This window comes from Wolffia australiana, chromosome 7 (genome assembly GCF_029677425.1).
Source record: "Wolffia australiana isolate 7733 chromosome 7, ASM2967742v1".
Classification (NCBI taxonomy): Eukaryota; Viridiplantae; Streptophyta; class Magnoliopsida; order Alismatales; family Araceae; genus Wolffia; species Wolffia australiana.
In genome coordinates, this window is record NC_135841.1 from 898877 (window position 1) to 966252 (window position 67376).

General features: G+C 41.4%; 2 protein-coding genes across 2 annotated transcripts; both read left to right on the top strand.

The window, feature by feature from the left end:
* The first annotated feature begins 6330 nt into the window (after nt 1–6330).
* LOC144705431 (nicotinate phosphoribosyltransferase 2-like) lies at nt 6331–33098 on the top strand. The gene is made up of 15 exons (XM_078578097.1): nt 6331–6537; nt 7974–8118; nt 8789–8908; nt 9006–9140; nt 9220–9281; nt 9634–9709; nt 11770–11871; nt 25749–25865; nt 29440–29498; nt 29610–29784; nt 29939–30073; nt 30142–30240; nt 31409–31517; nt 31721–31833; nt 32933–33098. Exons 1-15 carry the CDS (start codon nt 6383–6385, stop codon nt 33008–33010), a joined length of 1680 nt encoding a protein of 559 aa, XP_078434223.1. The 5' UTR covers nt 6331–6382; the 3' UTR covers nt 33011–33098.
* On the top strand, nt 19107–21152 carry LOC144705959 (uncharacterized). The gene is made up of 2 exons (XM_078578830.1): nt 19107–20546; nt 20888–21152. Exons 1-2 carry the CDS (start codon nt 19442–19444, stop codon nt 20914–20916), a joined length of 1134 nt encoding a protein of 377 aa, XP_078434956.1. The 5' UTR covers nt 19107–19441; the 3' UTR covers nt 20917–21152.
* Nucleotides 33099–67376: the final 34278 nt, after the last annotated feature.

A 67376-nucleotide genomic window follows, 5' to 3' on the forward strand; every position in this document is an offset into this window, starting at 1 on the left:
TTTGGCAACCATCAAACCTGTGGATGGACAATTGTAAGATGTCACCAGTCATCCATCCAATATGACGAATGACAGAAATGACACATGGACGAGTGGGAAAGAAGGAGAGAGTGGAAGAAAATGAGAGCGAGAGAGCTTAAGAGAGAGAGTCATTTCGTCATTTATGACAGATGGATGACTGAATGGGACCTGATGACGGAATGGTGACGATGACGAAAAGCAGAAGGATGACAGTCAAGATGAAATGTGGGGGGATCAATGAGCGGATGACCATTCAGTCATGTCTGTAACCGTCATTCGTCCTCCATCCCTTCTAGACAAATTATATCCTTAAAGGTTCGGCATTTTGGAATGGGAACAGGTCAGACCGGACCGGACCAGGACCTTCAGTCTGCCATTTTCAGGGTGGACTGGGGTGTCAGTCTGAGTCTGGCCCGAGGGTCAAACCAGACTCGGACCAGAGGTCCATGTATAGTGCAGGGATGCAGACGGGATGGTTTTTTCGTACCAGGACGTGAAAATTGTCCTGTCTGCGAGATTGGACGAAAACCAGGACAGAAATTTGTCCCGGGACGAACAGACAGAACGGTTTTCCTATCGTCGATGAAAAACCGTCCCGTCTGGAGTTCTCGGACGATGGACAAAATCTGTCAGATTCGCTTCCGACGGTTGAGATCTTGCCACGTGGCATTGCTTAATCAATTCCTTGACATTTTTCATCAAAGTCCCTGCTTTTTTTCACGCGCACAAACTGACGCCGCCCAAAAGTAATTGTACATATGTCCCTCCGCTTTCTCTCTTCCATATTTCCCTAATTTTTTTTTTCTTCAATGGACGAATCCGTGGACGGGACAGCTGGAATGAAATTGAAATATCCCGACGTCGGATGTACGATCTTCGTCCCGTCCTGTCCATCGTCCATGTCCCAGACGATCCGGAACTATATATAGGTCCATGTTCTTAGCCCCCCCTCTCCGTTCTTTTATTCTTCCTTTCGTCTTCCTCCCCATTTGGCATTTGTCTCTTTTTTTCTTCTTTTTTCAAGCCAATTTTTTTAACTTTTCTTCTTTGACGTTGACTACTCAACATGACTCTATGGGACCAGACCAAACTTAGGGTAATGTTTTGGTCTCTGCTAATAACCGGGACCATCAAACCCTAATTTCCTTTGGACAAATGCAAAAATTACAAAATTACCCCAGACAATTATCTAGCACGTATTTTAATAATTTCAGAAATTATTTTATCAGGCAATTTTTTCATAATTCAGGTAATTGGGCCGCGACAGATGTCAGCATCGGACGCCGTGGACTGCAGCCACGTGGCACGTTGACTCAGACCTCGGGGTTTGACGACATTTCAGGTGACGTCATCAATCGAGCGGTTATAAATACTGTTATCCTGCATAATATTTGGTAGGGTTCACCCGTCCCGATATCCGTCCGATATCCGATATCGGACAACCGATATCCGATATCCGGACTAAAGAGGGACGGTAAAGGATCTCGGATATCGGTCGATATCCGTCCCTCAGGTGGTGGACGGATATCGATATCGGATATCGGAGGGGTAGGGACGTGGCAGATCTCGGATACCGGATATCGGTTTTCGATATCCGGCAAATTGTTTGTACAGTTTTTGCTATCCCATACCGGAAAATTTTAAATTTCGGGAGAGTATAAGTACGGGCGGCCCACTTTTTAATTGAAACGCATTTGAGCCGCCCCGTGGCCCATTAATAACGATGTTAACATTTCAAAATGACCTTAAGGAGTGTGGTTGTAATTAATAGAAATAATAATAATATTGTATTAATTGAATCAAAAAGTAAATACAATTTTCATTTACGTGAACAAACTCACGTGTTGTAGTTAGTGTATTTGGCAGTGTAGATGTAGATAACAAAAATATTTATAAACGTGTTGTACTGAACAGAAAGAGTAAAAAATATTAATAATTTTTTTTAATTGAATTAAGAAGTAAAAAAAAAATTATTTTAAGTGAACAGAATTACGTGATGTACTTAATAAAAATATTAATAAATATTTGTTAATTGAATTAAGAAGTAAAAACAATTTTTATTTTAAGCTAACAGAATTACGGGTTGCAGTTAATAAAAATACTAAGAATTTTAATGTTATCTTGGGAAAATTCATGGCATTTGATATTTAGTTAGTGGAATCAATAAATTAATGGAGTTTTCACTTTAAGAGAAGTAAGTCACGTGTTGTAGTTAGTGTATTAAGGAGTGTGGATGTAGTTAACAGAAATATTTATTAACGTGTTGTACTGAACAGAAACAGTAAGAAATATTATTAAATTGTTTTAATTGAATTAAGAAGTAAGAACAATTTTTATTTTAAGTAAACATAATTACGTGATGTACTTAATAAAAATATTAATAAATATTTGTTAATTGAATTAAGAAGTAAAAAAAATTTTATTTTAAGCTAACAGAATTACGGGTTGTAGTTAATAAAAATAATAATAAATTTGTGTTAACTGAATTAAAGAGTAAATACAAATTTCATTTACGTGAACAAAGTCCCGTGTTGTAGTTAGTGTATTTGGGAGCATAGATGTAGGTAACAAAAATATTAACTAACGTGTTGTAGTTATCAGAAACAGTAAAAAATAGTAATAAATAATTCTTAATTGAATTAAGAAGTGAAAACAATTTTTATTTTAAGCTAACAGAATAAAGTGATGTATTTCATAAAAATAATAATAAATTTGCGTTAACTGAATTAAAGAGTAAACACAAATTTCATTTACGCGAACAAAGTCCCGTGTTGTAGTTAGTGTATTTGGGAGCGTAGAAGTCACGTGTTGTGGTTAGTGTATTGAGGAGTGCAGATTTAGTTATTAAGAGTAACGAACATATTAAGTTAATTGAGTTTATGGTGTTTCATACATAGTTAATTGAATTAAGAACTGGAAACGATTTTCATTTCAAGCGAACATACTCACGGGTTGTAGTTAATTTTCATTTATGGCGTTTGATAGTTAGTGAATGGGATGAAGAAATTAATGGCAAGTGCATTCAACTGTACTGTCGTAGTAAGTTCGGGATATTTAATTACATGACTGGCCAGTGCATTAAAACTCTACTAATACAAAAGACACCATACAGTAGTGTTCGCCGGTATCCGGTTTTTCGATATTCAGTCAAAAAATTTACGGGTATGCTATGAATGCAGCCATGTCAAAAAAACATAAGCCCAACGTCTCTGTCAAAGATTTCTGCTCACCTGATCGTCACCTGCGTTGCATAAGAGAAGTGATAAGTAGTGATAAATATGTATAAATAACATTTGGTTGAGTTATGTGATGTGTACCTCGAGAACAGCTAACCCCACCATCTTCGTCGTCCTCAATATCCTCGCCTAGCTCGACGTCATTGTACCAACGTTTGTTGTCCGCACTGAGCCAACACTTCACGGTGATGAGTGTTTCAATGCTTATCAGCGAGAGACGGGAACACTTGTACGCGACAATAGCGTTGCCAACTGAGAACATGCGCTCGGCGGGGGCGCTCGTCGCACATACAAATAACAAGTCCCTCGCGACGGCTGCAAGCAAGGGGAAACGCTTCGCCCCCGTCGTTGCCCACCAAGACAGTGGAGTGTAGACACCCTCGTTCGACACAGTCTCGGCAAGGAACTGGTCGAACTCATCCCAGGCCGACCGCGTTGTCAACGGTGCCGGTTCCACGTGTCGCATAGTGGTGCTAAGCCACCCAACCAACTCTGCACCTCCTCGCCGCCCCCTCTGAGCGGCCATTCTCGGAACACAGCTCGACCTGTCACCGGGCAACAACGACTGTACGTACGCGATAGTCGCCTCTCGAACCCCCGGGCAGAGCATTGACCCTTTGTGGATTGGGTCCATCAACACTGCGGCAGTGATCGCCTCATTCGCCCACAATATCTCCGCGTACTGTTTAAGTTTGGAAAGCATCGCTCTACACACCTGTGCCATATTCGACCGATCTCCTTCGTGCAAACGTCGAACAGATGTGAAGAATGTGCCGTCTTCAATTTGCTCTACCACTTCCTCCATGTGAACCCTCAGGCCGTCAATGAGATGTAGGACATCCCAGATCGCTAGCGTCACGGACTTGCAAACATGGTCTGTGGATACAGAGAAGTAAACTAGAGATATGAATTTGAGAGAGGGAGAAGAGAAATAGAGATATGAAATTGAGAGAGGGAGAGCAGTAATAGAGTTATGAAATTAAGAGATGGGGAAAAAAATAGTGATATGATATTGAAAGAGGAAGATGTAAAATAGAGATATGAAATTGAGAGAGGGAGAGGAGAAATGGAGTTATAAAATTGAGGGAGGGAGAAGGAAAATGTAGTTATGAAATTAATAGATGGAGAAGTTAAAAGGAGATATGAATTTGAGAGAGGGAGAAGAGAAAGAGAGATATGAAATTGAGAGAGGGAGAGCAGTAATAGAGTTATGAAATTAAGAGATGGGGAAAAAATAGTGATATGATATTGAAAGAGGAAGATGTAAAATAAAGATATGAAATTGAGAGAGGGAGAAGAGAAATGGAGTTATGAAATTAATCGATGGAGAAGTAAAATGGAGATATGAATTTGAGAGACGGAGAAGTTAAATGGAGATATGAATTTGAGAGAGGGAGAAGAGAAATAGAGATATGAAATTGAGAGAGGGAGAGGAGTAATAGAGTTATGAAATTAAGAGATGGGGGAAAAAATAGTGAGATGATATTGAAAGAGGGAGAAGAGAAATATAGATATGAAATTGAGAGAGGGAGAAGAGAAATGGAGTTATAAAATTGAGGGAGGGAGAAGGAAAATGTAGTTATGAAATTAATAGATGGAGAAGTTAAAAGGAGATATGAATTTGAGAGAGGGAGAAGAGAAAGAGAGATATGAAATTGAGAGAGGGAGAAGAGAAATAGAGATATGAAACTGAGAGAGAGAGAAGAGAAATAGAGTTATGAAATTAAGAGATGGAGAAGTAAAATGGTGATATGAAATTGAGAGAGGGAGAAGTAAACTAGAGATATGAATTTGAGAGAGGGAGAAGAGAAATAGAGATATGAAATTGAGAGAGGGAGAGCAGTAATAGAGTTATGAAATTAAGAGATGGGGAAAAAAATAGTGATATGATATTGAAAGAGGAAGATGTAAAATAGAGATATGAAATTGAGAGAGGGAGAAGAGAAATGGAGTTATGAAATTAATAGATGGAGAAGTAAAATGGAGATATGAATTGGAGAGATGGAGAAGTAAAATGGAGATATGAAATTGAGAGAGGGAGAAGTAAAATAGGTATATGAAATTGAGAGAGGGAGAAGTAAAATATAGATAGGAAATTGACAGAGATATGGAATTGAGAGAGGGAGAACAAAAATAGAGATATGAAATTGAAAGAGGGAGAAGAAAAATAGATCTACGAAATTGAGAAAGGGAGAAGTAAAATAGAGATATGAAAGTGAGGGAGGGAGAAGAAAAATGGTGTTATGAAATTGATGGAGGGAGAAGTAAAATAGGGATATGAAATTGAGAGAGGGAGAAGAAAAATAGAGATAGGAAATTGACAGAGATATGAAATTGAGAGAGGGAGAAGAAAAATAGAGATAGGAAATTGACAGAGATATGAAATTGAGAGAGGGAGAACAAAAATAGAGATATGAAATTGAGAGAGGGAGAATAAAAATAGAGCTAGGAAATTGAGAAAGGGAGAAGTAAAATAGAGATATGAAAGTGAGAGAGGGAGAGGACGAAGAGAGATAGGAAATTGAGAGAGGACGAAGATAACGGGAGAGAAAAGATAGAGAAAAAGAGGAAGCTGAGAGGAAAGATAGAGAGAGAGCTGAAAATTGACTTACCCCTGTTGCCTTCTGCCGCCGTTGCCTGCCGCCGCCGTTGCCCGCCGTTGCTCGCCGTTGCCCGCCAGTGCTCGCCGATGCCCGCTCCCGCCGTTGCCAGAAAACAAAGTTCAAAACTTTAAAAATTCGAAATACGTAACTTATATGAAATTTCATAAAAGAACTAACTTATATGAAATGTTTATGAAATTCGATGCGGATATCGAAAACCGATATCCGCATCCCACATCCGATACCGTCATCTGTCCCCCTGATACGGGAGACGGATCATGGTATGGGACGGATATCGGTATCGGATATCGGCATTGTAGCAACCGATATCCGATACCGATATCCGGTATCTGGATATCGGAAAAAACCGGTACCGGAAGTTTCCGGTACCGGCATCCGTCCAGCATCCGTCCCGATACCGGTATCCGGTACCGGCATCGGGACTAATATCTGGTCGTTGTGGGCTTGTTTCTCGAAGCTGGGGGGAGGTGTCAGGGGAGAGGAGAGGAGGAATTTGAGGCCATGGATGGAGCGGAGGAGGAAGATTCAAGCAGAATGGGAGGAATTTCTGTTCCGCCGCCGACCAATTCGATGGTGTCGCCGCTGCTGAACGATCTCTATCAGTTCACCATGGCTTACGCTTACTGGAAGGCCGGGAAGCACGAGGAACGGGCCGTGTGAGTCTGATCGTTGCGAATTCTATTGATAGATGTAGGTTTTGAATCATTGGAGATGACGAGGTGATGATTTTGCGATCATAGTGATGAATGCCGTTGCGGAGGTTTTTTTTTGTTTTTCGTGTTTTTTTTTATGGCGATGTAATGTGGTTGATCCGGTGAATGGAATGAACAAGTGATGATTGAGCGGATTGGACTGGTGAGTGCCGCGGCGGAAGAAAATATTTTTCTTATGTTTTTCGTGTGTTTTTTTGGGCGATGCAATGTGGTTGATCCGGTGAATGGAATGAACATGTGATGATTGAGAGAAAGAGACAGATGATTGCCACCGCGGATGATTTTATATTCTCTTATGGTTTTCTTCTGTTTTTTTGGCGATGTAATGTGGTTGATCCGGTGAATGGAATGAACATGCGATGACTGAGAGGATGAAACAGATGATTGCGGCCGCGGATGATTTTTTTCTCCTTATGTTTTTCGTTTGTTTTTTTGGCCATGCGATGTGATTGATCAGGTGAATGGAATGAACATGTGATGATTGATGAATACCGCGGCGGAAGATTTTTTTTTAATGTTTTTTTGCGTGTTTTTTTGGGCGATGCAATGTGGTTGATCCGGTGAATGGAATCAGCGAGTGATGATCGAGAAGATGAGACAGATGATCGTCGCCGCAGATTATTTTTTTTCTTATGTTTTTTGTGTTTTTTAGGTGATGCAAGGTGGTTGATCTGGCGCATGGGACTTGTGATGATAGAGAGGACGAGACAAATGATTGCCGCCGCGGATTTTTCTTTTCTCTTATGTTTTTTCTTGTATTTTTTTGGCGATGAAATGTGGTCGAGCCGGCGCATGGAATGAGCCTGATTATTTTTTTTGAAAATAAGAGGATGAGACTGATGAGTTCCGCGGAGGAGGTTTTTTTTTTTCTGTTTTTATGTGTTTTTGGCGGTGCAATTTTGTCGATCGGTGGAGGCAATGGACGGCGAGTTCTCTTCAATGACAATAATTTGGGATGAGACTGATGAATTCCGCGGCTGAGGATTTTTTTTTCGGTTTTTCATGAGTTTTTGGCGATGCAATGTGGTCAGTGGAGTGGACGGCAAGTCCTATTCTTTTTTGATAGCTTGACACAAACATTCCAAGTTATCTGATTGAGGGGATCAGCCTGATGGATGCCGTGGCAAGGAATTTTCTGTTCTTCATTTTTTCCTTTTTGAAAGAAATAGGGAATACCACCTGAGGCCGATGGTCTACCTGATATCATTGAAAATGAAAGTTATGTACAAACAATATAAAGTCAAGACCCAAAATGACTCTGGATTTCTGTTCTTTTTACCCTTTTAATGTGTTTTTGGCGATGCAATGTTGTCAATTCAGCCGTTAAAATAGATGGCGAGCTCCCGTCTCTGATGAGAGCTTGGTTTTCGATGTTGTAGGTTTGACTTGTTCTTCAGGAGGAATCCATTCGGGGGGGAATTCACCATCTTTGCTGGTCTCGAAGAATGCATCCGCTTCATAGCAAATTTCAAGATTGATGACGAACAGATCTCTTTCCTGCGCTCCACAATGCCAAAGTGTGAGGTGTAGCTTATTCATCCGTTTACCCTTAAACCCCTCATTTTAGACCCGTTTTAGAATTTTCTTCTTAGAACTCAGTGGATGATGCCATGCATGGAACAGTCACTCAAGTTTTTGAACCAGAATTTAGTTTTCCAGAATTTTTCATCTCTAACTCCAAAAAAATAGACACTCAGTATCCATTTAAATTTTGTAATTGAAATGGACGTTGAATTTGAGGTGAATCATTCAAGTTAGGAAGATAACTGATACAACAAAATAAGAAGGGCGATTACAATTTTTAATGCTCTAACCGTCTTCTGAAATGCGTGAAACCTGTCAGTATTATTTAGTTGGATATTATGTATTCATCCTGACTGAGGACCTAATTTGACTTCCTGATCGTAGAAATCATGAATTCTGATGCAAGCATGAAACTACCAACCCCAAATATTAGACGGTAAACATGAGGATAAATCTATTGATACCTTGATGAAAGAGTACAAATTTAATGGTACGAGGGCTCTCCTCTCAGAAGTGATTGAGCAACGAGTTCACTTTTCTCCAACGTGTGAACCATTCGAAGTTTACTTTAGACCAGACAATTAGCACTTATGTTTTATGCCTAATTTGTCTTCAATAGAGCACGTTGTGCTTTTGTCCTCATTGCTTCCCAAAAGCTTTGATTTTGCAGGATGCATTCTTCGACTATCTCAAGTCTATTGACTGCTCCGATGTCGAGGTTTATGCCATTCCCGAAGGTTCTGTCGTTTTCCCCAAGGTCCCATTAGTGAGAGTTGAAGGCCCTGTTGCAGTGAGTACATTCTATCTGGTCCTCATTTATTTCCAACTTTATAATCCTATACTTGCTCTTAACACCACTGATTTCTCTCTTTCAATGCCATAAACAGGTGGTTCAGCTTCTAGAGACTCCATTTGTAAACCTCACGAATTATGCTTCTCTTGTGACCACAAATGCTGCGAGGCATCGTCTAGTTGCAGGGAAATCCAAAATTCTTCTTGAATTTGGGCTTCGTCGGGCTCAGGTAAAGTTTTAAGATCCCTTATGAGACAAGAAACTTCATAGTCTTCTGTTTTTCTCTACTACTTGTCTTCAATGTGTAGGGACCTGATGGTGGAATGAGTGCATCAAAGTATTGTTACATGGGTGGATTTGATGGAACGAGGTATCTGATTCTTTTTTCCACCTATCCTTCCCCCTTTCAATCGACATAAGATTTTGGAGTTTCTTTTCCAGACGTAACTCAAAAACATCAGGCATCTAAAACATTATTCAGAGTCCATGTTACTGATATCATTAGACAATTTCATTCGCTTGACATTCATTCACATAAGAAAGGTTTTTTTTTTAAATCCCATAAGCAAGTTAAAATATGGACTTTTACCTAGTTTGCGTGTTCAATTAAAAGGAATTCCTAAGTTTACTATTTTCAGTCCATAGGAATATAGATGTAACCCCTTTATTTGATTTTATCATTACTTTTATTTTATTGTTAAATTTTCATTCTATTTATGCAGTAATGTTGCCGCTGGAAGATTATTTGGAATACCACTTCGTGGGACTCATTCTCACGCTTTCATTAGCTCATTTATGGTAAGGTCAAATGATTCTCTCATCTTTCTGTTCAATCACAATTTCCAACTACACTCAATTTAGAAAAAATCTTTTTATCTGGGAGCCCTTTAAGAAACCAAATGACTTGCCAATATGTACTGTATTGGTATGTGAGAGTTGAGGTCCTTACCAACCTAAAATTTTTATTATGATTAGTATTCTTTATAATTCAAAATTTGATATGCTGCTTTAGTGATGATGGGCCATAATAAGGTTCATTAGGTTATCTTTTTCAGGGCGACACTGTGCATTAAATTTGTTTTTGAAGAAATTAGGAAGATCTCCCAAGATCGGTGATCAACCCAAGGCAATCAATTTATGTGAACATTAAATAAACAAATGAGCAGAATGGCTCTCTGAAAAGACTGTTGATATCACCACTGAGAAAACAAGAATCTCCAAAGAACAGACTTCTTGAAAAACATTGTGTCATACAAGACCCCCTTGGATAAATCAAGAAACTAGAGTGGAAAACCAGAATAAGCATCCAGAGAGAAGATTGACAAAGAGAGAACTGAAATTTAAAAAAACAAAGAGCGAGCCCGAATTGGCCCTTGCTCATCCAGCAAGGAGGATCTCCAGCTAGCCTGATCGCCAGAGCGACTTCAAGCTTCGAAAGCATTGAACCCCTTTCCTTTCTTGGCTTCGGCCATTATTTATAACCCTATTTTCCAACGTTTTATTCAAACTTCCGCACGTGCATCTATTGGATTGCACGTGTGACATCACCTCTCTCGTTTTTTCTTTGATTGGTCTTTGTGAAGCTCTTATCACTCTCCCCCTCCCTTCACGTCCTCCTAAACCAGTATGAAACAAAGCTCTTCACATCCTGAGGAATGCTGTTTATCGAGGCAGGCGTCCCCTTAAACACAAAACCATTATGGTGAATCCATATTGCCCATAGCATTGCGATTAGCCTTCCCCTCTCCATCCTCTTCCTGCACTCGTATCCCTGGACAGAGCCCCAGAAAACCTCTTCTGAGCCAATATCTACCCGTGGGATATTCTGAAAGGCCATTATCTCCTGGGCAAATGGACACTTAAAGAAATGTTGAGTGTAATCTTCCTCATCCCTAGTGCACATAGCACACTCTGCCAAGATTCTGAGAACATTCTCTTCTGGAGGACTTGTGTCACAAGGTGCCTCCCATTGAAAAATTTAATTTCTTATCAAATTTATGGAAGTGAAAATTTCTCTATAATTTTCATATTATTCCTGGGAACTGAACCTAATGAGTGAGGGAGATGAAACAGTTGAGGAGAAAATTTGGAAGTGACGAATATGCAGATTGTTCCCAAGGACGCAGAGAATAAAGCAAGAGTATAGAGAAAACACACAAAACGTCAAGCTTTCATTTATATAGCCTGTTTTATAACGGCAAGTCAACGGCTAGTTTGAACTAGCCGTTACTTATCCGTTATTGGACTTATCTAATACAGGTGGACGGCCCAATCTGGTAATGGGCTAAGTAACCCGATAGATGACTGGACTTGTACAAACACCATGTTTTACATATATATATATATATATATATTCAACAGGAAGCATGTTTATTAGTTAACCATTGATGTGGCAATTAGCTACTGTGATCTTTAGTTCAAATCTTATATTTTTGGAATTTCGTTTTTTCTCTTTAGATCCAAGGAGAGGTCGTTGCTCTATCCTCTTAGAAAGACATTCCATGGTGATTGAAAACCTTTTGTCACGGTTTGAGATCGAGATCAATCAAGAACAAAAGGAACTTGGTGAGAAGCTCTGAGGGCACAGACAGAGGGCAGAGAACAATAAGTGAAAAAAGAACAAAAGATATTGTATTTCATTTGTGAAACAATACACGTTAAGGTAACGGCCACCTAATGCCTAGTTTTTAATGTAATGACTTGGCACGTGAGATTCACATGCCACTGTGTAACACCTTTCATGAAATTTTAGGAATATTTTTAAATTTTTATTTAGGATGGCTAACAAAAAAAATTGTGGGATGTTAGATTCATTGCATAAAGGACAATGTGTGATAATTCCCCTTGATATTTTGCAGTGTGCTGATGAGATTGTGGACAAAACCCTTTCTAGTGCTGATGGATCCCGTACCTGTGAAGATTTTATGAGCTTGGTACGGAGCTGGTTCAACAAGCTTCACGTAGGTTTTCGCTAAGTTTTTGGTAAAACGGAATATTGTTAATTTGTTCTATTACATCCTGCTTGATCATGTTCAATATTTGGACGAATAAAAAATACCATTTGAAACTTCTTATTTATATGTTTGCCTGTCTCTAGCTTGACTCACCAGTCCTATTAGACACTCTCTGAGTTCTTTTTTTCAAATCGTTCAATGTTATAATATGTTTTAGTCTGATACCTCTGTATTTATTTTATGTTTTAATACTGTTGGGAAAAAGGTAATACAAGTTTTGAGCGCAGGTAACATGTGAATTCTCGAGACTCAATTCTGTTAAATGTAGCTTTTCTTTTCATCTCGTGTACAATGACTTTATAGTGGTCCATTAAAACTTTCTATCTCCTCTTCCTACAAAATACCATTAGCCAATTGATATTCATTAATTGAGTTGAGGTAAAGATTTTTTTCCTCATTGAGCCTTGTCTTCTCCAGAATCTAAGCTTCTTCACGGTATCAAAGCAACCTGGCTTGACAACCTTCTGATTCCTGGAGTTTCTTCTTTGAATTTGATTCCTTTTGAAACATATATCTTGATGGCCTTCCTTGGATTTGTCATGGCAGCCCTTGATGAGGCAAGCAATCTCTCTTCCCATTGGCGGCCTTTCAACAGCCTTTCTGGTCCTTCTTGGTGGTGGTGACAATGTCTGTCTCATCATGTCTCCTCAGTGACTCCAGAGGTCCTTCATAGTGGTCTTCCCTCCATCACATCTGTGGTGTTCTCAACTCCTTCAGGAATCCTACTGTGTTAGACTTCAATTTCACGTGCTTTGATTGTATTGTCATGAACACTAAGCACAGACTCTGTATTCTTCACATCAAGCCGGTGCGCCAAGTATTGACTCTGCCTCACATTGGTTGCATACTGTTGTGCTGGACTTCACGTCAAGCATGCCAAGCCTGCATTTGCACCTGACGCTCTGGACCTGGTCCACATGCCAGGCCTGCCCTCCTTCATTGTGTTTCCACGTGCCAGCCTCGACTTCAGAGTTCGTTCTTTATGCCTAATTGCGATTTTCAATGGCAGGCAGTCAGTGCAGACTCTAATGACTCAGTCACGTCTGCCAAATTCCGTTGTACCATCTTCAACCTCTTTAATAGCATCTATATATTCTAAAGACATTGAAATAGAAGCTCAAGCAGAGGCACAACGCTAGACCTCTCCATAATATCAATTTGTGCATAGAGTGCACTCTGCGACGTGCACTCTATGCACAAATGGGGACGAAGACTGCAACCATCTATTCTTCGCGTGCCCAGTCGCCTGTTCGATCTGGGATACCCAAGTGCATTTGGTGCCAAATGTAACGTCAGAAGAGGTTTTTTGGGAGTTCATAAGGCAAGGGGGCCCTAGGAGGAGGGAAGTGGGCGGTCGAGCGTTGACAGTGCTCTGGGCGATATGGCTACACCGAAATGAGGTGGTGTTTAGGGGGGCCAAAGTATCCAAGGAAGGGCTAGCCCACGAGGTCGAAGGCCTCATGGCATGCTGGTTCGCTAGAGGGGTAATAAGTTAAGAGAGGGGTTGGCCAGGTGGGAGGAGAGATTTAACTCTCTCCACATGTAACTCCGGGTGGTTACCGCTTTGTCAGGTGACCGCCTTAAATCATTTTTCAAAAAAAAAATAAAATCAGTCCTTCCATTGTTCCAGATTTCTTACCTCTCAATTCCACCAAGGATATTTGGGACACAGCACAGGAGACACACTCAAAGAAGAATTATCTACCTATTATATGTGATATTGTTACTCTGTATACTTATTTGATTCAAGGACCTTGATCCGTTCTTGAGCATGATGTTGAACTCAGTGCACTATGTGTATCACTTCATGCTGTATGATCCGAATTCTGTTGAATGTGGCTATGTTCTTCAAATCAGTTTTCAAATTTCTCAGGGGCATTAAACCTGAGTATGAGGTCTTCTTAATTAACTAATTCATGGGAAAAGGTACCAACTTATAAGGAGTCTCTTCATAGTTTTCTGACCTAGGAATCCCGCCGTTGACTTCTCTTCGCTCTGAGCCCACGGTTGTTTTGCCCATTCAATGTCGGGCACTTCTCGGCCCTCTCCTACCACAGCAGCCATTGTTGTGAAGCCACTACCATTTCATTCTCATTTTTTTTGAAACCAACACTGTCTCCTTCTGCGACTATTGCAACAAATGGGGTCATAGTAAGGAAACTTGCTGCAAGCTACAATGCAAGATACTCCTCTAGAGCCTCTTTGTCATGGTCTCATCTGATACGAACCTCCCACGCACGTACGTGCGAAGGAGGAAGCGCAACCGTCTCCCACGTGCGGAGCTGGACGAGGGAGACAAATAAACACGAGAATGAAGAATAAAACGAAGGGAAGGGCTTAAGGAAGGGGGAGGACCGGAACAAGAGGGGAGTCTCTCCATCTGATCGATGCTGGAAGGGGATACCCCTTTCCTTCAAGACACGACTGACCCAGCAGCTGGGATCGAGTTATCTTTCTTCTTCTCTCCTCCTAGTCAAATGCTGTTGAATCTTGAGTTGCGATTTTTGACTACTTCTGCTTGTTTTTGTTACACATTTTTCTCGTATAAGCTACTATTGCAGTCAAGGCGTAAAAAATGGGGTCATAGTAAGGAAACTTGCTGCAAGCTACAACGCAAGATACTCCTCTAAAGCCACTTTGTCATGGTCCCATCACAATCTATCAGCCCCTTTCCAACAGCTACTGACCCAGTCATGTCTCCGCCTCTTGTCCCTTTGTCTATTACAGACTATATCTTCATCTCCTCCAACTGATGATCAACTTTGTTGCATTCTTTAGTCTGATATGGTTGGCTCCAAATCAGTAGCTAACAGTCACAACAGTCACCGGCGTTCTCTCTTTGCCTTATCCAGTGCCATGGATTCTTTACTCTGGAGCCATTGCTCATATGACCCATGATACTAAATGTTTTTCCATCTATACCCTTCTCCCAGTATTCATAAAGTTTGCTGGTTTGGACTGCCTCCATTCGTCCTCCATCACTCTGACCAATGTCCTCAATTGTCCACATCTTAACATTTAATCTTCTTTCCCTTCATTATCTCATCTAGGATTTGGGGCACGATCTTCTCTTCACTCATAATAAGTGTTTTCATCATGATAAGTTGACGGGGAAGATGATTATTCTTGCTGAGGAGTGTGGGGGTATCTTTATTCTTCACCATCCATCCATTTTTTATGCATCTGCCCTCTCCTCAGTATCATCTGGCGACATTTGACTTCTGCACCATTGACTGAGCCTATTCCATGGATGTTCTATGGGTGAATTGATGTATGGAGCCCCTTGTTTAGCAGAACACACATATGCTACTTATCCCATTGGTGATTCTGATAAGGACTTTACGAAGACATGAGATAGAAGGCATAAGAGAAGGGAGCTCGCACGTGCCGACTGGTAAAACATGTGCGGAAGTCATAATAATAAGGGTGGGATCAAGAAGATTATAAATAAAGATTTGCCCAGATGAGAGCAGTTTTGCAGAAGTTCATATCGCACGGGTGAGAAGGCTGGCGGGAGATCTTCCTGTCCAGAGGAACAAAAGCCGATCCGGCCTTGCTCTGGTTATTGTTCCCCATTCCCTCTTCCTCTTCCATTTTCTTCCTCAGTGCTGACTCACTTCTTATTCTCTGCCACCGTACCTTGATCCAACAGGATCGTATTTGAAAAATTGAAGAGAGGTCGAAGAAGAGAACGAGAGAACCAGAAAAGAAAAATTTCTATTCAAAACAGTTAAGTTCATTTGTTACAAAACTATCGCTTTTTATAGCAGCTGTCTAACGGCTAGTTTAACGGCTAGAAATTACTAGCCGTTAGACTTAGTCGGTGGGCCCCACTGACGCAATGGACTTATAATGGGCCCAATAAATCTCTTCTAGTCTTGTATCACTTTTTCTTGGGCTTGGGCCACTTTCTTTATGTTCAAAGTGTATCCTTAACAGTATTGTTGCTGTTACCCCTTTCAAGAACGCTTATCTTTCATGTTTGGGAAATTCTTGGCTTTTTCGATCATCTACATCTTCGGGAGTCTTATCAGATTCCTCTTCAGGTCCCTGTACTCTTTACAATTATATTTGGGGTCCCGCATGTCCCTAGCCTCTTGAGTGCATGCTAGTTGGCCATCTTTATTGATGATTGTACTCGAATTTTGTCTGCTTCTATTCTGAATAAGAATTCTGACCTCCTTTAGATTCTAATTTTGTTTCATACTTTCATTAACAATCAATTTAGGATGTCCTTCCAATGAGTACTCTCAGATAATGCCTAATATTACTTCAATTTGACCCTTTCCTCTTTTGACTCACCACATTGTTAATGAAATGTCTTGCGCCTACGAACCACAGTAGAACGATATAGCAGAACAAAAATTGTCATTTCTTTGATATCACTCTGAGTTTGCTTCTCCACATGTATATGACAAAGCAGTTTTGCCATTAGTGCTGTTCATTTGATTAACCGTCTATTCTCTTGTGTCCTTTCTCATCTTAATATCTTGGCTGTCCTCCATTGTTCCTACCCCTTTGTTCCCATTCACACTAAGCTCACTCCTCAAATTTTTTGTGTCACCATTATATTACCCTCTATCCCAATTGTGATAAACTTGATGCTAAAGCGATCCACTGTATCTTTGGGGGATTTTACTTTTGTTAAAAGTGCTATAAGTGCTATTATCACTGGATTCATCGGTTCTATGTGAGGAAGGATGTTACTTACAATGTACCTACTTATTTCTATCCTACCATTTATGCAACCCCCCCTCTCCTGACGCTTCAGATATGTCCCTCGATTTTCTTGTTCCTCTTCCGCCTTCCCTTGGAATTCCCACACTTCCTCCTCCAACTTCTTCCTGTCGCTCCTCTTCTTTTCTCTTGTCCTTCTTGACAGTTTACGGGTTTCACTTATGTCTGACGTGTATGCCCTTCCACTAATGCCTCTTTACTGTCTCCTCCCATTGCCTTTAATCTCTAAAATTTTTCCAGAACCATCCTCACCTTCCCTATCTTCGTCTACTTATCCTAATCACTTGGCTAATTGTTTTTCTTCCCATTGCCTTTCTCCTTCTTACAAGATATTTCTTATGCATCTTGATTCTGTCAACTTTCGAAGACTGGCTTTTGCCTTGGCTCACCCTGAATGGTGTCACTCCATTGAGGACAAACTCAATGCCCGTGCAAAGAACCATCCCTTGGATCTTGTTCACCTGCCCCCGGTTAACATGGGGTTGGCTCCTGTTGGGTCTATATAGTGCCGTACAAGTCTGATGGCTCTCTCAGCAATTTGCGATTGATTATCAAGATACTTTTACCGTTGTTCCTAAGATGAATACTGCTCACCTCATTGTGGTTTTTGCGGCTCACCATGGTTGGTCAGTGAAGCAATTTGATGTCAAGAACACCTTTATTCATGGTAACCTTATTGAGGAGACTTATATATCTTTGCCCCTCGATTATACCACCCCCTCATCATTGTGTGCCGTCTGAAGAAGGCCTGTATGGCTTGAAGCAGTCCTCCTGTACTTGGTTCAATCTCTTTACACATACCATGACACCTCAGAGGTTACTCTCAATGCAATTGTGACCACACCCTGTTCTATTCCCCATCAGGAGTGATTCTTCTTCTTGCTTATGTTGACAACATCATTATCAGGGGGTATGATTCTCACTCGGCTACTCAAATTGTCTGGAGACCTTGCTAGAGAACTTGATATTTAGCATCTTGATCCACTTTCTACTTTCTGGGCATGAAGTGGCTTACTCTTATGCGGGCATATTTCTTTGTCAGCGAAAGTATATTATTGATCTTCTCTAGGAGCTTGGAAAAGAAGACATATTGACTCTTACAACTCCAATCAAAGAAAATCAAGCCTCTAAGTTTTTCAAATTTCAGTTTTAGTCATCTAATTCATTCACAGTTGCTGAACTTTCTGTTGGCTCATTAAAGGTGAATAAATAATTTCTTATTATTAAATATTTCCTTTTTTTATTCAATTTTTCTGAGTGGTTCATTTTATGAAGTAAAATAATTTGCTAGAAGGCTTTGTCCTGTCCCTTAAATTTAGTCTTCATTCACACATCTGAACTACAGAATGTGAAAAAAAGGAGTGAGATGCTGATGCAAGATGCCATTTCATGTTGTCTGGACCAGGCGTTAGCCCACTAAATCATCACATCACCCTCAATCGAGTATGAGCGTATTCTTGTTGAGTGGCCTGCATGATGACTCATTCACTGCAAGAAAAAGATGATGTGACTTATACCAACAGCTTCACAAGTAACAAGATGCTCCATCGTGAGAATCCCTCTAAAGCTGGTGCGTTGATATTGTTAGAAGCCAGTTCCTCATTAGTCCTGTTTCTTATTTACTTTCATTCCAGATATGACCATAGTAACATCTTGAATTTGGATATTAATATCCAAACCCATAATGTACACTGTAAAAAGGTGCCTTCCCAAAGAAGTAAAAAAGGAGGTGTTGAGCATTATTTGGCCCTCTCTATGTTTGGCCCTCTCTATATTTGGCCCCTTCTATCTTTGGCCCATTAGGGCCCCCTATATAAACCCTTGTAATCACTATTCTCATATAATAGAATCATTTTCTTGTTTACATGGTATCAGAGCCCTAACCCTAACCCTAATCTGGGTTCTTGGGACTCTCCTCTTCCTGCGCTCAGATCTCAGGCAGCTCTCCGGCCGGCCTGATCTCGCGCACCGCCGTTGCCCTCTGCGCTCAGCCGTCGCCCTCGCACAGCCGCAGCTGCCGCACACCGCGCGCAGCATTCTTCGGCCGCGCGCAGAGCTTTTACGGCCGCGCACAGCCGCGACAGCCCCGCACGCAGCCGCGCACAGCCGCGCGCAGCCGCACACGGCCGCGCACAACCGCCACAGCCGCGCACGGCCGCCCACCGCCGCGCACGGTTGTCTTTGCCTGTCTTTGGCTGTCCTTAGCCTCCTGCACGCTTGTCCGGCCTGTCGTCCGTGAGCTTTGCTTCGACTGTGGGCGTTGCTTTGACTGGGCCTTCATCTGCCGTTTGAAGCTTGTAGCACGTCTCCTTGGAGTGGCCCCGCTTCTTGCAATAATTGCAAAAGAGAGAGGGATCACCCTTTGGAGACTCCTCAGACCGAGTAGTTGGACCACGCGGCAAAGAACCGGGTGGTGTCGTCGTCGATGGGCGCGCCAGAGAGGACTGAGCTACAAGTGCCGTGACCGGGGTCTGCACCTGCTGGAAGCGAGATTCTTCAATTCTGGCACTGCGAAGAGCATCCTTGAAGGTAAGCTCCTTCTCCCGATGGATTAGCTGAGCCCGTAGCGACTCATACTCCGGGTTCAGTCCCATGAGGAACTGGAACACCCGAAGTTGAAGAGTGTACTTGCGATCCACCGAGTGAGGATCCGGTGGCATGTAGTGGTCGATCTCATTCCACAAGGAGATGAGCTCCGTACTGTACTCCATAATGGTCCGGTCCCCTTGCCGCAGATTGGAAGCCATCTCAGCACCTCTCCTTTGGCCAAATCTCAGCAATGACGAATCCTATTGCTGCTGCTGAGTCACCTGAAGCTCCGACCTCCTCGGTTACGCCAAACTCGACGCCGGCTTCGATGCCACATGCACCTGCGGCGCCTATTGAGTCGGGAAACTGGTCTTCCTCCCCAGGACCTTTCTCTTTGCCTCGGATGCCGCCAGATGGCATGTTCACTGGCTTTAATCTGTTGCAATGGCGCCAGTACGTCCAAATTACCCTAAAGGGGCGTCTCATGCGCCACCTTCTGGAAGACGGACCTCCTCGGACCGATCCGAAGTACTACGATTGGCTGGATGTCGAGGGGATTGTTCATCGCTGGCTCTTGGACAGCATTTCACCCAGCGTTAAGGGTGAATTTCTGTCCCTGGAGTCGGCTAAGGCAGTCTGGGAAGCGGCGCTTGAGAGTCACTCCAAGAAGCATAATATCGCCACTTTGTATGAATTGGTGCATCGGGCCTCCAATCTGCGGCAAGGGGACCGGACCATTATGGAGTACAGTACGGAGCTCATCTCCTTGTGGAATGAGATCGACCACTACATGCCACCGGATCCTCACTCGGTGGATCGCAAGTACACTCTTCAACTTCGGGTGTTCCAGTTCCTCATGGGACTGAACCCGGAGTATGAGTCGCTACGGGCTCAGCTAATCCATCGGGAGAAGGAGCTTACCTTCAAGGATGCTCTTCGCAGTGCCAGAATTGAAGAATCTCGCTTCCAGCAGGTGCAGACCCCGGTCACGGCACTTGTAGCTCAGTCCTCTCCGGCGCGCCCATCGACGACGACACCACCCGGTTCTTTGCCGCGTGGTCCGACTACTCGGTCTGAGGAGTCTCCAAAGGGTGATCCCTCTCTCTTTTGCAATTATTGCAAGAAGCGGGGCCACTCCAAGGAGACGTGCTACAAGCTTCAACGGAAGCGCGTGCAACAGAGCAACCTTGCTACCGTCGCACCTTCCGTCAGCCAAGTGCCTCCTCCGGGTCAAGTGCCTATGCCATACGGACTTCTTCCCACTGGTGCCTCGCCCGCCGGCTTTACTCCGGAAGAACGCCTCCGCCGCTTGCTTGATCCTCCAGTCGTGGGCTCATGTTCCTTGGCCCACGCAGGTATGTCCACCGTTCTTCCTCCACCCCCATCTCCTTCCGACAATCCCTCTTCATCTTCCACTTGGCTTCTTGATTCCGGTGCCACCGCTCATATGACCCCTAATCCAAGAGCTTTTGTAACGTATGAACCCGTTTCTGGATCCTCTAAAGTCAAAACGGCCTCCGGCGATCTTCTCACCGTGGCGGGTATTGGTCGTGTGGCCGTCTCTTCCTCTATGCAATTACCTAAAGTTCTCCATGTTCCACGCCTAACTCATCATCTTCTTTCCTTGTCGAATCTTGTTCGCGATTTGAATCACGATCTTACATTCTCACCTCATTCATGTTTTTATCGTGATAAGGTGTCGGGGAGGAAGATTTCCATTGCTGAGGAGCATGAGGGGCTCTATCTTGTTCGACCTTCTTCGCCTTCTTTTGCTGTTGCTGCTACGGCAGTCTCTCTTTCGGCTTCTCACGAGCGTTTGTGGCTTCTTCATCGACGTCTCGGCCATCCTTCCTTTGCTACCCTTTATCGTCTCTTTCCAAAACTTTTCCAAGGCCATTCTGTGGACCGATTTGTTTGTAATGCTTGTCGAATTGCGAAACATCATCGCACTTCTTATCCTATCTCGTCTTCTCATTCTTCCACTCCCTTTTCTCTTATTCACACCGACGTGTGGGGACCTTCCCCTATTCACAGCACTTCCGGATCTCGATGGTTATGCATCTTCATTGACGACGCAACTCGTTTCACGTGGGCCTATTTCTTAAAGAATAAATCGGAGATATCCCGTGTTATTCCCCAATTCTACTCACTTGTTCAAACTCAATTCTCTACGTCCATCCGTCGCTTCCGCTCCGACAATGCTAAAGACTATGTTAATACCTCGTTAAGCACCTTCTTTCAAGACAAAGGCATTATCCATGAAACCTCTTGCCCATATACACCCCAACAAAATGGCGTTGCCGAACGTAAATTCCGTCACATCTTTGAAATGACTCGGAGCCTTCTCTTCCATATGCATGTACCCAAGTATCTTTGGGGGGAAGCCGTCTCCACCGCCATCCATCTCCTTAACCGCCTTCCGTCTAGAGTGCTTGATTTTTCCACACCTATTGACCGTCTTCAGCATGCCTTTCCCTCCCTCTCTCTCCGAACTAATCTTACCCCTCGTGTATTCGGATGTGTTTGTTATGCGCCTAACCATCGCCTTGGTCGTGATAAACTTGACCCTCGTGCTGTGAAATGCGTGTTCGTTGGCTATTCCTCCACGCAAAAAGGTTATGTATGCTATCATCCACCCTCTCATCGGTTCGTCGTCACTAAAGATGCCACTTTCGATGAATTTCTCCCTTACTATTCTTCCTCTTCTCCAGAGCCACCTTCATCAACACCCTCATCCGATCCACTTGAATTCCTAATTCTCCCTCAACCATCTCCTCCGTTATCCGTCTCTCGTCCATCCTCTCCGGCCCCGCCAGTCGTGTCTCCTCCAGAAGTTGTGCCTCCCGACTCGCCTCCAGAAATTGTGCCTCCCGACATCTCTCCGGCCCCCATCTCCGTCCCTCATGTGGAGCTTCCTCCTGTCCCGGCTGCTGAATTCTCCTCTTCGGCAGAACCTTCTTTGCCTCCACCACTTCCTATCCGCCGATGCCCGCCTGAAAAACGCTATGGTATTACTCTCGCTCGTCGAAGACCTCGGGTTGTTACGTCCTCTTCCGATGCCCCGCCTCAGTCGTCCTCCCCACCTCTAGAATCCTCATTAGCCGTGCTGCCCTCTTCACGTTCTTCTCCTCTCTATCCCTTAGAGGCATCCATTTCGTCTCACCGTCTCTCACCATCCTATCATGCACTTCTTACCTCACTTGATGCCACTTCCCTTCCGAAGACGGTGGACATTGCACTTTCATTTTCGCATTGGCGTCAGGCTATGGAGGAGGAGCTTCGTGCTCTTGCTCAAAATGAGACGTGGGATTTGGTTCCTCTACCGGCCGGGAAGCATCTAGTGGGTAGCCGTTGGGTTTATGCTGTGAAGCATAATTCCGACGGTTCTATTGAGAGGCACAAAGCTCGGGTTGTGGCGCAGGGGTTTACTCAGAAGCATGGCATTGATTATCAGGCGACATTTGCCCCCGTTGCCAAGCTGAATACGGTGCGGATCCTCTTGGCTCTTGCTGCGGATCGTGGCTGGACTTTGCAGCAATATGATGTGAAGAATGCTTTTCTGCATGGCGATTTGACTGAGGAGATCTACATGGCATTACCTCCAGGCTATACTTCTTTAGTGCCGTCGTCTCCGAAGTCTGTTGTCTGTCGCCTGAAGAAAGCACTATATGGCTTGAAGCAATCTCCTCGAGTGTGGTTTGGTCGTTTCACGACGGCCATGAAGCGCCGTGGCTATCGTCAGTGTAATGGAGATCACACCTCTTCTACCGCCATTCCACGTCAGGAGTAGCTATTCTGCTTGTGTACGTGGATGACATCATTATTACGGGTGATGATACGGCGACCATTACTGAGCTGGCCATGTATCTCTCGTCGGAGTTTGCTATTCGCCATCGTGGCCCGTTGAGGTATTTTCTTGGCATAGAGGTGGCATATTCTTCGAGCGGGATTTTTATTTGTCAGAGAAAGTATACGGTGGATCTTCTCTGCGAGCTTGGAAAGGAGGATTCCAAGCCTATTTCGACACCGATTGATGCGAACCATCGACTCGGTGCCGACGAGAATGAGGAGCTTGCTGAGCCCGAACAATATAGAAGACTTGTGGGCAAACTGATTTATCTCACCCACACTCGTCCAGACATTGCTTACTCAGTGGGTGTTCTGAGTCAGTTTATGCAGACTCCTCGCAAGAGTCATCTTCATGCTGCTCATCGTCTCCTCCGGTTTCTGAAGGGCACCATTGGACGTGGACTACTGTTTCGTCATACAGGCATGCGTCTAGAAGTCTACACTGATGCTGATTATGCAGGCTCTGTATCGACCGGCGATCCACATCGGGCTATTGCACCTTCTTGGCGGCAACTTGATTACGTGGAGGTAAGAAGCAGAAGGTGGTCTCCCGCTCGAGTGCTGAAGCGGAGTTCCGTGCTCTGGCGCATGGTCTTTGCGAAGCACTTTGGATTACCAAGCTCCTCCGGGAACTACGGTGTCCAGTTAGCTCTCCTGTCCAGCTGTTCTGCGACAACAAATCGGCGATTAGCATTGCTCATGATCCCGTTCAGCATGACCGTACAAAGCACATCGAGATTGATCGTCATTTCATCAAAGAGAAGCTTGAATCGGGAAATTTTTGCACGCCATATGTTCCGTCCGCTGAACAGCTAGCAGATATCTTCACCAAAGGGCTTCATGCTCCTCGGTTTGAAGAGCTCTGTTCCAAGCTGGGTGTGGAAAACATCCACGCTCCAGCTTGAGGGGGAGTGTTGAGCATTATTTGGCCCTCTCTATGTTTGGTCCTCTCTATATTTGGCCCCTTCTATCTTTGGCCCATTAGGGCCCCCTATATAAACCCTTGTAATCACTATTCTCATATAATAGAATCATTTTCTTGTTTACAGGAGGTATTTACTTTTTCTGTATATCTTCCAACAACTCTCTTTCTCTCCTGCTCTAGGCTTCTCCGATTGGCAATCTGCTTGAGCCATCAGCATTTCAAAGGTTGCAAAAATTCTTTCAGACATCATCCACATATATCTAAGTTTGAATACAGGAAATCCAGCCTGTGTAGTCCTCTGGGGAGAATTGTCGTCAGACTGATCGGAGGAAGGAATATACAATGTACAGAACAGCTTTGTCTCCAATCTTTCCTCAATAAAAATGACATTCAACCTCAACGTGCTTGGGTAATGAGCAGTATTGACTGCTGAATTGTTGTCACCAAAACAGATTGATAGAATCTGATTTGATCTGCCTTGGATAGATATCAAATTGATCGTTGATAGAGTAGAAAGATAAAAAAAATCTCTTCTCGAGTTCAAGAGCAAATTCCAAAAATATTAACGTTTCAAGAAAAAAACTGCAACGACTGAAGAGTTCAAAATGATCTCAGATGGGTTGCTTGATGGAAGAGTAGAGTTGGAGAGGAAGGAATTCAAGAGTGAGAGGAAGAGGTAGGGAACTGGACCAGCTGAATTGGCCTGACCAAAATCTGGTCGGGAAGGTCTCCTGACGGGCAGATGAGCTCTGCAATCTCACTTCAAGAAAAGAGCCCCCCTCTGCTTCTAGATACTGTCATATTCATAGGTGGGTCTCTGTCCAACTGCTTTCTCACACGTGGCCTGAGGATCCTGGTATGAGGTCTCTCTTCTGCTTCTTTCTCTTTTCCATGTTATGTCCGGGGAAATCTTGTATCAAAATCTTCAGATGTGATTTTTCAAGTCATCAAGAATGCCCTTCATCCATATGCCTTGACACATAATCTAAGTCGTCGCTCTAAATTCAACTTGGGCACTAGATGACACAACAATTTTATGCTTCTTGCCTCACCAAGAGACAAGATTCCCCCCAAGAAAACTGAAATTACTCTATATGTATGGATCTCGTGTCATAAAATAAACTAATAGAATCAGACAATGTAAAAACATCAAGTGGCACTATCAATAACCCCTTTCTAAGTTCCCCTTAAAGGTAGGACAAGATGCTCTAAGCTTCCAGGAGATGAACCTCCTTAGTCTCTTGATAAACTGACTTAGAATACCTACATTGTAAAAAATATGGGGTCCTGAGTGTTCCAGAAAGACAAACTTTCCTACCAATGCCAGAACCAATGTTTGCCCACAGCAGGACTTCTCTTAAAACAGCCAATTCTCCAAGTTGACTGAAGCAAATATGGTAAACATATTTTTGTTCAAATTAGAAGATTTTGTCTGTCACATATGTCACTTCAATACCCAGGAAATGACACAGTCTGATGAATAATATAATCTCAAATTCAAGGGAGAGGTACTTCTGCAGCAGCTTAATTTCTTGCTGATCCTTTCCAGTCACAATCATGTTGTCGACATGCTTTGCATTTATGATGAGTTTAGTCAATAAAATGAGGCATATTTATACAATCATAAATTAAAGTAAAGATAATTATTAACAGGGTTCATTTGTGCTTCATTTCTTGAGCTAAAATCCAGATCAATTACATCTTGTTTATACTTCTTGAAAGTTATTTACATATGATATTTATTTTCATAAGACATAACAGTTTGTTGAACATTGTTGTCTAGTGGACAGATGGATTTAAAGGAGCTTTTGGGGAGACCAACCAAAGTGAATTGATAGCATTTACATCTTACGCTCTGGCATTTCCTGAGAGCTTTCTTGCCCTCGTAGACACCTATGATGTAAGTTTTAAATTAGTTCATTTTGAAGTCTTGAAAATTTTTTCAATGCTTACCCTCTCAATTTAAAAGACTAATTCCCAAAAATTTGAAATCAGAATAACACACTCAAATGACTAAATTTAGTAGTGAAAGAAATCTGCTACTTACACCTCATGCGAAATGTGATGTGAAATTGTTTCTTCATGAACTATACTGTTAACGCAGATATTCTGTAGCTAGGAAGAGTTTATCCCTGTTCAAGATCTAAGTAATATGGTAAATGCCTGCTACAACATACTTACACATGGAGAAGGCCAGACCAGCTGGTTTAACCAGCTGGTTCAATGGCTGTGGACCAAGAAGCATTCCATGCTGGTGCTTGATATGTCAATTTTGAGTTTGGATGTTGTAGTGCTAGAATGGCTTATGCAGACAAGAGGGGGTACTTCAAGGTCAGACAAAAGGCGCCCTAACTATCCTTTTGGTCAGGCTATTTTGAAACACTTCTTTAAACATTCTTAGATATTGAGTAGAATATTGAGTATGATACCATGGGGGGGTGATATTTACTATCTTATCGAGCTCTGATGATGGATTACATTATGATCAAAAGTTCGTTAAAGTTCTGCAGCCAGATATATATTCAAAATTAACTTGGAGCCTACCTCAATATACTAAAGGATAAATCATGGATTCATCATGAATACTGAAAAATCATATTCATATACTGAAGGATCCTTCTAATATTAAAATCCCTGACAGACACCCATGCTTCATTTGGCATTGTGACAGGAGACTCTGCACACCCTATGTGCATTGGAAAGGAAGATCACATTAGGGTTTCTCACATGCCCAGGCAGTTATGTGTGAGGGAGCTCTGGTTGAAAGGGGAGGTTAGGGCATCATATTGTGGGGCCTAGGGGTCATCTTTTGAGGAGGAGCCAGGGTCTTGGCCATACCAGGGGACATGCCTTTGTCATTATCTCATTGGTGTTGTCATGCTGTTGTTCTCTATTGTTGTTTGGTAGCACGAGACTCTACCACAATCCCACAGGAGTTAGAAAATGAGTTCCACATTCATATGCTCGCAGAATAACATTATAAAATAAATGCAGCTTGTTTTCAAGGGTCAATGGCTCTGTTGGGAATCTCCATAAGAACAAGTTGCATCAACGGATGCCCCAGACAAACAAAAAAGAACTATTCAGCTTATTATAAAGGGCTTTGCCATCACTACAATTAAAGTCAAATCCAGGTCACAGACACATGAATCTTTTTCAATCTGAATTATGCATGATGAAGAGGAATCTCTGGAAAGAGTGCACATACTGTCTGGTGGGACTTTGAAGAATGGGTGGACAAGTATGGATAATTACTCACTTTGCATGTGTCCTCAAATTACATCAACGGCAATGGAGCATCAAGATGTGTCTCATTGAAGGCTGGGATAGTGGATGGCCAACCACTCTAGAAGTCTATTGAGAAGCAGATATATGACTTAGTTTATTGACTTATTATGAGCATTTAGTGATTTCTTCGAAGGACTCCAGAATGTTTTGATCTATAACATAAATTTTCTATCTGCAATGGCATGCTGATGTTAACAAATACATATTACTCCCATCCATATTGTTACTAACATTCAATTTGTTGAAGGAAGACCATGATAATCCAGCATCAGGTTGTGGAGGATTCTTGAATATCCACATAAATATCTCCAAACTCTATATTGGGTGGTAATGTAGAGAAGTATTAAAATTATACATTGACGAGTGACTCACTTTTAAAAATTGAAGTATTATATATTTTCTCCAGCAGATATCCTGTGGACCTTCTTCATCCTAATGAAGGTAAAGGGACAAAATTATGATAACTTACTTAGGTGATCTAGTAAATGAGAATCACAGCCCAATCCGAGGAGGGTTATCAAATAACTTCATTGACCTGGCTATCCATGATGGACCCAGTCCATAAAGTGAAAGAGACAAGGAAATAACTGTGGGGCGCTAATAACACAACAGTTAAGGAAAGAATGGGGAGGATAGAGAAAATGGAGAAGGCTGTAAGAATGGAGGATGAGAAAGACATATACAGGAGCATTAGGGAGTAGTCTATCAAAGGTTCATGAGAATTCTTCCATGGCGCAAAGGCCCAATCAGATTAATCAAGAGGTCTAATAACAGGAGAGGGTCAAGAAAACAAATTCAGGTACTGTCTTGCGTTGATATTCTCAATCTTATGACTAACATGGTTTTTTTTAGAAACCTATCATCTTTGAATAAAAAGGACTTAAAAAAATGTATTTATTAAACCCACTGTTTTTACACCATCCTGGTCATCATTGATCACCTTAACAAGTATGGCCTCTTCATTTCAATTATGCACTCTTTTACATCGATTCAAATTGCAGTTATCTTCTGAAAGGAAGTGTGTCAGCAGGCTTTTTCTTTTGTTTATGTATTTTATGAAAGCCTGTACTCCCCTCTTATTATATAAATGCCCTTATAAGATCCATTTACTTCAAATCCATCATATGACAGAGGTCTAATCACATATATCAGGTATGACTGCACTCTGTTATTCACATCACATTGGACATCAGCATATGGATCATGGATTATCTGTAGCATAATGTCCACAAGGCCAAAGCTGTTTCCAACTTCAGCTGGGAAAATTCAACTGGTATGAGAGGAAGGATTTCCTCAATTCCTCATTTGGGACAATTTGGTTATGCAGTAAGAGTGTAATTCTACATGCCAGCATTAATCTATGAATGTAGGAGACAAATGCACAGGCCAGTTCAGTCAGCCAGCCTAATGGCTGTATACCAAGACCAGGTCCCAGCCTGTTCTAACTACCTGCCTTCATTGCTTTCAGCCCTGCAGAATGTTTGATGTGTCTGAGGGTGGTTATTATGCATAAATGGTCCTCTTGAATGTCCAGGATAACTAGGTTGACATGCAGCACCTATCCAAAATATAATGTTTGTGCAATTTTTAATAGATGTCTCGTTGATATCTATTGAGAATCAAGAAAAAAAGAGAGGAGAAGAACAATATGAGAAGCTAGAGTGGCCTAAGCCACATGAATTTCCGAATATGGAAACCCTTGCCTTCACTATAGCCAAATACAGCTAACTCGTGCCAGAAGAACCTCAAATGATCATTCAACTGACATCTAGTTCGATACATTATTCATATTTATAATGGTCTGGTGTTGCCAATGGTTGTGGGCTTTCCTGCCCAATTATCTAAATGGGACATTATGAGGCCAGTTTGGGGGTTCTATGATAAGTCCTATAAAGCTCTTACTCCTCGACATGAGTCATAATATTGTGCCATAAAAGGGTGCTTAATCAATCACATATCTCACATATCTCACACTAATTAGAAACATTTACTGGTCAAATATTTTCGAAAAGTGAGTTTTCCATTGGATCCAGATAATAAACTATGTCGAAAATGTCATCATATAGAAAAAAAAACATTTCATCATCTTATTGGTGCACATATTTTCTGTTTTAGGATTTTTTATGATTTATTTTACCTATGACCAATCTTTTCTGTTCCACTTCAATGTCACCATTTTTTTTCAGGTTATAAAGAGTGGGATCCCGAATTTTTGTGCGGTTGCCTTAGCTCTTAATGACTTGGGGTACGTCATGTCGTTGGTTTAAAGTTTTCAAAACTCCAACTTTATCAATGAGATTTCATGCAGATAATATTGTAATAATCTGCCCAATTAATAGTAGTCCTTTTCAATAAGGTATAAAGCGCTCGGAATAAGACTGGATTCGGGTGACCTGGCATATCAGTCCTTCGAAGCTCGGAAAATATTTACTGAGATCGAGAAGGAATTCTCCATTCCAGGTTTTGGAAAAATGGTCATTACTGCCAGCAATGACCTCAATGAAGAGACTCTTGATGCATTAAACAAGCAGGTGAGCTGACATGGGGATTCAAATAATTATCTTTTTAAGGGAGTAATAAGACATTTAATTTACTCAATAAAATATTCCCAAAAATATAAAATCATAGGTAGAACATAAAATTTATTCTAATGGATTTTAATTTTTCGTTTTTCATTTATTATAGGGACATGAGATAGATGCCTTTGGCATTGGCACTTATCTTGTGACCTGTCGCGCTCAAGCAGCACTCGGCTGTGTCTTCAAGCTCGTGGAGATTAACAACCAGCCGCGCATTAAGCTTTCAGAGGACGTCTCTAAGGTCAATTAATTCATATTTTTGGTTCACAAAATTAAACCCCTCGCTGTCAAACATTTCCTTTGTTTTAGGTCTCCATCCCTTGCAAGAAACAAATATACAGATTATATGGGAGAGAAGGCTATCCATTGGTTGACATCATGACTGGAGTCAATGAACAGCCTCCAAAAGTATGTGGACATTCTCTTCATAGAATTATGTTGGGTTCATTTGTTGATTTCTGACTGGGATGCATAGAAACTAAATGTTATCTTAGTATCCATCTCCACCAATATATTCATCTCTCTACCTTCATCTAAGTATCCATCATTATTTTTTCCTCTATTTAATTTCTATTCTCTCCATCGCTATCTCTGTATCTCCAACTCCATTTCAATCTTCATCTATTTATCTGAATCTCTCTCTCTCTTAGCTCTTTGTATCCTCCTCCATTTCTATCTCTTTCTCTATTTTTATCTCACACTTCATGTACATCTGTGTCTTTATCTCTTTCTGTTTCTCCAACTCGATCCCCATATTTCCTTTTTTTCAAAAGAAATATCTCTATCCTTCTGCCTCACCTCCCTTTACATCATCTCTCAACCTCTCTTATCTCTCTATCACCGAGTCCGTCTCTCTATCTGATAGGATCCTCATCTTATTTAAGGGTAGTTTCGTCATGTTAGCCCACAGGGGCATTTCAGTCATTTGACTATTATGTATTTCCTTTAAATAGGGATGCCCTCCCTTTAGGAGGGCAGCCAAGAAGAAGAAGAAAGAAGTACGTTTGTCTCCCCTCTCCATGTCTAGGTCTGGTCGCCCTCTCTCCTTCAAAATCCCCTGCCCTCGTGATCATCTCCACTTTACCGCATCTTCAGGCGGCTCGTCCTCGGCCGATCCCTAAACCCTCTGCTCGGCCCCCTCTCCGATCCTTCCTGTTTCACCTCTTTACCCCGGGAAAATCTACCTCTCCTCACCCTCTACTGTCCTTCTGATACGAGCCTAGATCCAGGTTCGTATCGCTATCTCTATTGTGACCCTCCATCTCTCTACCTCTCATATCTCTTTATTTGCATTTCCTCTCATTTCTCACTCCATCGCCAACTTTAACTCTATGCCTATATTTCTCTTAATCTCCCTCTACATACTCTATCTCACCATGTCTCTTCCCTCAATTTTCATCTCCATTCCAATTTTTATCACTATCTTTCTATACCTCAGACCCCGTTTCCAGCTTTATCTCTGTGTCTATCTTTCCCTCTCAATCTCCATCTGCATTACCATGTGCATCCCCATTCCACCAGTATCCATCTAGGGCACACATTTTCAAAGGCTAAAGAAGTTGATGATTAATTTCAGGTGGGAGAACGGATTCTATGTCGCCATCCATTCCTTGAGTCGAAAAGGGCTTATGTTGTACCACAGCGTATTGAAGAGCTCTTAAAGTGTTACTGGCCGGGTGTCTCGGGTAGGTCCCACCAGAAAATAACTAACTGCTCTTGATCTGTCTGTGTACTCTGTATTCCAGATTCAGACTGATGAACTATCTTTTCCGTCACCTCATGATGATGCAATTTATTGATCTACTTATGTTTTTATCATCTAGGCATTTCCACTGTTTAATTTTTTCCAGGAATATGATCATTGTTGATTTAATTTGGGTTCATGTAGGAAAACAGCGTGAAGAGCTGCCTTCACTCCAGAAGATAAGAGAACGCTGCACTTCGCAGCTTGCCCATATGCGCCCGGATCATGTGCGAAGATTGAATCCTACTCCATACAAGGTTTTCCTACCTCTCAGTCAATTAATCAATCTCTCCTTGTCCTTTATTGTCTGTATATCTGTTGATAGTTTTACATCTCTATCAATCCATCAGTCACTCTCTCTCATCCTTTTTTTCCTCATGTCTGTTAGTCGATCCATCCATCAATCTCTACCACCATTACCATTTTTTATCCATTAATCTATCTTTATCCTTATTTCTATCTTTGTACGTTGATTTTTTTTTGGGTCTCCATCTATCCATCCATCCGTCCATCCGTTCCCCCTTTTTCTCTCTGTATCTGTCTATTCGGCCATCCATGAATCTCTACCTCTCACTGCTTTCCTTATTTCCTTATTTCCTTATCCTCTATTTCTTTTTATTTTCCTCTCCATCTCTATTTCTCTATATCTATCCATCCATCCATATCTCTTTCCATTTTTATCTATCTTATCCATCAATCTATTGCATGCACACATCTAGCAATCCATTATTTAAATTCTTTTTCTCATTTATATTTATTTCCATCTCTCTTTCTCCACCTCTCTGCCTCTTTCTCGTCTGCTAGCCATGCATCCATTTATGCCTTCATGTATTTTTTCATCTCTTTTGCAATATCTGTTCATCCATCTATGTATCCATGCTACAATTAAGTCATCCATCCATCATCTTCACACACACACACACACACACTCTCTCTCTCTCTCACTTTCTATCTAAGATATTGTTCTGTTTGTATCGATCAACCCACCCACCCATCCATCCATCCATCTCTCTCTCCCTATTTCTCTCTTTGTTTTCATTCTATCTTTCTGTAAATTTCTCCATTGATCTCTCTCCCTCTTTCTCTCTTTATTTTATATTTACAGGACACTTAATCTTCTCATATATTTCCCTCTATCTTTTGATCTCTCTATCTTTCTATGTCTCTTTTCATCCATCTACTGATCTCTCCCTATATCTGTCTCCATATTTCTCTGCCCATCTTCTCATCCATCTCTTTCTTCTATCACTTTATCTTTATCTTTATCTACATCTATCCATCTTATCCATCTTCTTTGAATGTCCTCCACGTGCTGTAAGTATTTATTTTGGAATTTCCCTGTGATTACTTGATCAGGTGAGTGTCAGTGCAAAGCTGTATGATTTCATTCATTTCCTCTGGCTCAGTGAGGCTCCTGTGGGGGAGCTTCAGTGACAGCATATCTCTCTGTTTCCTGTTTAAGGTGATGTACAATTTACCATGGTTGTAAGTTATATTTTAAATTTTATTTATTTTTCTTCCATGTCTCCTCTTATATTTCGATTGTATTACTATGGATCTCATTCTCCATCAGCAATGAAGCTTATCTACCGCTAAGTCAGTCCAGAGCCAAATACAATTTGGCTCATTAGTGCAAGTCCTTGTGGGTTAAAGACCTAGCATGTGGTGGACCATGCGCACATCTAGACCTGCAAGGGGTAGGGTTCGGTGATCTGATCAGATCAGATCACATTTACTTTGTTCGAAACATTTGGTTGATCTGTCAATCCAGTTAACGATATTCACATCGGACTGGATCCTGATCGTACCCAAATGGGCAAATCTCATCAATACAGCTGTTAGACGATGCACTGGTTTATTCAAGTTGATTGGACCCTAATGTGAGTCAAATAAGAAGGCGCCATGTGGCAAGCCTGGCGATGAAGAGCCTCATAGAGGGCAGCATGGCCCAGTTCCTCACTGCCACGAACAGTGGCTGTGGAAATGACGGCAGCGACACTGACGGTGGAAGTGCCCAAGCACGATGTGTAGTCCTATAAACAGTGGCAGAGAAGAAGGCGAGGTGCAGCTTCAGGTAGTGGGGATGTCTGATGGAAAATCCCTGCTTGTGTGCTAGTGTGTGTGAGAACAGAAAAATAGATTATTCCAACAATAACAGTACAATTTCGTAATCTCTTTATAGGGTGATAACTAGCTGCTAGTAACGGCTAGTAAAACTAGCCATTATCACTTACCCGATTTATTATTAAAAATTGGGTAATGGGCCATATGGACCCGATAGTGATAAACAGGCCTTTATTTTTAGGCCCGATAAATGATACATTGTTACTGGGCTTATTATGCCCGTACATTCAACATCAATGTTGGCTTTCAGAGAGAGAGATAGAGCAAGGGCTTTGATATTTTTTTCTCTTATGTAGGTCCCTCCATCAGCCAGGCTGATAAGCTCCTTCGTCAACTATGCCAATCAATCTATTGGGTCTGATGGACGGACAATCAATCCATTAGGCCCAATCGCAAAATAGGTCCAAAGTGGATCAGGTCGATCAAAGACTGGATTGGATTGCTTACCAACAAAGAGAGAAAAATTAATTGATCAACATTTTGGAATAGGACCCAATCAGATTCGAGTCAATCTGACTGTTAACCCCTACCTACGACCTGCTCTCTTTATCGGTTTTGCAGTTTGGTTCGGATTGGGTTGTCTCCTTCTGATCATTAGATTATTTCAATCCTATCTCTGATACCTAGATGACAGTAGACCTTTTTTTTAAGCTTGGGTCAGGTTGGTAGAACCCACCCATGAATGAACTAACCTGACCCTATCAAGAGAGCAGGACACGGTTTAAATCTGAATTAACTTTGTTGTGGCATGGATTAAAGCAGTATTATTTTACTAGAAATCATCCAAGAAATTATGAATTCCATTTTGGTGATCCACTGGGAGATTAGCGAAAGTTTTAGTTTTTTATTCAATTTTACAGAAGAAAACTGATCGTCAGAAAATAAGCTAAAAGGGGTGATTGAAGGCCTTGCAATCGCCCCAAAAGGCAAAGTTTCTGTCATGACATAAACACAGAAAATTGAAGTCAGAGAAAGAGATGAAGAGACAGGGAGAGAAATGGTGAGTGGGAGAGAGAGAAAGATTGAGAGACAGACAAACCAACCCGAATCAAACTGCAAAACCGACAAAGAGAGCAGGTCATAGGTAGGGGTTCACGGTCAGATAGACTCAAATCTGATTGGGTCCTAATCCGAAATGTTGATCAAGTCGATTACCAAGACCATGGTACGATTGGTTGTCTGTAATTTATCGGAAAATTGTGATCATTATAAGCCTATCCACAAATCCGATTTTGAGGGTCAGTTGACAGGACAGTATATAGTAATATTAGTCCTACGGGGATGTGCCACATCGTTAGACCAATCAATAATCTTTTTCATGCCCAAATAGGTTTACAAAAAAAGTTTTTTTGAAGGGAGTACGAGTACGGGGCAATGAGACACAACCCAAGCTGAGTGATGTACCGTTACATGCTCCTTATCTATGGAAAAAAATTATGACGGCGGTAGCCGACGTGCACGAGAGAGATAAAAGAGGTAGAGAGAGTGACAGAGGGAGGGGTACGGAAAAATGTGTCTTTCTTTTTAATATCATTTTCTTTTGTTGTCATAACCATGCTTTTGATCAATCGTAATTACGATCGCTAAAAAATTCTCTAATGTAATCAAAATTGCTCAAATGTGACCATAATTTTAATAAATCATCTAACTGTAGATCATGATCTGATTGTCTATCGATCCAATTGATCAGAGAAAATTATAGGTTGACTCAAGGGTTGAGTCAACCTATGGTTTGGATTAGGTTGGCCCAGATAAGGTCAGGTAAACTAAGGCCACCACAAAAGGGTGGATAAAAGTGTGTTCACAATGGGTCAAGTTGACCGCCCATACATTAGCAAATCAATGAAGAAGATATAACTTCCCTTATCAAATGTTGACGTGCAATAAATTATTGTGGGCACAGACACAAATGATATCATGTGGGTGATCAATACTATGACATGGGGACATTAGTCTGATTCCTGTCAATAATCTCAGTGCCATCTAACCCACCAGCCTTTACATTATTCCAGTGTGACGCCTTTTCACATGCGCACAAACTCGCATGTTCCCTACGAGTGTGTATCTCTCCCTCATTCTCTTCCTAATTCAAATCTCTTATAGTTGTGCATATGTCTGTCTTTGAATGTCTCCTACTTGTGTGCCCTGACAAAGAGAGTAAGGCAGAAAATTATTGAATCAATATGTTGAATGTTTACTCTATCTTATTGTTTCTCTCGTGGAAACTTATGCTTCCCTCATTCGATGTTTACTTTATCTTAGTACGTCTTTCATTGGAAGATGTGGGGCTCCTTATGCTTCATTCTTCTCATCTTTCATCTCTTATTTGTATATATCTTCACCAATTTGAATTTATAGTATGGTCTCAAAACACCTAACTTACTCTCATATCATCCCTATTGATCCCTAACTGATATATCGCTTCCCATCGAGGTCAATGTAGTTTCTAAGTGATTGCATACATGTTGATTTCCTAGTCAAATGTTCTTGTTATGATTGGCCATCTATAACTTTAGGAACATAAGGGGCGTTGTGATAATCATTTTATCAGAAACAACTGTGCAAGTTTACACACACGAGAAGTATAGAAAAGAGGATGCCATATTTTTCTACTTCCTGATCCCCAAAATATGATTTCACATATATTTTCAAAATGAGAGGATCATATCTTAATTCATTTTGGTAACTTATATTTTTTTTGATCTCTTGTTGTTTTCCTTGTGATTTTCATTATTCTTGTAAACCCACAGATCATTATCACATAAATTTAAAAACTATGACAAAAAAATCAATGCATGAGAAACAATTATAGTATCTCATGTTATATTTCAATACCCAACTTGTTAGGGCGCATTTAATATCATAAAATTCAGCCAATAATCTTTTTTTACTTCATTGTTTTCCACTTATTTTTAGGTTCAAACCAGTACCATTCATCATTAAATGTTAGAATGAGAAAATTATATTTTAATTTCCTATTTAAATATTTTTATTGATTTGTGAGACTAATCCACCACTTGACTACTCAACGTCTAGTGGAATTTTCTGATTTGAAATACATGGCTTAGCTGAGTTAACTGTCAATTTTTTTTATGCAAACGTGAGAACAAGAGCAGCCCAAGATAAGTGTGGGACCAAAAGAGGAAACACAAGCCGTGATCCAAATCATAAAAGACCCAATATACATTAAGTAGGAAGCCTATCCTTGATACACAGTTATATAAATAATCCTAATATTTTATCTAGAAATTACATCATCCATATGTCAAGGCAGTATTCATGATTTAAAAAATTTAGAAGGATGTGTATGTGGAACATCTGGAAGGGTTTTCTATAAAGGTGGGGAATTATTTAAGTTAAAAAAGATCATTTTATGTGTTAAAGCAAAAGGAGCCTGGTACACTAAGATACATCGATGTCTTAGTTCACTTTGATTTTTGAATAATTCACAAGAGCATGTGGTCTACATGAAGAAATATGGTGATAATATCGTAATGATGTAGATCTTCTTTGAGAATGTCATCATCACATGAACCTAGGTCAATCTCTTTGAGTGGTTCAAGAGGTAAATTAAACCTACTTTTTAATAAGTGATGAAGGTTCTTTTTGTTGGTTCAATGTAACAAGACTGGGTGGGTGATACCAGTGATACAACTCCTGGATCGTTATTATCCACATGTTACATTTCCATTGAGTCATGGGATTGTTTAGTTTTTTCCATAAAATACATGTTGAGATTTGTGTTTTGAATTTCCAAGTCAATCCATTCTTCAGTAAAAAACTAAGCTTCATGATCTGCACTGATAGCTATCCATCCAATAAAAAAAACAAAGTATCTCAATTCATTGATGATTGGACTACACATTCATTGTGATTTATATCATGTATTTTCTTTTGTTGACATGTGTCATGGATTTGTTTTCAAATTTATTGTGATTTTAATCTCAGTAGTTTCTCATCGGGCCACATCTTGCTACGAATTAAAAAAATATAAAGTTTCATCTCATCATTGGCCCACATTGAGGAACAAACCTTTTCATAATGATTATCACAGCTGGTCATTGGGAAATAAATATGGTTGGTTGCTTATTTGATAAATCCAATGGCAACTCATGGCAGTTTAAAATAAATCCAAACATTGTTAAACCCCTTAAAATAATTATAAATATATACACACTCTAATTCATAAAATTGCAGAAAACATATACTCCAAATAAAAAAATTAATTTATCTACAATTACATTTAGATCCTAGGTTTTAGCAAAGAACTAAACCTTATCTAAAGTTGAGTCAAATTCTGGTTCATTCTTGTTTAGTCCTGGTCCTGTCCCCATCTGATGCCGTCAATGCCAAAGTCAAATTAGATAATTTATGTTTATGGTTATGTTGAATATCAACATTACCAGCTTTAGAACTGCAGATAATGAATGCCCATTTCCCTCCCTTCCCTTCTTTCCCCCCTCTCCCTCTACCTCTCTCTCTAGGTTGTTCGTCCTCCACACCTCCCTTTCTTTATGGAGATCTGTTGGCAAAAATAGAGAAAAAATCAATATAAAGAAGATATTTGGATGGGTTCTTACTGCCCAACATTGAAGAATAACACTGCTTTAAAGATAAATTATGGCGCAGCTACCCTGAGCTCAATAGAAACCTGTCCATTAAGTTGGATTAAATAATTTTTAGATTTTTTTGAAAAGTATTAAATTTAAATATTTAATAGTTTACTATCGGTTGCGGTCCAGTTGACCCTTTGACCTATATTTGCCCAACCAACTTGTCCACCGTCAGATGGAGGACTTACGATCCCAGTTTGGTTCCTTCAAGCTGGTCCTTAGTTCCAAATGTCCAATAGCCACCATATAATTATGAAAATAAAAAATATACATTGTTTAGTGAAATTATTTTATATAATTTCATGATACAAAATACAAGCAAGATGTTGGAAAATTCTATAAAAATAAAAATTTCATAATATGACCCATATCATTATACAAGAAAATTTGATCATTTTAAGAACAATAACATGGATTTGTAATCATTTTGGTACAAATAAGCATTGAAAATTTATGATGTTAATCTAATGATAAGCATGTTACAACACTTGCAACTTGGATGGATATGGTGGGAAGGAACTACATTTTTTTGTTGCAAGCATTCTTCAATGGCAATTAAAAATATGAAGGGAAAAGTAACCATCTTGGACAATGGAACTGTAAATAAGATGGGTTGATGCATGTCACAATACACAATTATATCCTAGGAGATGGCTTGGTAAGAAGTGAATTGAAATTGTTCATAAAGAAATCAAGTTCAAGTTCTGCGCCCTTGATCATTTGTCAACTCTAGTATTGTACAGGAGGGTGCAACACTTGATTACTCATCCATATAATGTAGTTATTGTAAACCAAATAACATAACCTATATCACTCATCTTAAAAATATTTTTAGAGCACCTTTTGAACCACTCCAAGAGATAGAGCTGGGTTTAAGCGACAATGGGACTGCGAAAAAGGATTTCCCTCATTAGAATCTCGTCACCATATTTCTTCATATAGATCACATGCTCAGGTAAAGAGAGCGTGCATTCTACACATGCATGTTGAAAATCTCATAACTAATTTCCCTTGGACGCATCCTTTCATGCTGTGAAAGGTTTGTGTATCACTATCTCCACTCCACATTTATTAATATACATCTTTCTCTCTTCCCATCCCTCTCTTTCTTTATTATAGGTTTATTTGTATCTATGTATTCATTCATCCACTATTAAGATTATGCCTCGTACATATAAAACTTCAATGAAATCCACCCAACATAAGTGGTTTGATCACTATTAATAAGAAATAAATTTAAGCAGCATTAGAATCTTTTCTTGAAGTTAGATTTTGTGGTGATGCAAAATGAGTGAAGGATATCTTCATGATCATGAGGTAGAAAGACACATATTTTTGGCCACACATATCCATATTTTATTCCTTTATCCTCATTCATCTATTGTCATTCTTGATTTCTCTTTGTTTTTCATTTGTCAATCTCCATTAGAACTTTTGGGATTTTTCATTTGTCATTCTCAGCAGTATATTGATGTTTCCTACTTCTCTCGTATTTTGTCCTTAATAATCAGGAGGCATGTCACTGATCCGATTCAGAAATTCCTTCATGGTCGAGCCTAATGGAGAAATATTAAACTGAAGGCAGATCTGAAAATCAAAACCATAGAAAAACTAAAATCATCACCTTTTCATTTATCAAATATGTTATTTCTTGGTTCCTCAGGTGATCATCTTCAGGTTGTTCAAATGTTAAGCCTACTGATGTATCCACATGATCTTTAGAGGAATGGATCTTCTCCTCTGTCTGGGAACTCAAATAGTAGACATCTGATTTCCTGTCCATCCAATCTTCAGTGGAAGAAATAATTAAGGAGCGGAAAGATAAGAAAGAGGGAATGCCCTCCTCACATTGACTCACAGGGGTACAAAGTGAGGGTGTCCCCCTCTATTTATATTGTCTAATGAATTTTTTATAAAAGTCCCTACATATGTTTCACAAAATTTGGATTTTTTTGGAAAATTTAATAAAAGTTACTGAACTTAGAGTATATTCATCAACATCTAAAAATTTTGTGTGTGAATCCTTTAGGCCCATGTATCATTCTAGTTAATAAGTTCAATTTACAAGGATCGATTTAACCCAATTGACTGCTTAAGTTGGCTAGTGGGGCACTATGCTAAATTGACTGTGTGGCCTACAGAATACAAAAGAGAGTGTAAATCTTTCATGGAGCCTTAGCTGTCATTGGTTTGGAATCCTTAAGTTTTTGCTAAATTGAGCTAAGATGATTTGGAATCCTTGATTACAAATTTGTAGACCATAATTCTCTACATTTGAGCTAAGACAGTAGTGATCTCTGTCAAGGTGGTGTAAGTCGCACAATTCCCAACCTTTAGTTCTGCCTTCTTGAATTTCTTTATCTAGCATAAGTGTTATTCCCATTGGGTTGAACTGGATGAGGCAAAAAATAAACCTCTCATTTTTCCAATTACGAGATATTATTTCTTTGACATATCCTCAACTTAACACTTGCCACACATACTCTCAATTTTTGGGTCTTGCAAAGTAATTTGTCTTCTGAACTTCTCTTTCTCTACTCAGACCGAGTGTAACTTGGGAGGCCTCCAATCTGTTTTTTTTTTTGCAATGGGATGCATTCGAGAGGAAGTTCTCTGAGGGCTTGGTGATTTTGGCTTATCCACGGGGCAAGGAGAGATGTTATTTCTACAGTATTTTCATGTTGTGTCCATGGTGTTCCTCTCTAACCATTGTCCAGCCTTTAAGACCTGCACAAGCATCTTATAATAGACCAATAATAGGCTCCCAACAGTGGACCATCATTTACAAGGTCTTTCACTGAGTGATGTATCATGGATAATATACATTACATTTTATGAGTTGTCCTAGTCCATGATCACCACTTGGCTCTAAGTTTCAAATTAGGGTCCTTGATGCTAAAGATTTAAAAATATGTTCTTTAAAGACTCCTAATATAAACAATCTTAATAATATATATATTTTTTATTTGTGCTCTTACCCCTATGCTTAAGCAAGGGAACTACTTCTCTTCTTACTATTTAGTAAGAATATTGATTTATTTTCTTACAAGTTAAGGCAAAAAACACATTATATATCCCTTTATTACGGTCCACCTAGTTCAACTACATGAAAAAAATAATCATATAAAGAAAATCATAACAAAGGCTGAAGGTGGCGGGCTGTTTCTAATGTACAAAACATCAAGGCTGGCAGAGTCACCTTTTATTGTGTTGTCTATGCCATTGATAAACTCAATTTTAGGGCGTTTTTTACTGGTTATTTAGCTGTTCAGACGTGTGAGGTTCAGAGCTTATGCAACAAATTTATAAACCTCACGGCGTAAGGCGAGTGAGGGTCGATCCACAGGGAGCAGGAGAAAACAGTAGAAATTTCCTTCTTTATTCAATAGATATGTCACTTATCAATTTAAAATAAATATTAAACTCTGTTAAATGATCCTCAGGAAAATCACAGAATTCCTCTTTAATTCCCAGTTTAGTCGAAAGATTTAACTGCTATTGCTCTGATTAAGTTAAAGATTTAACTTAATAGAGGCTGTCTACAGAGGAGTTCTCTGTAGACAGTACCCTTGCCCTTGGGGGCAAAGGATCAAACACCTTGCGTGCAGGGTACCTGCGCGCAAGGTGTTTGCGTGCAGCGGCGCTGTCGCGCGGGGCATGGCTGCGCGACGCTGCTGCGCGCTGCGTTGCTGCGCAGCAGCGTTGTGCGTCTTGGCGTGGCTGCGCGCGGCGCTGCTGCGCGTGGCGTGGCTGCGCCACGGCGTGGCTGCCAGGCGTGGCTGCGCTGGCGCTGCTGCGTCTGGCGGCGCTGTCTCGCCGCGGCGTGGCTGCGCACGGCTGTTGCGGCGCTGCTGTCTGCGCTGCGCGGCGCTGCCATGGCGGCGTTGCTGCTGGCGGCGGCTGCTGCAAGGCGTGTGCTGCCATGCGCTGCTGCGTCAAAGGGATTTTTTTGGGGAAGTTTGGGGAGGATGATCAGAACAAGAAAGAAACAAAATTCAACTGAAATCAAATCTAAAATGAAACAATCCTCAGTTGGAAAACATTGGAAGATCTTGTGATTCTTCCAACCCAACCAAAATTGTCTGAGAAGAGAGGGATTACAGGGCTGAAGCTTGAGATTTCCCCACGTCGGGTGTCACGTCCTTGCGGCAAGGCGTGGTTCTTCAATCCAAGCTATCTTCAGTCTGTTCTTCCTCTCCAACTCCAAAAGCTCATCAGCTCCTGGAGGGTGCAGAAATCCTCTTCTCCAAGCCCTAGTTTCCTTAGAGAAAATTCTGAACACCCAAACTCCTCTCTCAAGAGAGTATTTATAGGTTTTCTCTTAAGTCATGCCCAGGGGCATTTTCGTAATTTTTGCCACTTCGAATTTTTGCCCACTTCTGTTGATCCTCCTCTCTTCCTTGATCTTCTTAACCTGTTTCTGAATGTTCACTAGCCATAAAACGTTAAATATATTCCACTTGATTCAAAGAATCAAGTGGGGTTAGTGATTTCATAAAACAATACATATGCATGAACTTAGCATGAATTCACAAGATAATTGTAATGAATTTAAACTTGAGAACTTGATTATTTGATGACATATTTTAGAGTCATCAGCCATTGAGAAAATTCATCAGCCATGAGAAGAGGCAAGCACCACCTGAAAGAAATTAGGCATTGCACATCTCTAGTGGTCAATATGTACCTATCATTTTCTACGCAGCACTCTTGGATTTTCATTCGAAAATGGACCACTTGAGGGATTCTTCAAAGATGAATTTTAGACCCTTTAGCGAGAAATTCTGCAAAATATTAATATGTTAATAAGGGCCTTGGTTAATGGAAAAGCTCCTTTTCATAGATTTGCTTGGGTTGCCCTAACATTGAACATTAGTGAGATGGAGAGTTTTTAGCTGATAAGGAGTGGCTAGATAAGTGATACAATGAGAAAGGAACTTTTACGTCTATGTGAGGTTTTTGGAATGATGAGGCTCTAGGATCCGTCTTGGCTAGCTAGGTCTCATTCCTCTGGGACACCCATTGTATTTGCTAGGCTTCATCCATCAAGCGACTTAAACTCTTTTGGCAGTCATCAGCATCACTCACAACTGGTATTTCTCCTGCTCATAAACATGTCCCTTTAGAGCCTTCTTGAAGCTTTATTAGAATATAAAGCTGTCTAAAAGGCAGTCTTCATTAGTGAAGGCTACAAATAAATCAAACTAGGATTTGGCTAAGATGGAAGTCTTCAACGTGCCACTAATGCAGTCCCTAAAAGAAGAGGATTCTCCTACAACTGGATCTGCATTCTGTCTAAATGCTAATAGGAGCATGCTTGCAATGATCTATGGTTTTCAGCACAATGGCCATATTTCATATTATAACAGAATATAGAAGTCAAGACTATGTGTTAGAATTCTAAAATAAAAACATTTTGTGTCTGGGGAATGTGTAGGCAACATAGGTTGTTTAAGGTGAATGTTGAAGTCAATGCCTCGAAGATAAATGTTTATACCATAATCTCTTTATTTTTGGTTTTGTTTCACCAAACCTTTGAGTGGTTTGTGATTCCAATCTTTTCAAATTTCTTGTGCATATTACCTCTATAACTTCTGATAAGATAATATTTGGGACCCTATCGAGATGTATCGTGGAATATCAATGAATAGAAGCAGATCCCTTATTTGGGAAAGAGAATGCCATGGGAGGGACAGGATGCATTAAGATAGTCATCTAGATGATAGGACGAGGGACCATCACTAATGTTGAAGTAGACTAGACGGATGATGGGAAAAACATTGCGCGGGGGGATTGAACATTTGCCTTCAAATGACTTCTTGTCTTCCCAAAGGAGGGCCATATCTATTTAAAGGAAAAATTAACATAAGAGGTAATATGAAAAAAATCACTACTAGGTAAAATAATAGAAATGTGCTGGTCAAATGAAGAAAGTACACCCTTGATAGGGACAAGTTCATATAAGTTTCAAGGAGCTAATTTAAAATGAATTTCTTTGAATATTTTCAGGAAAATAATTTCAAGAGAAGCAAGAGATCATCTCATTGTTTCTTCCATCAAAGAGCATCTCTTGAGTCATTATTCTAGCAGTTTTGTCCCAGTGCTCTCTAGTTTGTAAAATCTACATTGAAGTTCTTATGCTTCCTATCTGCTTCATGAAGAAACATATGTTTCCCATTATTCTAATTTCCAGCTATTGAATTTTTTGTGAAGTTTGCTGGCATTGGGAAAAATTACAAGCACTGCCAAGATTCTCGACCAGATAAAAAATTGACGTGTCAGCTTGCATGATACACCAAAAGCTACAAATGGTAATGAGCTTCTAGTTTTTTATAAATGAAATTAAATAACATAATTTATTGTAGAGATGGGAAATAGGGGAGAGCGGATAGAACACAGGTTGAACCAGGGAAGTAGGCAAAATTACCATCTCCTCTATTTCTATACGTGATATATACATGAGTGTATTGAGCTGAACTAAGCATGGACTAATACAAAGTACAACTGTCCTATATTCCTCAAACTATGTGTAACACTCGTGTTTCTTTTACTTCTTTATAATGATATTATGTTACTTTTCCTTTCCCTTCCTATTTTAATTATGTATGCAAGTTAATTGGCAGAAGGCGTCATCTAATTTACTTTTAACCTCAGCTTTTATTCTCCTACGTTTATTGCATCATCTAACTGGCCATATGCAACGAAATGAAGGAGGAGAAGCTTGATGTCAGCATCAATACCAATGTTCCAGATATTGCAAAGGTGATGTCGTTTCTTTATCTCTTAGTCTTGCTTATTAGATAAATTTTTTAATTTTTGATTGGATTTTTTCATATTCAACTTAAAGCAATGTACATTCAAATTTCAAAAGGATAATGAAAGGTGGTTCTTATAGAATTACTGCTTAGAAGTTAATGCTACTGTGTCAAAATATTTTGAGGAATTTTCTTATTGTGCTGAATGGCACCATTATAGGATGGTAATTAGGATAGATGGTGTCGGATGTCGTTGGGGGCATCATTTGGTCGGGTATCAAGACGATGCTCTGATACCAAGATGATGCTGGACATCGTCAATTATGTTGTCTGACGGGTAGATCCTTAAGGGGAATGAGACTATGTGATGCGATGGAAATCCTCAGTGGAGATACGTGCAGGCCCGACTTGTGTGGATTCACCGAGCTCCATGCTCCAGGGTGGGTCACTGGTGACAGTTACGGTGACCTTCTAACCCTCGCCAGAGCGATGATGGCTAATATGGCGTCAAATGAAATAATTCTGTTGGTGCTCGCACGTAACGGATAGGCTCGACCCGTACCTGGGAATTCACTCGTGACATAGTTGTCTCAATATAATCTCTCACCTATTCTAACCCGAGAGCGGTAGAGTGCATCCGAAAATATACAGAAAGATGTAATATAATTGACAAGCAAGGGAATGACGTACCTCGTGGCGGTGTTGATCGTAGTAAGAGTCTTCGTTGGTGCAAGGGCGATACATGCAGATAGAGTGGAGGCGTGCCGGAGACGGGCGTGCCTTTGCTCGACAGTTGGCGGAGGAGCGGTTCTCGTAATGTCAGAGGTCAATGGTGAGGATGAGGGGTGTGAGGGTGCAGAAGCAAGGCAGATCAAGCAAGCGGCTGAGCTTGACAGGCGCGTCCTCTTTTTGGGGATTGACGCGAGCGAAGGCTGGTAGTAGTGGTGACCAATGACAGTCGGCGCGAGGGCTAGGCGTGGGGTCAAGGCCATAGTCACTAGGTAGCTAGGCAGCGCGATGTTTCAGCAGAGTGGCAGGCACCGTCACTCTAAGCAGCACACGACCAAACAGGATGCGCACGACGCGGGTGTAGCGAAAGCAACTGGCTGACACAAGGCTGTGCATGTGGGAGCAAACGGGCAGTGTGTGCAGTCATGTGGCGTCAGCGTCTCAGCCGTAATGGCTAGGAGGGAACACGTCATCACAGATGGTGCAATAACCCTGAGGGGGACGCGGTGGTATCAACAGCCCAAACCGTGAGGCGACATCGCGAAGGTGCAATCGGGTGCATCTAGACTCGTGGCTGCTCAGGACCAGCGCCAAAAGTCCAAGAGTCTCAGCCGTCTGACCGTTCGGTCAAGCGGGTAAAAAATTTCATCAATGGGGTGATGGAGGGCTGCGTCAATAGAGCCGGAATGACGCCTGACAATACACATGAAGGCAGGGGAAATCCTCGACACAAATGACATGTGGGTGTGGCGATAGGTCAGCGGACCACGTCGTCTTCACGAAACCATGCAATTGCGATTCAATGGGTCACGGTGGTCCTTTGGATGTGTGGGCGTCTCAGTAGGGTCGTGGATTCTCTTGAACGCGCAACGGCGTACATATTCCAATGGTTAGCAGGTTGTGTGTTCACATGGACGGAGGCCACAGAGTCACCGCACATGCACGTGCGGAGGTTTCTGATAACATGCATTTTTAGTACCTTATATGATCATATTTACATGTTTATCTGCATTAAATTACTTATATTTCCTTGTTATAAGCTTAAAATGATTAAATATACTTTTCAAATGAATTATGAATTTTCTGCATTTTTGGGATTTTTCTAACAACATGTTCTAAAAGAATATAATTTTTGAGACAGACTATGATTTTTATGGAATTTGTATCATTAAATTTGGAAAGATATGATTTTTTTGAGTCAAAAAATATATTTATACGTATTTTTTGGGCTTTTATTTTATTTAATATGATTTTTAAGTTTTTTTTGCTTCTTTTTGGGCAGGGTGACGTGGCATGCTCACGTCCACTCATTTCAAATAATGAAAAGAGAAGACAAAAGAGGGTGACATGGCGTGCTGACGCGTCGCCATGTCAGCCTCGAGAAAGAAGAGTTTTTTTATTTTTTTGTTTGTTTTTCTTTATCTTTTTTTCAGGTACACGTGGCACAAAATATGAAGGGCGCCCGCATGGAATACAAAAAGCACAGAATACCAAGTGCTTTGACTTCTTAAAGGGCACAGAAACTAAGGATGTTGATGAGGAGAGAGAAGGAAATCAAGGGCTAGGATTGCTTCAACTTCAAATGGCCATAATTTTTGATCTACAACTCCGATTGAGCTGAAGTTATCAGTGTTGCTTCATCTCCCCCTCCTCTTTCTATCCATACCATCTGATCTATAAATAGAGGCCTGGATCATTGTGAAATTCATCTTGAACTTGCTTCCTACTTTTGTGGGTTGATTGAAAGATAGTGAGTTTTGAGATACATCACGAGCGTTCTTGGTGTCTTGGGTGTATGGGGAGAAGCATTGGAGAAGAGGAGCTTACCGGCACTCATAAATCGCTGTGATCCTTGTGGAATGTAAGGATCTAAGGTAAGTATCTTCGCCTTATGTTGTCTCTTTCCCGATGCCATAGTTAACGTAATTAGGGTTTATCATCGTCTCTTTTACTCTCTTTTCTCGTCTCTTCATCCTCGCCACCGTGCCATTCCAAATCCAATCATTATCATTGTTCATACCATAGTCCATCATCATATCCGTCACATGCACTTACTCTTTTATTTAAGTTAAATTAACTTATAACTTACCTATTTTTAATCGATATCACTAGCTCACATCCTCGAATCTTGTTTTCGTTGATCTTCTCCTTGATCATCACTAGTATAAAAAGTAATTCTTTAATCATCGTTGCCTATGGAGACGATCCGTACTCATCACTATGTATTTTTAAGTACGGTTAAACATATATTTTTATTGAATAATCTCAATCACCAATGACAAATTTTGACCCTAAAATTGAGAATATCAGTTGCACGATACCGGCGGCATTGCCCGATGGCGTGGGGAGGTCGCTGAGTGTGCGTCGCGGCCGAGGAAGGTGGGCGCACGATGGTCCTGCGAGACGCACAACGTGTAGTTGGTGTGGGACTGGGCCCTTCTTCCTCTGCCTCCTTCTACTTCCTCCTCTCCTCTCCTTCTCGTCTCCTTTCTCTCTTTTGGATAAGACCTGATGAACGTAACTTTCAACAACTTATAAACACCAGATCTAGATGTGTATGGCGCCTATCATGGCCTTATATAGGGCCATGATGGGCCCTTACAAGAGGGTCCAATTGGTTCCAACAAGAGAGGTGCTTATACAAAGAGACCCCCTTTTAAAACACAAAACAAATAAATAAAATGACACGATCCGAGACAAACACAGTAAGAAAATAATACGAACACAACACTACGGATACCGTCGCAACAAAAATAAAACGGGCATGGGCCATTGATAAATTCAAATCAGCCGATGGCGCAGTCGTGCTTTTCACCCGGGGTGTTAAACCCATATTTTTTCAGTGTCACCTTGGCATGCTGGTTGGGCGGGACGCGAACCGGCGGGTCATTGACGGCGATGATGACAGCTCTGATGACGTCTCTGATGGGTAAGCTTGCGCGCTCCATCAATAGAGTTTGTTGACCACAATGTTGATATAGTCATAATGGTAAAGTGTGAATCATGAAAAATGAGAGGCAAAGGTCATTGGATCATGAACTTCATTGGACTAAGAAGACTAGAAGATTAGCATCAGGGTGAAGAGGATGGGACATTAGTATCAGGGTGAAGTGCTTACTCTGAAACTTCATCATTAAAAGAAAGATAATACATAAAAGGAGGAGGTCACATGGAGGCATAAGTGATCACTACCAGTCTAATATTGGGCGCAAAAATCCAAAAGAATTCTCTTTTGGTGGGGTCAATTGACTAGAGTTTCTAAGTACACCTGGATGTTGTATTACCTGTTTATCTTGACAGGATATTTCTTTGAAAGGAGCTTCTATTGGAGGGTGTGTGACATTGCGTGGTTTGTTTGCATCCTTTCTTGTCTACATAAAGTGTTTCTTGGATCTTGGATAAAATCATATGCCCAAGATCTTCACATTCCCTCATTTGAATTATAATTGTGACATGTTCATCAAAGAATATGGAATGAAGACAAGCAATTAGGGTTTCTACAAGAAAAAGTAAATCTATTGGTCCTCATTAGACCTGCAGAAATAAGGTTACATGATATTAGGGTGGGATTTGGAGGATATTAACTCGAAAAATTTCCATAAAGATATGTTGAGCTTCACACTCTTCTTGAATCACCTGTCAGAAGCCCTGCTGCTGGCCAAACAAATAATAGGAGAAAGAACCTTGTTCTTTCATTCATCAAGAAGGCCAATATTGTATTTGGAGTAAATTAAGATTAGGTCCTAGGGGCATGATATGTCACTAGAGCTGACATGGGACATAGAGATGATGTACCAACATAGATGTACCAACATAGATAATGTGTAACTGGAGCTGAGGTGGCTATAACATTGGCATGGCAGCTGCTTTTACATGTAGAGGAAAAAGGTAGGGCATGAATGCCCAAATGGCACAAATGATGATGTGATGACATGGCTAATGATGTTATCCTAAGGTTTTATAATAAAAATCCTAGGTTACAGTTGTGTCATAACATCAAGAAAAGATATAGATGTTGACATCCCTTTGTGAGCTCATCAAATATCATGTTGCTGGTTTGAGAATACAGAGCACGAATGCCAACGGGATGGTCTTTTCATTCGTGGACAAAAAATATCCCCTCCTAGTGAACAGAAGAATGATGAGATGTCGAATTGTCCTTTGGTCTCCAGACGAGACATTTTTTTTTTCTGTGGATGAAAAAACCATACTGTCATGGGTGCATGATTGGTGGATGGGATGGACGGGATGGGATGGAGGGGACTGGTAGGAACTAATGGAACAGAGGAGAGAGTGCAAGTTACATTCATTGGGAGGTTACTTTTGTGGCATATTTTTATTTGGAAATTTATAAGCATGAGAAGGACAATATTAGAGGGTTCCTATTACTCTGCTTGGTTCCTTGGCCTTTTCAGCGTGTTGTATGAATTTTGTTCAATAACATCAACTTGAAATTAACCAGAAAAGATGCTAATTAGTTAATGAATGAATTAGATGTGGTAATTTATAAAATATGATGATATGTCTAGCCCACTCCAAAACTATGTTTTGTGAAGATGATTATTGATGTAAGTCATGTAACGGTTTTGCCGTTAATAAGCTCTATTGATGATTATGTGTTATCTAGACATGTGTTGCTTTATTCCATTTTTTACACAATTGAATATGGTTTACAAAGGACATTCCTTAAGTTCCATAAAAAAGAAAATATTTCTGTATGATGAGGTTATAATTACATTGTTCCCTAGAACTACTATATGCAAAAGAAATAACATCATATTCATATAAGTGTATTAGATTCATATAAGTGTATTTTGGCCATTTATTTTTTCATGAGTCTTTAACTAAAAATGTATGGATCACAATTTGATCCAAATAAGTGTATTAGATTTAATAGTCAGGAGGGTATGACTGATGATTTCTTTATGTAGAAACTACTGGGAATCACCCCATTAATCAATACATCAATACATGTCAAACTCAATTGTGGAACGAAATATTAATTTGAAGATGTATCTAACAACCAAAAATATAGAAAAATATGAACGATAATTCTGGATAACCAAGTCATAAAGATATAGAAAAGCAAGACACATATTGAAATAAGTTGAAGGTGTGTTTCATCCCATGCCATGCCTTCTGATTGATCTCCTTGATTATTTCGTAAGATGTATTAATCATTAGTCTCTATACAAAATATAAGTGATTAAATGAAATAAATGGGTCATCCATTACTTACGAGGTCGTAATATGCCACCATCATCATCATCGGAGGCTGAGGAGCACTGATCAAGACAAGGAAACCATGCATAAAACATCATTAATATCTCAATGCTCTCTTCGTTAAGACGTGATTTGTGATATATGGTGATACCTCAGCCGATGGAGAGTAGTCGTTCCACTGGTGCGCTTGTGAGACTCACGAAAAGATATTCAAGAGTATTGTGTCCCAACCTCCTTGCACTATCTCAAGGCGGTACCTTCCTCCTCCCCATTGGAAGGGATGTAGAGTTAATTCTCTTGCTCATGGCTAGGAGTTGAGCATGGTGGATGATGATGGCCAGACCGTAAAAGCTGGCATGTAGAGGTGGCATATGGTGGCGGTCATTGGTCTTATGAGAATTTTCCCTACTCATACCCCAAGATATTACGAATATAGGAGAGCACATTTTGGCATGACGGGTCCTCTACATCTAGTTTGAAAATGGATCTAAGATAGCATCACACGCTGTGCTCAATGCATCCCTTGTTATAATGACAATCCTTCTCTTGAATTATGCATTGCATCTTCAACGTGGGTTGTGATTGCACTGACAAATGCTGTCTGTTTAGTGATATGTAACTTCTTTTTTGACCAAACAAATTATGAACCATCACCAAATGGATGGAGAATTACGAAAAATTCTGAACCATCTAGCAAGGCCCGGTCACTATGATGAATAATATAGCCCTTTGTTGGTGTATTTACGAACCGTAGAACCATATTGTCGAGCACTTCCCTCTTGAAAAGAGCACCCTCCAACATATCAAGCATGTAGTTCCAATACACTGGACACTCAACCACTATTTTGTTTGAATTCATCATATCAAACTTTTGGCAAAGGTTGACATATTTTTCCACCCGAGAAATATGTCATTGAATGGCATTGATGATAGCTCTCACCCGAAAAACTTTTGGGGATTGATTGAAAGGCCCCAATTTAGATGATGTTGACTCATCCATGGGTGATTCAAATGGTTATTTAGCGTATTACAATGCTTCGGTATTTTGATCTAGTAAGCGTAGGACACCATTTTGTGGTGCCGCTAGATTATGAATAATCTTCAATCCAACCTGGACAATGAGGTTGAGGATGTGGGTGACGCAAGGTACGTATTTCTCCATAGTGAATTGTGGATTGATGGTTTTCAATCAATCCCCAATTGATGATAACATTGTTTTGTTATTAGATGCATTGTCATTTGTAATGGTACATATCTTTGACTTAATCCCATACTCATACATGACTACCATGATTATTTGTGTTGGGTTTGCACCATTGTGCGGTCCTTTGGTTTGTTGTATGCCAAGAAGCACCTCACAAAGTTTCCCCTTGGTGTCAGCCTAGTGAACTGTGATGCCTAACAAGGAAATGTTGTTCCATGATGTCCAGACATCTATAGTGCAAGAGACAACATGGAGGTTTGCAAACATGGCCACTAGTTTTCCTTGTAATTCTTTATACATCCTTCTCGTTGTTTATTTCACTACAGCCAGACCAAGAACATCCCCCACCACTTGTCTCTAGTAGTACCAAAATCACCGAAAGGACTTGCTTTTGACGAGTCACCTTGATAGATCATTATCGTAGATAAATCTGACAAATTCCTCCTTTCTTTGTTCCAAGGTCACGCCACAAAGGTATAGCTTGTTTGGTATAAGTCATACTGAAACAATATCAGCTGATTGGTCGATAAACCCCTGATTTCATAGTGGATTTTATGATGGATATCTCCAAATGCCTCCAGAACATATTTGTGCTCTTATCCTTATTTTTCTTGATGAATACTTTATGTGTGGGGGTTCTGCACTTTGCAAAATACACATTGGTAGTCATATGGGTCAATCTCAATGAACTTGTCCAAAATTTTTGACCGAGTTTGGATTGTGGTTTAGACAAGTTGTTGTCATCAACATCTATTTCCATGCATTTGTTCGACATTTTGGGCATAGCCCTCATAGTCGAATTCGGCGTAGTACCCGATTTGGCCTCCATTAGTCAATTATGTTATGATTTAAGACAAGACATTGAGGAATTATAAATCAAAAAATTGTACCCATGTGATAACAATTTCTTATATGATGTTTAGTGGGTCTTATAGTTGATTGGTTTAACTTCTATGTTGACAGCTATGATTTAGTCGACTACCAAAATATTTTGGAGACATGCCATGTGAAAATGGAAATCAGTAAATTAATGATGAGATCTTAAGAACACATTAAATTAAAAGCTTTTCATGATGCCAAAACATGTTTAATTCATTTAATTGAGTGAAGGATAAGAAGAGGGATGGAGAGATTGGAGTGGACAGGTTGGTAGAGAGAGAAATTATAGAGGGAGCTATGTACACATAGTAAGACACTTGAATGGAGATATTCACATAAAAAGAGAGATTGGAAGGGGAAATGCTGATATACAGGTAGGGAAAAATATGCAGGGATAAAGCTATGCAGAAACAGAGAGATATGTAGGGAGAGAGATGCAGAATTCGAGAGAATGCCATGCAGAAATAGAGAGATATGTAGGGAGAGAGATGCAGAATCAGATAACAATTGATGCAGAAACAAATATATATGCAGTGAGTGAGATGTAGAGAGAAGAAAGAAAGCAATGCAGAAACAAAGAGATGTAAGGAGAGAGATAGAGAGCAAAGAGAAAATGATGCAGAAACAGAAAGATATGCAAGGAGGTAGATGCAGAGAGTAGATAGAAAGCGATGTAGAAACAAAGAGATGTAGTGAGAGAGATGCAGAGAGCAGAGAGAAAGCGATGCAGAAACAAAGAGATATGCAGGGAGGGCGATGCAGAAACAAAGAGATGTAGTGAGAGAGATGCAGAGAGCAAAGAGAAAGCAATGCAGAAACAGAAAGATATGCAGGGAGGTAGATGCAGAGAGCAGAGAGAAAGTGATGTAGAAACAAAGAGATTCGCACGGAGGGAGATGGAGAGAGCAGAAAGAAAGCGATGCAGAAACAAAGAGATATGCAGGGAGGGCGATGCAGAGAGTGGAGAGAAAGCAATGCAGAAACAAAGAGATACGCAGGGAGGGAGATACAGAGAACGGAGATAAAGCGATGCAGAAACAAAGATATAGTCAGGGAGGGAGATGCAGAGAGCAAAGAGAAAATGATGTAGAAACAAAGAGATTCGTAGTGAGGGAGATGGAGATAGCAGAGAGAAAATGATACAAAAACAAAGAGATATGCAGGGAGGGAGATGCAGAGAGCGGAGAGAAAGTGATGCATAGGCAAATAAATATGTAGGGAAGGAGATGCAGAGAGCAGAGAGAAAGTGATGCATACACAAATAAATATGCAGGGAGGGAGATGCAGAGAGCAAAGAGAAAACGATGTAGAAGCAAAGAGATTCACAGGGAGGGAGATGCAGAGAGCGGAGAGAAAGAGATGCAGAAAGAAAGAGATACACAAAGAGGGAGATGCAGAGAGCGGAGAGCAATGCAGAAACAAAGAGATACGCAGGGAGGGATATGCAGAGAGCAGAGAGAAAGTGATGCAAAAATAAAGAGATAGACAGGGAGGGAGATGCAGAGAGCAGAGAGAAAGTGATGCATAAACAAAGAAATATGCAGGGAGGGAGTTGTAGAGAGCAGAGAGAAAGCGATGCATAGACAAAGAAATATGCAGCGGGAGGTGTAGAAACAAAGAGATACACACGGAGAGAGATGCAAAGAGCAGAGAGAAAGTGATACAAAAACAAAGAGATATGCAGGAAGAGAGATGCAAAAACAGACAGAAAAAATGCAGGAACAGAGAGAGATATGCATGGAGAGTGCAGTGATGAGAGAGAAAGCAATGCATAACCAAAGAGACATAAAGGGAGAAAGATGTAGAAACAGAAAGAAAGTGATGCAGAACAGAGAGATATGCATGGAGAAATATGCAGAGACAGAGAGATCTAGAGTGGAGTGAGATGTGCAGGGAAAAAGAGAGTGGTACGGAGAGGGATATGCAGTGAGAGATGAAGGGTGAAAGAGAGAATGAGAGCTATGCAGATGAAGTTATTACTCACCATAGTGTTCTTAATTCCTAAATCTCAAAGGTCATCCTATAAGAGAAAGAGAGGAGAGAAAGAGATTCATATAGAGGGAGAAAAAATACAGAGAGAGAGAGAGAAAGAGAATGATGGAAATAATAAAAGCGAGGGAGACTAAAAGACAAAGACGTGCCGTGGAGGGAGATGGATGAACATACATATGCAGGGACTGAGAGTTACAGAACACGAGAGAGGGAAAGATATGGAGGGAAATATAGTTGCGGAGAGATTTGTGTTGGGAACGAGGTAATATATATAGTCCTCACGTAAAGTAAAAGCCAGGTATTGAAAATAATAAATAAATAGTGCCAATATGCAAATCCACTATGTTAAGAATCTAGAGCCATTGATCATGAAGATCGACTTCTTTTGAAGAAGATAGCATAGATAGGGCATGCCTCGATCATACCATAGAGGTTCAGTATTAAAAATAAACATTACAAAATCAAATAAAAACATAAAAGAAGTTATGAAACAATAAACTAATAACATTTCCTTCTCCTCTTCCTCCTCCTTCGGTTATTACCAAATGAGTAGGAATAGGAGTAGGAAACGTGCGGCTAAGCAGTGAGTTAGTCAATCTCCCTCCTATGAACATGAGCTATATGCTTTTTGCTATATATTTAGATAACTTATAGGTTGGGGTATGCTACTGAAAATAAGACACAATGGGTTTTGTCTGTCCCCTGATATGTAGCGAGGAAGGTTTAAAAAGAGATATTTAAAGAGAGAGGGAAATATGAAAAGAGAGTGGGCGAGAGCAAAAATAAAAGAGACATGTGGAAAATGGCTTTTGCGGATGAAGTGAGAGGTACAGAGAGGGCAAGGGACACAGAAACAGAGCAAGAGACAAAGAGAGATGGAGAGATGGATAGGCAAGGAGAGAGAGTGAGAGAGAGAAATAAAGAGAGTGGATGAGAAAGAGAGTTACGGAGAGAGGGCTGCACAAAGAGAGAGAGAGGCAGATATGCAGGGAGAAAGAAAGAGACATAGAGGGGAGATGGTAAAAAAGATTTAGAGATTTACAGAACGAGACACAGTATCAGATATATATATACCTATATACATGAAAGATAGAGAGATATACAGGAAGATAGAGAGAGAGTTTCAGATATATATATATATATATTCATATTTATATGGAATGTATTTATTTTTATATAGATTGAAAGAGAGAAGCAGAGACATTCAAGGAAAGAAAGCAAAGACGTGCAGAGAGTGTGAACAAGAAATAGATCAAAGAATGAAGAGATAGAGAGAAAAAGAGAGAAAGGGTGATATACATATAGATAAATATGTGTGGAGAGAAGGATGCAAAATTGAGAAACACAAAGGCAGAGACATCCAAAGAGAGATATGTGTCGAAATAGAGATACATTAGTGGCCCATACACTGAAAGGACTAATCAGACCACCAACAAGATTGATAACACTAACATAGCAGTAAATACTCAATGTTAATAAGGGATAACAGATACTCATTGATAGCCTAGATCTGACAGCAGAGAATCCTAGGTGAGAGACCATAGCAAATCAAGAGCTGAGAGAGAGGTTGGTCGATCTTCTTACAGAAAGGGCCAAGAGCCAGTGAGGAGGGCGGCGGGCACAAAAATCCTGTTAAGATTGTATGAGCTCGAGACTTTTTTACAAAATAACCTATTTTATTGTCCTAGACGTTGGACAGGATGACACTCCCCGAACGGGACAAATTCTGGATGGGACGGGATGTGGACAATAATCTCCAGGATGATAAAGAATCCTGGACAGGATGATGCGGTCAGACCCCTAACAAATGTACATGGGACAAGACGATTGTGGTCCCATCTTGTCTTTCGTCCTCGTCTTGGATGATAGTGCAGTATATTTGGGAGACAATAAAGTAGGTGCACTGACATTATGTCAAGATTGTGGCGGGTGCCTGAGTAGGGAAGGCAAAGCAATCTATGACATGAGGACAAAGTCATCCACGCATGTATTCATGTGCATAGAGGGAAGGATGGGCACACCAAAGAAGATTTTATCACTGAGGAAAAGATAGTGTATGCAAAGGAAATTGTGTGAATAGCTGTGTGTATAGGCGAGGCTAAATGGTCATGTGAGGGCACATGCAAGAAAACAGGCCTAACCTGGTTTTGATACTATGAGAGTTTTAGTTTGTATTGATTAGTTTTAATGTTTTAAAGAGAATGATAATAATTGATTCCGATCCATATCCCCATAAAATCATTGCCATTATCTAGTGCAAGTAAATTTTATTAAGCAAAACAATATGGGAAAATTTCATACAATTGGTCCTCCTTTCAGTTGTTTTACTTGCTTCATTATTGTTTGTATTTATTTCTACTTAGTGAGAAGGGTAGAGGTTGAAGTAGAAAGTGAGACAGGTATCATACAATATGGGGATGCCTCACCATGAATATATGAAACCCCAGAAGACAAATACAGACATCATAGCTAAATCCACCCTAGTTGGACACAAGAATACACTGGGGCAGGAGACGTAAGGGCAATTTTCGACATCACATGCACAATTGACATGGAGCAGGTAACCAAAGGAAATCAGAGCGAGACCATGGAGTACGACATCCAAAGGAGAGGCACCATAAAAGGGGAAGCTGATGGCAATTGGAAGGTGGAGGTGAGACCATCATCCAACCCTTAGGTTGCCCATAAACAAATAGAATCAACACCCCCAAGGAAACCAAAAGTCGAGGGATGTACAAGAATCACTTACCACCATCTGAGGTAATCTAAAAGTGGGGAAATCCAAGGGACAACATCATGTATACAAGTAAGAATCTAGGTGTTAAATATAAGTGGCTGATTGTGGTGTTGGTGATAGTTGAGAAAACTGATTATATGATGTTAGCAGGATGGGGGATGAACAAGAGGTATTATGAAAGTGGATCTTGGATAATCATCAACCACTGTCTTAGGGACACTTTACAGAAAGATTGTCATCATCGAGATGATAAACATAGCAGGGGGCCTCAATGAGGGGAACAAATACCATCCAACTAGTGGGAAGGTAAAGGAGATCACTACTATATTTGGACTATAGTAGGTAATGAACCAGGTTGGTTGTGGGGAGGGGGGGGGGGACCAATGTTGAATCATGAGTTGTGTCACATGGAACAACTGAGGCCTCTAAGATGAGAGGAGGAGAGGGAGAGTGGGTAGGTACTTGAGAAAATGGGGAGTCACAAGGGCATTTTTTCAAGAAATGATACTAGAAAGATGTGCGACCCGAGTGTGGAACATATTGGGCTGAGGTTTCCTTAAATGATTCCTTAGGGTGAATGTAGTTGCGGGAGTAGTGGCAGCTTGGGTAAATAAATTAGAACAGTCAAACTGAAGAAAAAGAAATGACTTTAAGATGGTAGGAGTGTAGGACTATGGCTCCACGAATGCCACGTGGACTGACCTATGGCGGGAGTCGGTAGGAGTGTTGTCCACCTTCCAAGGGCCTCCAATGTTATCTAGGGGAGAGTTCAATATGACTCAAGAGGCAAGAGATGAAAATAATGAGAAGGAAGGGCAAGATCCAGATTCAGAAGACTTCTGGTTGGTGGATTCGGTCATATTACTTAGTGGGCTAGGTCGGAGTTATCCCTTTATAGGCCAAAAATATGAGTGATCATATAGCCGCCCTTTGCTATTGATAAGTTCTGAGTGGGATCTATAAAACTCTCCCCCTTTGAAGATGCTACTTGTACTTAAGTTGGAATTATGGGGAATGACCTGCAATATGTGTCACATCTCCGACGTCGCCTCAAATTCTAGTAAATTCTGCCACTTACTCAAGACTTGTGTGTCATTCCTTGTGAATTGTAATATTTTTGAGCAAATGGTGGCACCTACCAGATGAGGTTCTCGAATAGAACTCAGGGAATGCCATGAGATGCCACATCTAGCCCCACTACATGACAAAACTGAGAAAGGTGAATGACATGACGCATTCAGTAGGGTCAGGTAATTCCACCTTGTACACTACTGAGGCCATGCATTGGCCAAAGTTTTAGGGTCTCAAGTGTGTTGTGCCCAATTTCTCAATAAAATGATGTGCTGATGATGTCATATTGTACATGAACAATTTGATGTATACCGTGTCCTTGACAACTTAGGTTACCTCGCAACAACGGTTATTTGCAAATCTTTTCATTTGAGATTTGGGATTTTTGGAGGATATACTTCAACACATCCAATTTCTGGTCATATGCAGCCGTAGGCTGGTCCACCTCATCTTGGTGCAACAAGGTCGAGCCAAAATGCACCAATTTTGGCGGGTCTCATGCATAAATGATCCCCTAAGGTGATGTCTTGATATCTATGGGATAAGTTGTGTTGTAGCTAAACTTGGTCCATGTTAACATTGGTGCCATGAATTCAGTTTATCCCTGATGAGACAATGTAAATAGGCTTCCAGCCCTTGATTTGTGATTTCTATTTGGCCATCTGATTCTGGGTGATATGCCAAGCTCATGTGGAGTTGTGTTCCTTTATGTCTATGTAATTCTCATCAGAACACACTGGCAAAGACTTTTTCCCTTTCAAATACAATAACATTTGTGATCCCATCCAGACAGATAATATGTTTGATGAAGATTGTGGCTTTGTCTCAAGGTGAGAATAGGTGTTTTATGACCACATAATGACTATATTTTCTGAGGCAGTCTACCATCAATAGATAGTCTCAAATCTTCTAGAATGCAGTAAGCCCTCCATCAAATCCAAGGAGATTAAATTTTAAAGAAAAGCTAAGGAGATTTTATCCCAAAATTTTGATGACATTAGAAGGGTTCGCAGAATGCCCATAGTTTCCAAATGAGAAAACTTGAATCAGAGGAAAACTGTGCATTGATTAACATCCTTGTTGACGTTATTCTTCATGTCAGACTATTAGATCAACTATTCATGCAATTTAAAATATTAATTTCATAAATATTGCATTCTTATTAGGACCACTATTATTATAATTGCATGGTATCATAACAAAAATGAAATAAATTTATCTTTGGTATATTCTCTTGAATTTTCCTATTTTATCAATTTTTCTTGAAATTATTGAGCAGAGAACATAAAAAGGGCTCTAAAACTTCTCATGGCTGCCTGTACAGCCGTAGATCTCCAACTTTATAAAATATTTTGTCTTTTTTAACTTTTTTAGAAGAGTTGAGGGCTCTTGGGAAAAATTTCAAGTAAAATGGGAGTGATAATGAAGGTGATAGAGAAGTAGAGGGAATATTTTTAATAATTTCTTAGTCTGAGAGCAAACTGAAATTTCACATATTCAGAAGGACTTTTTGAAAACTTCCAACGAATTGAGATTAATTGTGAGGGCTAGTTCTTCATGGTATCCTCTTTCCATATATATGGATGGATTGACCAGCATATCCTCTTTCCTCTCAATCCCAACATTCCTCACCAACCCTTATTGTCTTAAAAACCTTCTATTAAGTAACACTTCTTATCTCATTTCACTTTTGATTATGGATCTACTTTTGAGGATCAGGTTGAATGAAGTGAGAACCTATACTATCTTCATATTTATCATCTCTCCAACCTCCATATTCTCAATTCTTTATCCTTATGATCTCTAAGGATCCACCCTTTAATAAGAAGGGAGATAGAGATCACCACCATTTAATCTTGGAGCTCAATTCTAATAAACTTTATTCTTGGAAATCATCACCATTTAATCTTGGACCATCACAATATTTCTAAATTTCTTGAATTAAATCCTATGACTCTGCCTCCTTTTGTACAACCCCTCTACTCATCGTGTACATCGTAAGATAGACGGTTATTATTGTTTAAGTCAATTTATAAAAAAATGATAGTAATTAACCTAGTTAATTAAAGTATAGTTCAGCTTATCATGATGCGGTGATATATATTCAAAAATCCATCTGTACATAAGCACTTTGTCATGTACTTTATCGAGGCCATTTGTAATAAACGGGGATTTTCTTGCAAGGTGAGTTGATCCTTTTAGAGTATGAGATCATCCCTAGTAGCATAATGATCATCCCCCTAGGTACCCTGGTGGATTTATGATCATCACTTGGTGCCAGTTGGGATCTGCCTTGAACTTTAATCACAAGGTCTCTGTATCTTGCCAGACTTGTAGGGACATTGAACATGGGGTTGTGTCCACCAATTGGGCCGAGTGCAATAGTGCATCTACAACCTTGTTTGTGTGACCTTCCATGAAGTGGATCTTGAACAAAAAACCTATTCGTTTGGAAACCCATTGTGATAAGTGATGGGGGACCATCCAGCTGCAGCCAAGATGGGACGTCTCCAGCCACGACGAGCTGCTTGCGCCGATGCTCGTGACCCGGAGTTTAAGTACTCCGCGTAAGCATCCTATCTTTATCTTTTATTTTTTTTTGTCTTTGCTTTGTTTTCATTCTTGGATTTTACGGACTTTGCCAGTGTTTTGGGCCTTGTCCGCCTTATGTTTTTCTTTTGATTGCAACCGCTAAAGAGAGGCCGAACCACGTCTCACGACGGTTCGTCCTCTCCACGATCTCACTTGGCACCTATCCTCATTATATAAGGGGATAGCATGCCCAAGTGAAAGGTTGAGTCATTTGTTCAAGGAAATTTCCAACTCTTGTCTCCTCCTTATCGTAGCTAGAGTGTAGAGAGGATTGGCTGCCCTCGCCCACGTCGGGACCACTCCGTGGAGTAGAGCCCACGTCCCCCACGTCGAGACCACTCCGTGGGAACGCGTTCAATCATCTTCGTCGAGATCACTCCAAAGACGCCTAAAGATTCAAGCCCGCCATTTCTTGAAGCCTGAAGACTCCTTCGTCGAGATTACTCCGAGGGTATCTTTAGGTCCAAGAAGCACCCGCATTGGGGGTATCGTCGCCAGCCGTCCTCGTCGAGACCACTCTGAGTCCATGCCGCTGACGTTTTCCTCCAAGGTTTCCTCACCCCGTGATGGCGAGGATGCCAACACATCACCGTCGAATGCGTCGCCACAGTCAATCGGAGTCAACACGCTTGCTTTGGACCCAACGGCAAATTCAATCGAAGTCAACCCGCCACGGTCAACTGAAGTCAACACCAAAGTCAACACGCTGCAACCGTCGACAAGCACGTCTCCACCCGCGCACGTCCCTATGCGCGTCATGACACGACACCAGAGGCAGATCCACAACTGCCCTTTGGCGTGACACGGCGCACGTCTTTAATTTCTCATCTCTAATTTCTCGTCATTTTCTCTTTCCTCCAAGGCCTATATATAGGCCATTATTTTCAAGAAACACTTAGGCAGTCATAATTTCAAGAATTGAGTTTTGTTTAACTCTTCTTGGAGGACTACCTAGCCTCCCCTATCCCTCTTAACCCTAGCCGCCGTCGCCGCCGCTGCCGCCGCTGCCGGTCGCGTGTTGCCGGCCTATCACCTCTCTTCCATCCTCTTCGCTTTTCTCTCTCTCGCCTTCCCAAGGTAGCAACCCCAGGCCATCCCGAGCATCCCGCCCAGGCCGCCCAAGGCTGCACCACAGGCCGCCCAGGGCATCCCGCCCCAGGCCACCTAAGGCTGCACCCTAGGCCGCCCAGGGCACCCCGCCCCAGGCCGCCCAAGGCTGCACCCAGGCCGCCTAGGACATCTCGCCTTAGGCCTCCTAAGGCTGCACCCTAGGCTGCCATGGGCATCCCGCCCCAGGCCGCCCAAGGCTGCACCCCAGGCCGCCCAGGGCACCCCGCCCCAGGCTGCCCAAGGCTGCACCCCAGGTCGCCCAGGGCATCCCACCCTAGGCCGCCCAAGGCTGCACCCCAGGCCGCCCAAAGCTGCACCCCAGGCCGCTCAGGGCATCCCGCCCCAGGCCGCCCAAGGCTGCACCCAAGGCCAGCCAGGGCATCCTGCCCCAGGCCGCCCAAGGCTGCACCCCAGGCCACCCATGGCATCCCGCCCCAGGCCGCCCAAGGCTGCACCCCAGGCCACCCATGGCATCCCGCCCCAGGCCGCCCAAGGCTGCACCACAGGCCGCCCAAGGCGCCACCCCAGGCCGCCTAGGGCCCCCGTTCATGTTGCATTTCTGTCACCCGCGCTTTCGGACGCACTCCAAGCCTCTTACGGCGGCGCATACCGTTTAGGTTTCAGGGCGCTGCCCCGAACTCCGCAAGGGGGCGACTCCCCCCTTGACCCCCCGCCAACTGACCGCGCAGTTGGATCAGTGATGCCCTGTCATAGCGCACGTCAGTCGTCCCGCCAACGACGCCCACGCACAAGCACTCCGACCTTTGAGCAACTAGGCCGAGTCTCAACCAGGGTCATTCAACGCCCAGAACCTCCAGATCGCATCGTCCAGTGGGCCTCTCAATGCCCGAATTTATCCAGCTTCGTCACGATCAGAATTTCCCGCATCCTCTTCACGCACTACGGTGCCGAGGTACGCCTGAACTCTTTGGTGTGAAGTGTGCTCCGTTCAGTATTTTCCCGAGAGGTTTCCACCGCCGTCAAAATTAGATTTGGTTTGGATTTTCTGCTTCTTCTCTCTCTTTCTCGAGTGTATCCTCGCGACGCGAATTTGGATATTTATTTCGGTGCTTAGGCGTCGTCGCGGTGGGGGAAGACAGTACTCCCGCCCTCGATAAGGGTTGGAGCTGACCACCAGATTTTCATCGGTTTTAAATTCCAAATCCGATCATGTGATTTCTGTGGCTGTTTTATCCCTCGTCGTCCCTCTACCCATAGTTTGCCCCGTCAACCCAATCGTCCATTCATTCATCATCCACTCCCTAGTCGATCACTCCGTAGTCGTCGTACGTCACCCCTCCATCAAGAACCATCTCTCCGATTACAAATTTGCCAACTCTCTTGGGCATTCTTGGGCGGTTGGTCATCAAGAAGGCTCTTCTTGGAGGCTGTCGTCCCTTCCACTGCTTCATCGATCCCGTCGCCCTCCTACGATGGCCACACACCTGTCCACCGCCGTGCGCCAGCCGATCCCTGCACCCACCCCTCCGTCATCATCAGTCGACAGCGCGCCCATTGGCCTGCTTCCCCGCCGCCCTGCCCGCCAGACCTTGGCGCCCGCATGTGCTCCGACACCCTGCGCCCGGCCCGCGCCCATGCGCGGCCACGCGACTACGCCCGCCGACCAGCGACCACGCCGCTCAGGCGCCCCCTCGCACTCAGCACCGAGTGCACACCCTCGCGCTTGCGGCCATCGACCCGCGCTGGTACGCACCCCGCCCGGCATCCGCAAGTGTCCTGCATCTGCGTGCATGGGCCCCTCCAACCCCGTGCGCGTGCGCCCCTTGTGTCCGCACGCTCCCTAGGACCTGCGGTGATCATCCGACGTCCGAGGGAACACGCCTCCACCTGGTTGTCTCTTCCGTCCACCCAGCTCAGGCCGCGCGCAAGCCCCCTTCGCCCGCGCACGTTCCATCGCTGCCGCTGCCCGCCTCAGCCTGGTCACCTTCGTCCACCGGCCATCTACGCAACGTCTCCCGCTGTGGACTTCCATCAAATCAGGTACCTATTCTTCTCCCCTCCGTTAAATCCAGTATTATTACATCTTGCACTACCGTCTCCCGCTATCTTGTCCTCTGCTCGGATCTTTGTGATTTGTTTAGGATAGCCACCTTGTTGAGTGATTGGTTCTCTTCTTGTGGTAAAGGCCTAATCGTTGATCCTTAGACGCAGAACATCTTTGGGCCGTAAAATGCCCCTCATTCCTTAGACGTCGTAGTTGGTCCTAAGGGTCATTGGGAGTTTCATCGAATCAATATCTCGTTTATTGATTGACGTTGACTCCCCTCCCTATTCGTGATCGTCTGATTATTGCTCATTAAGGGGATTTCTTTCTCTCGGCATTCATTCATATTAATTACGAACCCACGCCCCGTATTCCTGTGCCGTAATATGAGCCGTTCGATCCCGGCACTACCTCGTATTACATCATATTAATTAAGAACCCACGCCCCGTATTCCTGTGACGTAATACGAGCTGTTCGATCCCGGCACTACCTCGTATTACATCAATAAGGGCCTTGTACCTCTCTTTGCATGAATAAATACTTCAAAATGTGTCAGTCCGATTAGATGATGAAGTGTTTAAACATAAGGTAGTGGTGGCGCCCTTGTGGTGCCCATACAATGGTGATGAGTTATCTTTCATTGGTGCAACATTCTTACGTTTTGCGGGGAAAGCCTTGATTAAATAAGCCTCTGGTCACCCTCTCTGCATCAGGATAACACCTACTCTGAAACACTAATGCATTAATTTTCACACATAATATGGGGGAAAAATCTGGGAGAAGCGGCATTGGTGTGGTGGACACCGTAACCTTAAACCTGTCAACTGCATGTTATGTTGTATCCATCTACTGAAAACTATTATTCTCTAATAGCTGGGTAAGATCCATGCTATTTACAAGTATTTAAACACAAATCTACAATAATACAATATCAAACCAAGAAACCCACACAATTATTCCATAGTGCGAGAAGTGGGCCCCCACAATGTCGGCTATCTTTCCCTTGTATGTTTCCAATCCTTCAGCGGTTATCACAAATCCCAAATATTTGGTACCTGTCTTATAAGAACACACAATTATTAGCATTTAAATAGAGATGGTTATTGGGCAGAGCTTGGAACTCTTCATGAAGATGTTGCACATGGGAAACATGATTGTGACTATATACCAGAATAACATCAAAGAAAACCAACACAATGTTCCCAAGGAAGAGTTCAAATATCTGATTTATTAATGCATGGAATGTGGTTGGTGAACTTATAAGACCAAACAGAGTGACTACAATTTTATAATGGCCTTGAAGATTTCTGAAAGTTTTTATTGGGACATCATATGCTTGTATCTGAATCTGGAAATACCCTGACTTTAGCTATAGTTTTGAAGAAAACTGTCATACCATTAAGTACTTCCAACAGTTCATCTACCACAAGGATGGGAAATTGATAGATGACACTATTGAACCATATGATGATGAAGGTGGAAGATCTGATAATGACCATGATAGAATGCAGTGTACAAGAGAAACGCAAAAGGGAAGATCAGCTTCTCCGGATTGCACTTATGGTCCCATCCAGCCTTGACTGCCATTGATCTTTCCCAATAGGGGAGTTGCTTCTTTAAAATGCTTTGACCCTCAAGTGTTCTCCCCTAAACTATATTTACAGGCTTGCTTTGTGGGACCCTTTAAGTGCCCCTACTATTCCCAGCCTAGGATGAAATGTTTTCTTTTGTTGATATGTTTAGTAAAGAACCTATTAAAACTTATCTGGAATGGTGATGTAGTTGAGTGCTGGATAGCTGATGCAACAACGCCAAGCACCATCTTTCTTTGACACGAGCAAGGCTGGCTCGAGTAGAGACTAGTTGAAGGGTAAATGATTCCCTATGCTAGTTTCCCCTAGACCACTAAATTAATTTTTTCTCTTGTGTAGGCAAGTAATGGTTTGCTTTATAATAGCAAGATGTAGTTTTCAACACTCATTTTAGGGGCAGGCCTTGTTGGCCCACAAACATGAGGGGAAAAGTTTTTTGCAACTGCTTGGGCTGTCAACGAAACCTTTGAATTCATATTTAGGCCATCAAGATCCCTGTCATTTGTGCTCAAATTAGGGAATGATACATCCGGGAAGTGACGGCCTGGACGTGACAGAATGGATAATGAGTGGTGACGGACAGGGACACATGAGTACATCGTCACATTCTCATCTGGTCACACGTCACAGGTTTTTGAAAATATTAGTCACATTCTCGTCACATATTGATGCCTTCATCGTTCAATCATTGTCCCATCAGCGTACGGCATCACCGTCACAAGTGACAAAAATACATGTTGTTTCAAACGAAAGATTTGTTCTTTTGTGAAAATTTGACTTTTCAATGCTTGATTCATGGAACTAGCACACCATGCCCACCCAATCGCATGGTGAGAGCCCTAGCATTCTGAGCAACTACATCGCAGAATTTGTTCTTTTGTTTGACATGAACAGAAGTCACAAAGACACGTAGTAGAAGACACGAAGACAATGTTCAACGATGTCATCCATCCTTTGCATTTTATCTACACTCTCCATTTCTCACTTCTGTTTTCTCTCAATCCTTAAAATATCCTTAGAATTTAATCCTACGTCCGGCTTCTTAGAATCTTTCTTAGAATTTAATCCGCATTTTCCCTATCTATATTGCTTCTAAGTTCTGTTTGGCTCTCTCCCTCTATCTATTTTTCTCATTTATGATGCTTCTGAATTCCATTTGGAAATTCAAAATCA

What these genes read in the sequence shown, in the direction of transcription:
- LOC144705431 (XM_078578097.1), top strand. Translation starts at nt 6,383, where the DNA reads ATGGATGGAGCGGAGGAGGAAGATTCAAGCAGAATGGGAGGAATTTCT. An exon ending in CTTTCATTAGCTCATTTATG is followed by an intron (nt 9,710 to 11,769) that starts GTAAGGTCAAAT and finishes GATATTTTGCAG; the next exon opens with TGTGCTGATGAGATTGTGGA. An exon ending in TGAATCCTACTCCATACAAG is followed by an intron (nt 31,834 to 32,932) that starts GTTTTCCTACCT and finishes TTACTTGATCAG; the next exon opens with GTGAGTGTCAGTGCAAAGCT.
- LOC144705959 (XM_078578830.1), top strand. Translation starts at nt 19,442, where the DNA reads ATGACGAATCCTATTGCTGCTGCTGAGTCACCTGAAGCTCCGACCTCC. An exon ending in ATGTTCCTTGGCCCACGCAG is followed by an intron (nt 20,547 to 20,887) that starts GTATGTCCACCG and finishes TATCGTGATAAG; the next exon opens with GTGTCGGGGAGGAAGATTTC.